The sequence below is a fragment of the Rhipicephalus sanguineus genome, unplaced genomic scaffold (genome assembly GCF_013339695.2).
Source record: "Rhipicephalus sanguineus isolate Rsan-2018 unplaced genomic scaffold, BIME_Rsan_1.4 Seq845, whole genome shotgun sequence".
NCBI classification, from domain to species: Eukaryota; Metazoa; Arthropoda; class Arachnida; order Ixodida; family Ixodidae; genus Rhipicephalus; species Rhipicephalus sanguineus.
The window spans coordinates 25,714-97,802 of NW_023616118.1; the positions used below are offsets into that span (position 1 = coordinate 25,714).

Consider the following 72,089-nt stretch of genomic DNA (forward strand, 5'->3'; position numbering starts at 1 on the left):
AGTTACTTAATGAACACAAGGTAGATAACAAACCATCTGAAAGATTTTGTCTCCGTTAAGCAATGAACCTGCACCTTTTAATCCCGTTGTGGGTGCAACGGAATAAATATGCACAGCATGACTTTTATCAAAGGAGTTCAAAATGATAGAGCCAGTAAGAAAGTATGAAGCAGTTATTATGTGCCAATTAAGAAGTCTGGCTGCGCGCTTTCAGATGTCATGATGCAACGCATTAACCAAGTGTTCTCCTTGTGACAGCCGATATCTTTCTGGCTTTAATGATAAAACTCTTTGTAGAGAGTCTGCCTACTTATTGCGGAACAGTGGTGCTATTCAGGTGCTCTTATACCAGGATGCATTTGAAGTTGTAAATCCACCTGGATCAGCAAGAAAGAACACGAAGTCGTAGGCATGTACTACAGTGTTGCCAATCTTCCTTCACATTTTACCACAAAGGTGCACAACATTCCGTTAGTGATGGTATGCTACGAGTCAACACTTATGAAACTAGGCCACAATGCTGTGATGAAGACAGTTGTTGCAGAACTTAAGGACCTGGAAGAAAATGAAATTCTGGTTGGAAGGGACGTTTTCAAATCTTCTTTTGTGTATGTCTTGGGCAACAATTTGAGAACCCATGGAATTGGTGGTTTTACAGAAAAATTTTCTACATCGAGGTACTTTTGTACTGCGAGGTCCCAAAGGAGAACTTTCGGAAAAGCCCCCATTGATTGGGGCGACAACACTCCGCAGACGAACATAGTAACTGCGTGCGCATGGCCACACAGGGCAACTACGATTTGGAAAAAGGTGAAGTTCGACTCAGTTTTTAATGGCTGTTAATGGCGCGTTTGCTCGCAGTTTTCCTACACAATATAATGTCAATGTGACACATTCCTGTGACCTCCATTTTTCAGCTGACACTGACCGGTGAAGCTTTGCATGGCAATAACAGCTGTGTACTTGGGTGCCACTACAATACAAGTGGGCTGCTTGCATTCATAAAATACTGACTGTGTGGCTTTGTTCTTGCTTTCTTTCTTACCGTGAAAAATTAATAGCTCAGTTCACAAGGTGTCCTCCTTCTATTTGCTAGAATTGCACGTTGCACTGAGGGCAGCAGCTGCAATGAAAGCTCGTGATAATCCTTGCAATCTTTCAAACAGAAAAAGCAGTTGGGGTGGCACACCACATGTGTTTACAGACTTACAGGGTGACCAGCCATGCACTAACAGTGTTACTTCGAATGCCCTACTTGTTGAAGAAGCGCCCAACTCCAGCAGCAGCACTGACCTAGGCTTCGTCCCGAGAACGGCGCAGGTGGATAGAGCAGTGCAGGTAGCCTCACACATTTCATTGCCCACCATCAAAAGACGCAAGTTGAGGCGTAAGGAAAGCGAACTGAGGGCGCAGACTGAAAGGCTGAAAGGAACTGTTGACAATATAAAAGGAAACTTCAGAAACTTAAAGAAGACTGCTATGTCCCAGCGTTTCTGCAGGTTGTCGAGCAGGCACATAAATATGAGTTGGCTGTCTCAATATTGCTGGAGCAGGTCAAAAATTTTCAGAAGGTGAAACCGACGGGGTCCGAAGTTACAGGCAGTCATGCAGTGGTCCTTCGTAACCCCTCAGCGAAGGCATACGAACACCTAAGGAGCTCAGGGCTACTCCGCCTACCCTATTGAAGCACGCTGGAGCGCTTCCTCAGTTCGTCACGCAAAGATAGGTGCCATAGATTTGATTAAGGTGGCGGTCCCACTCCGGCGAACCCCCCTCCGCATTTTATGCATTGTTTGCGGACGCACTGTGCTCGCTGCGCTCGACAAATAATATTAATTGTAATAATTCAGAAAGCTTATGATCTCCGCTTTCCAATGACACCTGGTGTTAATGCCTGTTCGGAAGCGTTACCTAATAGCAATGAAATAGTGTGAGCAACAAAAGGCATTTTCGTTGTACAAGCCTCCATTGTACTGCCAGTACGGCGAAACTGTTCAACATAACAAGACCAAATTTACCGTGCCTTTAGAAGAAGTGCTATTTAAGGTTTCTATGAAGAGATATTAGCCATAAATAATTAGTAATTTATTTACGCTCCAATGAAATGGGCAAAATATTAAAAGTTTTTGTGAGAATATCTTTTTTACTTTTCAAAGCAGAACAATAATATTGAGTGGCTACGTAGACTACATTACACTTACTTTCCATGCGAAGTTGCTTTGTGTTCTGACGAAAACTTGATGAATCATTATTGTGTCAATGCGGCAGTTTATGGCTGTACTTGGTCACGCATTACCGATGAAGCGACAAAACTATACAAGCTGATACTGTGAACTTCTACATACTGAAGAAGCAAGGCCCTTTCTATGATTCTACGAAGAGAAAATTCCTTTATCTTTATTATGGAACCTGCAAGACAGCAGTGAATTTACGTAATTTTCCTGCTGACCAGTCCTGTAGAAACTCGCTTTTTTTTTTCTTTTAGACGCTAATTGCCAACGAGTATTGCACATTAGTAGATGCATATTGTGTCTTTTATCTACTTGTGCTCACTAACTTGACCACTCAGTGCTTCAAACAAATATTTTCAATTAATTATAAGTCTCACAGGCGTTTTTTGGTGGTAGCTCCATCTATGAAATGAACATCAAGTTGCTTTATGCGAGTTCAAGCGTTCGCCAAAAGTGGCGCAATTAAACATAATAAAACGGGTAGAACAGGCATGAATTATATGTCCAGGCCTCATAGTTTGCTTCACTAGCTAAGTCTAGTCGCCGCGCGTAACAAACACCAACCGTAAAAGGAGGAGGGCTTAGTGATAAACCCTTTCCACTCGCCCCACGTCAGCAGGTGGGGCGGTCTCATCAAGCGGCAAATGGTTTCGGTATGCAGGAAGATTGCGCGTTCGTCACCCGTTCTTAGAACCAGTGTTCCCCGGCACGTCTTTAGTAATGTGCATCTCTTTGTGGTTTAGCTGCTCGTGTTTTGCGCGTTCCTTTGAGTGTTTTCGTGCCTGTGAGGTTCAAAATTGTGAAAGGAAGGACGCTGACATGCCGTGTGAATGATATGTATGTAGCGCCGCTTTAAAGGGGACACGATGGTGAACGTATGAAAGCTTGTCATTGCCGGAATTTTCAAAGTATGCCTGTCGAGCACTGTGCCGACAACTTCCACTGACCAGTAGTGGTAAGTTGTACCCAATCAGGTAATTACATCCTAGTTGCAACGATGCGACAGAAGTGAGACTTTGTTGAAGATGCAGAACGTTCTAGTCAACGTGGCAGAATTTCAATGTACGGGACCCTGGAAAAGTTATATTGTGCTTTGTGAAAAGACGCACTCACTTCGGATAAGACGATCACTGTCTTTGCCACTAATGAGCGCTACGGTCAGGAAACAGTTCGACTGAGGAGGACTACTCTACCTAGTGGGGATAACGCTGTTGCGCACTGGTACTTTGTCGTAAAGCGGCTTGCTGCGTAGCCAGAACTACTACTAATGATTGGATAACACTAATTCGTAGCAAAGTACAGGCGGACAGTGCAATGTCTGGTCAACGAAGAATAACCTGACTTAGACGCACGTGAGAGTGGCCACATGAACAAAATAGGGCCGATACATATGCTACTGACAAACATTTTGTTGAAAAACTTTTGCGGCAACCTAAATGGAAAACTTGTCGATGGTGCCTGTACCAAAATAAGGAAAACAACAGCTTTCCACAACAAATAGTGTATTCATGCTTTTATAGAACAAGCATAAATAAAACTGGATTCTGTAAAAGCCTACATGACCGGTCATGTAAGCCCCCAAGGCGACCCTGTCCAGCTCTGACCCAGTGCAGCAACAAGCCCTGGTCGACCGTCGTGCCCGGGCGGCGGCAAGAGCCAATGGTCTTCCGGACTAGGAGGCCCACCTCCAATAGCGACTTATTTCTACCAATAAATGTTGTATTCTCTCCCTCCCAAGGGGGGGGGGCGCCCAGCCCCCTCGTGTGCACGCCTACGCTGGCCGATGTACCTATACTCAGTTTCATACAATATATTCAACGCTGTGGAAGCTATATAAGAAGTTCAGTCAGCAGTATGTGTGACTACGCGTCTCTTGCGCCTGACTTTCATCGTTGTAAACGCTCGTGCGAGACGACCACGAACGCGCCTGCACAGCGTCGCGAAATGTTACAAATGAGACAAAGAAACGAAATAACAGGGTGCTTGCCCTCCAACGCACAAACCATCTTGGTTTATTACTGTTCCCAAGAGAAAAAAATTACTGGTGCCCGTAACAAGTTTTCGAATGCCTGGCAAGGCTATCCTTCAAAACAAAAAAAAAATCCGCCAACTGTCATTGTCTTTGGTCGTGTCCTTCAAACGACGCCAACCCTCGGCCGATTGTGGGTGAAAGACGCCGTCCGCGTTTATGCTCCTTGCTTTTCATCGGTAGATTCCCGCTGCCTCGCGCAGCACGCAGGAGACGCGCGGGCGTCACTAACCGTACTTCAGTGTTGGCAGTAACGCCGTTACCGGTAACGTGTTACCTTTTCGGTAACCTAGATAACGTACTGTTTACAATTTCGTATCTGTAACGCCACTATAGGGAACTAGAAAACTATAGTCGCCACATCAAAAAGAGTTAGCGGCCATGCCAGTGCCACGACCTTGTTTTTATCCAGCGGCCGTGCCAGTGCATTCATACGCTTCGAAGCGTTTGGTTCATGTTATGTTCATCGTTATTCCATGGACGTAGTGAGAGAGACAAGATTGTTTGTGTATTTGCGAAAACACTTGAGCGAAACGACGCCTTTTCAGTCTGCCAGCTGTCACTGGGGCACTTATCGTCATGTCGTTGAAACGACGCCAACAGTTGGCCCCGATTGTAGGAAAGACGCCGTCCGCGTTTTGCTCCTTGCTTTTTGTCGGCCGATTTCCGTCACCTACGCGAGATATAACATATAAACACGCGCGAGGCGACGCTGACCATACTTGCGCGCGCAATTTCCTCGCTTTCTGCAAACGTGGATCAGTGGCGTCGTCTGTGTCGTTTTCGAACTATTGGCAGATGGTGGTAGTGAACCGCCACCTTAAGCAAAGGCTGTCAGCTGAGCTCGCCTCGCACACGAATGCTCAGACAAAGACGTTCTCGCTCATTGTAGACGAAATGAGGGTCAAGCAGCACCTACTGTATCTGAAGCAGAGAGATGCCTTCGTTGGCGAAGTGGACTACGGTGACTGCTTGCCGCAGAAGCTACCGGGCAAGCCAGAAGAACCAGTTCTTGCAAACTCGCTGCTTTGCTTCGTTTTAAGTGGCTTTCAACGAGATACAAGATTCCCGCTGCCTATTTTTTTACTACAAACTGCACCAGTGAAAACCTTCACCAGATCATGACGTACGTACTCAAGAAGTTGAGAGTACAGTAAAATCGTTAATTCGGATTTCTAGGGACCGGAAAGAATGTCCGAATTAACCGAATGTCCGAATTATCGAATGGTCGAAATAAACACAATAAATGCAAGTTTTTTCAACACCTTTACTTAACAAAGTAATCGCGGATGCTTGTCTGTTTTCGAGCAGAAATACGCGCGGACACAATTTTTCTGAGCCCTTCAAGGTGCTCAGCAGCTCGCATGATGTCTGCAGTACCGCAAAATTTCACCCGTCATCCACGCTTTTCGGTTGGCACGGTAATCCACGGAAGATTGTTGATGTTCTTAAGGCAGCGTGGCTTTTGAACCTTTCCGATAACGAGAAGCGGCAAGCGCTCTGTTCCCGTCACGTTGGGGATAAAAGTACGGTTACTCGTTCCTTGCTTCTTGCCGCCGATTGAAGGATCTTCATCACTCTTCATCACTTCTTGTCGGAGAGCCCGTTATTCAGAGCACGCAAAATTTCTACTTTGGTGGTGAAGTCCTTGGCCTCGTACTTGGGCCGCTTCGCCGGCGTTGCCATCGGGGGAGAGTGAGGTCGCACGAGAAGTCAGCACAAAAGCACCAGCAACGATCAAGCTAAAGGAGCCTACTGAAACGTTCCTCGATAAATCGGCGATCAACGATGCAGCCACCAACGGGAACAAAGCAACAAAACACACCGCGAAAAAAGGCGTTCAACCATCTCAATCCAAGCCAAGTCGATAATTGATGTCCATGGCGATGCTGCGTTTGAGCTTCACTTTTGTTCCGAATTTTTCTTTTTTCGTTTCGAGCCTCGCCAGCGGCCGAAAGTCGCCGAATTATCCGATTTGCGGTCAAATCTGTCAAATAACGAGCGCCCAGTCTCATAGAGTGATGCGTATATTTACAGGGACCAGGACGTGTCCGAATTAACCGATTTTCCGAATTAACGAGAGTCGAATTAACGAGCTTTTACTGTATATGGTTTAGAATCGTGTGGATCGTTATGGTGGATCAAGATGACGGGCCAAACAGCTCTTTTGGCCCGCGGCCTCGCCGTCATGTGACCCTCCACTTCCAGTTGGGGGAGTCCGTACTGGGCCGGGGATTGGGAGGGCCAACAATGCTGAAACATTTTCACGAACCACCCATCCCAATCCTTGCCTGCGGCCACGTGCTCGAGAGGTGGGGTGTCAACAACAGGTTTTTTTCTTCCTTTTTTTATTTTTGGCAGCTGAGTGCGCCGACGGCTCTTCGAACATGCAGTTTCTCTTTCGAGACGTGCACGCGGCGTCATTTGCAGTTAGAACTGGACTCGGCCTGGGCTTATCCCCCCGTTTCGGACCGCACGTGTGTATGGCGCAAGCGACGGGCCACTCGCGTTCTTACTGTCACGTGACTCAGCCGCCAGCGGGTCGGTCCGTCGTCTTGATACACCATTACTGACAACCATCGGATTAACGTGAAGGCGTTCCAATTGCTATGTGGAGGTAACCTCAGCAATGCATACCCATACACAAATCATGATCGCCAACTTTTTCTCGCTTTCGATCAGTGCCATTTAATAAAACGTACGGTCACAGTTTCTGTCACACTATCGAAAGGACGGCGCAGTGATGCTACCGAGACACTGATTTGGAGCAATTTTTGGAGCAGCAAAATTTCCGTTTTGGAGCACTTTGGAGCAGCAAAATTTTCATCTTGGAGCACTTTGGAGCAGATAATTTGCATCTGGGAGCACTCTGGACAGCAAATTTACATCCTGGAGTGCACTAAAGAGCATTTGCAATAACGTTCAAGCACCGGATATACTATGGGGCTCTTATGAAGGCTAGAAATATTCGATTCATTGCAAATCTCATGGAAAAATCATCACAGGAAACTCATACTTCACTCGCTAATGAAAAAATAGGGCTCATGCAGTTGAGTGTTCTGAATTAACCTCTTCGGCGATTATTTTCGACACTAGCAAAACAGAATACCAGATCAATAAAATTGCACTTTATGAATAATACCTAAATACATCTATGTGGTTATCCAGACTTGTAGACAAACGCCGTGATGTACAGCAGTGCATCAATGCCAAAGAGCCACACGTCCCTAATGCATTTCCCTAAGAAAACTCCAAGGCGAAAGCCAGGTTATTTTTCTTCTCAATCGACGGTTGATTCTCCCCCTCCTCTCTACAAGCTTTCTGCACCTCACCTGGTTTTGCGCTAGCTCTATGATCGCGCACCGTTACGGAAGCAGGTAAAGCGACGATGTCGTGATGGCGTCATCACGTGACATCACGATATTGTCGCCATGATGACGTCACAAGTTTTGACGATCTACGACGTGATGATGACGCCAACACATGATGATTACTTTTGCATCAATCGATTGACGCCGCCGACGTCAATTTTCGTTTTGATAAGCATCTGAGGCTTTCGCATTATTATTGCTATTGAACGTTAACAACCTGGCCTTACATACCAAACTGTCCCCTCCACCATGTCACCTCCTTGCCATGCGCGAACAGCTTCGCTTGTCATCCACTTCACAGAGTGAAATGCTCCTCACTTTTTTAAAATGTTTATTGTGATAACAATTATGGACGCTCTCCACGGATTTTTGCCGTCGCCATTGCCGTAATTTTCTGTATAAAGACCAAACTATTAACATCGCCACGCGCATTCTAGCCGTGTAAAGCTCGCGAGCGCTGGCGCTACGACGGCTGAAGCGAGATAAGCTGCCGCCGCTGTCTCCGTCGCACGGACAGCGCATGAGATAACTTCCCGCGTGCGGCCTCCGTCGATTGCTCATCAAACAGAGAGGAAACGCCCGGCCCGTCTTTCGTCTTTCGTAAGACGCATGAAAGGACGCCAGGGGAGGGGGGGGGCGAGGGGACGGCATCGTTCGAAGGGCGCAGTCGCTTGCGCGCGCGCCATCTCGAGGCATCAGGAGACGGCTCGTAAACTTGCTGTGCTCTCAACGCTTACTTTGTGTTTAAAGAACTCAGAGCAAGAAAACGCTTCGGTTCCTGGAGCGGCCATATTCCCTTAAACCAGTGTTTTGTTGAGTTACGCGAGATCTAATCCAAAAGAGTTAGCTACTAGCCTTACTTCGTTTAACAATACAATTTGTTGGTATCGCATTCATTGCTTCGCCCTTAAGCGAAACTGAGTTTTTTACCCGTCAGCTATCGACCACCGAAAGCGAGGGGCGTACGTGTAACATGGGGTAGCCGCTTCACTGTGGGCCGTCAGCGACGGGCCCGCTACTGACAGCTGCGTATTTGCGGCTGCTCCTACCAGAATATAGTTTTTATTAATGAGATGACATTTTTAAAAAGCAAGCAAAAATTCGAATTGGAACCCTAGCACGTGAGCTCGAAAGGGCAGGGCCTTTTAGGGGGTATTTACCGCAGAGTGATTAAACTCGGACGTGCTGGTATAATCAATTACGAAAAAGCTCTTCCGAATGAAGATCCATGGATAAAGTATATCTGAGGAAAAGTGTGAACGCGTTTCCACCGTTCGCGTGCTCTTCCATAAACGCGAAGCAAGGAAAATTCGATATTGTTCCATATATATACTGCTAGCGATCCCAGATTTCATTCCGCGATGTCCGGAAACAGAAGTGACAGACATTTCAGCAGCACACATGTAGTTATTACTGAACATTGCTTTCCTTACGTTCCGTGCGACGCTTGAAACGAGCTATCAGCAGCGTTTCTAGAACAGACAACGTCCGCCGATGAATCGCCGTCGCACTTTCTCGCTACCGAGTGGCCTAGACGTCACGAGCCTCTGCGGAGAGCGCGTTTTGCTGTCGAGCCGACTTGCAGAACAGACGCTGCGTCGGCACCGTGCATGGCATCATGGCTTATTCGGGACGCACGCGCGAGCGCTATTATTCAGCGGAATAATTCTTGGTCCATGGTTGTGACTTTGGCAGCCCCAAGCTCAAGCTGCACATGTTCTGACGCGCCGGCCGCGCGATTGCCGGTGATAGACGCCCCCAAACCCGAGACTTTGGCGCAGTTTGGCGCAATTTTCGTCGATATTATCAGAATGGCGCAGTAAATACAATTTGGCGCACTTTGGCGCAGTTGGCGCAGGAATGGAATCACTGGACGGCGTAATAACCGCCCAGTACCTGAAAGACCTCTACAAAATGCAACAGCGCAGTATTGTCAAGCCAGTGAGATTTTCTACTAGGAAGCATAGAAAAAATGAATGTCAGGAGGGCAGTGCAAGTCATTTCGCCACATGTGACCATGGCCCTCAAGCTCCTGAAAGAGCAGGCAGGTCACACTTGTCACGCCAGCTTCGCACACGTCGGTTCCACCGTCATATTCATGGACACCTCGTACCGTTGGCTCAGCCTCATGGACGTAAGAAACTGCACCCAGCATGTAGCCCCGAACAACCCGGACTGCAAGCAGTACGAATCTGAAGATGATGAACAACTAGGTTGGCTTGAGACATCATTTCTTGACTACCTGGCCGAAATCAAGCGACAGAGCCCGGTCAAGAATTTTTGACCAAAGAGACGTGCGAGGGCTTACCGATCATAACTGTGGTGTCAGGTTTCGATTCCGGTTTTACATATAGAAATGCCGCCCTTAGGGAGCGCTGTACTTCTGTATTTAAGGAGACGCTATGTTGCAAATAAAGAGTTCCACGTGGGCCTCGGCTGCTGCTTTCTTTCCCGGCCGGCACTCCGGGCGCCGGGCCCTTTGTTCTTCGTCGGCGTCGGCATCCCGTACGGCCGCGTCGATAAACTGGCGACGAGTGGCGCAATCACGCGCATCTGCAACAAGGTGGGCCTCTGGACTTCCTACTTGTGCTGTCGTTCTCAGCACCCTGGCTACTTCCCACCAATGCTGTGTTTTCCAACTAATGCTACCTCCTGACTCTGCACGAGGCCTAACAACTTCTGCTTCGCATTTGTCCTGACTCCGGTACCTTCCGGCTTTCCGCTGTTATCATGCAAGTGGCTATTCCCCTCCTCCATTTCTACAGTGCCCCGGTGAACCACGGTGTCATGGCGGCAGTGGCGTCCTGTTTTACAGGTTTACATTGACGCCGCTGCGTGGGACGCCACGCCGGAGCACAAGGAGGCGCTCCTCCTGAATGCCTTGAGCGATCGAGGGCCTGAACTGCTACCTCCGTGCCATCGAGGACGAGCGGCAGCCGGAAACCAACCAGGCAACTCCGGAGCCCGCACGAGACGCATACAAAGCCACCCTCGAACAACTGGACGCAATCTTCGACAGCCAGGTCGATCCAATGTGCCTCCGCGCCACTTTCAAAATGTTGCGGCAAGGCCCTGACGAGTCTGCCGTACAGTTCATTCAAGAAGTAAGAAGGCTTGCCAGGCTATGCGAATTTGGCACGTCTGCCGATGTCCTGGCGTTCCACCAGATAGTGGCTGGCACTGCGTTCCCCCACTTAAAGCGGCAATTGTTCAAGATGGGGAAGAATTTCACCGTCCAAAGGCCCTTGACCTGGCAAGGGAGGAAGAGCGCGTCGACCGCGCGTTATAACAGCTTTCCGGATTGCCAGTCGACGCAGTTTCATCGAGGCCAATCCATCATGGCTGCTCAGCGCGTCGACCTCGCGAGGAAGCCGGCCAACATGGCAACATGTCTTCCTCGTCCTGCTCATGGCAGCCCCTCCCTAGCCTTCCTCGCAAGATGGCACCGGCTGCTCTCCGTCGGCGAGTACCTCCTCTCCCGCCGGTGCTGCTGCTGCCTCCTCTCCGGCATCGCCGTTGGCTCGCGCAGGAGCATGCTTCTGCTGCGGTTCACCGCAGCACTGGGCTGACTCCACCGCTTGCCCTGCCGTGTTCAAGGTGCGAGAAACGCGGACACTTTACAAGTCTGCCGGTCATCAACGGATTCGCCTGCAAATGCTCTGGCTACATCTACTGTGACAAATACTGTAACTGTCCTACAGGTGGACGATACGATTCATTCAGTTGATTTTCTACGACTTCCTGTTGGCATCAACCGGCTGCATCCTGAGCCTTCTCATCGACACAGGAGCTGCTGTGTCACTGCTGAGTGTCGAACACTACAAATGGTGCTTCTCGCATATCAAGCTTCTTCCGTCCAACACCATCCTGAACAACTATTCGGAACAAGCTATTGCCCATTATGGATACTTCAATGCTTCCGTTTCATACAACGGCAACGACGCCTCTGTTCCTTTCTACGTTACGGACAAAGGCACTTCAGCGTTGGGATTACACGTCATCCGAGCTCTCAAGATAGTCATCGCGGGTGAGACTCTGTCTTGTTCCCTCGTCGCGCCGTCAGCACTTCCTGCCAAGGCAGTGTTGGAGCCTCATAGACCCTTCGCTCCGGACCCCAGTCAAGCAGAGGATACATTAGTTCAACATGGTCGTCGACAGGGCGTGCCAGCAGTGGCAACCGGTTTCCACCGATGCCCGTGCCAGCTTCCTCAGCAAGTGACTGATGTCCTGAGTCAACGTGAGGCTCATGGAGTCATCGCAAGACCGAGATCTTCGAACTGCAGTGCTCCTGTTTCTCCGGTGAACATGTAGTGCGATGAATTTTTTCGCACTGATCCCGAACGCGAATTGCTGCTGCCTAATGCCCATTGCTTTTTCATTCCTACTCAAGTGTTCTATAGTCAACGGTACATGCACGCCGACCTTGCAAATGCTCAATGTTGCCATACTTGTTCTGACGGCTGTTGCAAGGGCAATGCTTTCTTTTCTTCTAACGACAGTGTACTTGAGCCACAGGGCTCCTTAGCGGCACCAGTTCAAAGTCTGGCTGTGGTGCCCAGCCACCACACTTCTACTGAGTGCGTAGTAGAGCCACCGGGCTCCTTACAGACACCTTTTCAATGTTCGGCTGCGGTGTCCAGCCCCCACAATGTTCTTACGTGCCCCAAGCATATTTTAGAGTCACAGGACTCTCTATAAGCACCATATGAACACTCGACGGCCGTGCCCAGTTCCCATGCAGGTCCAGCTTTTAACAATAATGGACATGTTTCAGAGCTGTTGGGCTCCCATGAGTCGCGTCGTAATTCTCCGTCCCCAGCCAGTGCTGAGGGGCGCTTAAGCGAGTCTTCGGATTCACATTATTCTTCCCTGCTCTCAGATGTTCCTGAGCAGCGCTTCAGCGAGCCAGAAAGCTCAAGTTCTTTACATGCACCACTTTCAGCTTCACAAGAGAGTGCTTTGGCACAACATGTGCCGCATCAATCTAAACAGTCAAAGAATAAACCTTCTAGGTTTACAGACTTTGTGTCGTGATTTTTTATCTTCATTATTCACATTGTTTTGTATACAGTGTCAAGAGTGCAGTGTACTGTGTGCATTTCTTTTTCTTATTTTCTTAGTGTTATATTGGGCGACCAATGCACGCTGTGTGTTTGTATAAACTGTCTTTACCTTCCATGGCTCATTTTATGCATTTTTCAGAATTTTTTTTTCTCTTCCCTTCAATTTTCAAGTTACCACGGGTGTTTTCCGCGTGACATCAGTGCTACATCATTCTTAGCATTGTATAACATTCTGTACAAGGCTTCTCGGCAGGCATTTAAGTATGCCTGACATTACCATCATATAAACTTTACATTCAATCTCACATTCTCTTTATAAACCCGGGGGGGGGGGGGGGGGGGGGGGATATTATGGTGTGTTCATTCAGGATTGTATAAGGATGTAGGACCCTGTATGCCTTCTCTCAAACAAGGAAGGGATGGTGTGGTGTCAGGTTTCGCTTCCGGTTTTACATATAGAAATGCCACCCTCAGGGGGCGCTGTACTTCTGTATTTAAAGACGCTATGTTGTAAATAAGAGTTCCGCTTGGGTCTCTGCTGCTGCTTTCTTCTTCCTGGCCGGCGCTCCGGGCGCCGGGCCCTTTGTTCTTTGTCAGCGTCGGCATCCTGTACGGCCGCGTCGATACAACAATAACCATCTCAAATGTGGAGTGCGTTCAGTACCTCCTCAAGGTTACACGCTTCCGTTTCATTCTGATTAGGAAGATGTCCTCTGACCCGTTAAAGGCCTTCTTTGAGTCATTGAGGAAATCTGCAGGCTCGAATGAGCAGACAGACATGAGGGAAATTTGTCCGGGTATGAAAAAGCACAGAAGACTGGCATAGCCTGCATATCCAACAGCAGCAACGTGATGACTGCAGGCAGCAGCAGCTGCTCCAACACCAATCGGCAAAAGCAGCGCAGAGATGATGATGAAGCATTTCCAGCAGAAGCAAACCCGACCCTCGAGGAGAGTTTCGACAGGGGGAAGACATTGCTCGCAACGCCAGATGTTGCTGCACTAGGAATGATTGGTGGATATATAGCAAGAACAATCCACGAAACCATTTCATGTGATGAATGCTTCACTCTAGTGATTAAACCGAACACTTCTGAACCATTGGATGCTTTAATTAGGCACCAGGACAGAGGTGGACTCCTCTATCCATCTGCTGAGTTTGTAATGGTTCTCCATTCGCTAAAGAATTAAATGAAAGTTTGCCTCGCAAAAGCAAGAAATATGAACAAGTCACTGAAGGCTGCCATTGACAACGCCACGGAAACACTACAAAAGTGTGAACAACTCAAGTGCTGAACCCCAGGTCACCATGAAAAACTTTTTGGACGTTGTGCTCCATGAAGTTCTCCGTTCACATTTTCTGAACTTCACGACGAATGTGATTGAAATACACGACTTTGACAAAGACTTTCATGCTAAACCGTTGTCTTGAAAAGTGCTCAAGCTTTGAGCACAAAACCAAATAAAAAAGCTCGCAATGCATTCTGCATACAGCGCTTGTGTTAAACATTTTATGTGTGCACACTTCTTAATGTATGCACAATCTAATGCCATGAAGACGGTTTCTAGACTGTCAAATGCAAGCGTGCCAAGGCCGGGTTGTCTGCTGTATTATGGAATCGGGGCAGCTTCTGGCGGCAAGCGCCGGAACTATGAGGGATGGATGGCGCATATGTATTTCATGCAAATGCAAGGGCACGAACTTTATGGAAGAGGCTATGCCCAGACGTCGGCAGCGTCGGTGTCGATGCCAGAAGCAGTTCGATGGAAGCAGAACCAATCAGCGCGCAGCTGGCAGCAACTTCCGCCTATGTAATGGCGTCATCGCTGCTGCCAAAAATGGCTGCTGTCGGCCTAAGATCTATTAAGTCGTCACCGTGCACTGTGTGGCCCATTTCTCAATTAATGCTTGTATTTGACTTGGCTTGTTCTCTAGAAGCTTTGACAGCAAAGCGTTCGAGATATCTTGAACTGTTTCTGAGAGCCGTACTCAAGTCATCGATAGGCTTAGCACAAAGTTTCTTACAATAATACCTAGAGGGGAATCTGGCGCTAGTGTCTACGCGAGCTCCTTGAGCGGCGCTTCAACCACCATGGGAATGATGGGAAGTACAGGCTTCGGATTTGCTTCAGATGGATTAGGTTCTTGAGATTCGCGACGCTTGTTTGCCGAGAGTAAAATAAAGCGATATGAACTTATTTCCAAGTAAAACTTGCTTCATTCTTTTGTACGTAAAACTTATTACAAAAGTTGCGTGATGGTGAGTTGGAAGTGAAACCTGGACAAATTCAACCACCAGGGTATGCATTGCTCTGCAATGTGTTCTAGATTTGGCATTACCAAATAATGAATTTATTTTTACAACACTTGAAAACAAACACACTTGTTTTTCCCTCAAAGGTACGCATTATCTATTTATGGAAATAACAGTACTGTATTGAGTGAGAAACACTTAACGTATCATCTGCTGCGATGCCAGGTGTGTTTGTCCAAATGGTCTGTCTCCAACGCATCTCTCGTTTGTTGTGAAGTCGAGTCAGAAGAGCGTGGCGGAGCGTCTACTTAGCTTCGCCGTCGTTTTGCAGTCGATTTGAAAGAGTTTTGACAAGTAGCGCTTATCACAAAACGTGAACTCTATGCAATTTCCTGCACTGGCATGGGACGCTGCATCTGTGCGCAGCGGTGAGTGCACGACACTTTACTAAAACTGCCATATACAACCTGTAAAGCTGCAACGTCGCAGCAAACCAAGAGATCTAGCGGTTTCAGCTTTTTAACAACAAACACACTGCTTGAGTGCTCTGCAACGCACTCCACTACCCACGCCTCGCGAAGAACGAAACAAACTGTAGAAAAAGATCCGTAGGCAGTTCGCTAGCTAACGCAATCCAATCTGAAGCCTGTACTTCTCATCATTCCCATGGTGGTTGAACAATCGCAGCGCCAGTTTCCTCTCTAGGTTATGTATGAAACTCTATGGCTTAGCAGGAATGTGTGTATTGGCCGAATACGTGGCCTCAAAGATCTGCGACAACTTCAAGCTCGGAGGCCATATATTACAAGTTCTGGAAAATACTGTTCTGGTCTACAAGCTACAAGTACTACAAGCGTCCCGATATTCCCAATCGAGCTCCGACTCAGCTCACGCAAAATTACAGTCCCGACACGTGGTATTATCGGACGCGAATGCCTTACCATACTATTTGCGCGTTTTAAGCAATTCGGCTGAAGCAACTGCGGTGGTGAACGCGTACAAGGGTGTTTGGAGCACCGCAACCGCGTCGATTACTTGGCTGCCATATATCACATGTACTATCCGGCCGGCGAGTCCAAATACTCGGACCCTGACGTGTTGTATTTGTTAGAGTGTGATTCGCCAACAACTGTGCGTATGATCGTGGGTAACCATGGGGGGACCGTAAAAATATGTGATGTTACGTCCGATCATTTACTCCGCGATCTCAAGATGTTGTACGCAATTAACAACAACAGGGGCAGCAGCGATTTGATTACGGCATACGCGTCCATCGATTGGTCTCGCCATCAGACGCACGAGCAGCCCGACAGCGGAGGAGAGTTGAGCGCCAATTTCGAGCATTTTGCGAACATAGTAAACGGAGTCAGTGAATTACATTCGGACTCGACAATAGAACAACAATATCCCCTGTGGTGGAAAACGCTGACCGCCATACGCACCGCAATTCGAGTGCGCAAAACTAATCAGTTGGGTGAAGTGTTGGACGTGGAAAACACTGCGCTCGCCATTCTCAATGCGTGCAAAAAGGGAGACGTCGAATTGTTCGAAAAGTGCGTGTATCCGTGTTTGTTCGATAATCGCGATAACGTTCAACGCTCTTGGCGTGACGTAGATATCGTCATGCGATTCTTTAAATCTACCGCTCCGTGGCGCTGGGGCCCGTATATCGATTGAAGGAAGACACCGACGCACCATTGCAGCAACCCAACAGTAATTATGTTACTTTATTTGCTACAGTACTCTCGATCTTCATACAGGGCCGCCTGAACGTGCGAATATACTGTGGTTCGAGTGCGGATATGGACAAAGTGTTGGAACCAATCGACCCTCGACACTACAGGCGGGACACGCCTACTCGTGTAACTGTGACATTGGTGAACTTGACTGACGAGGAGCGGACCTACCAGTACAGTTGCGACGACACTGTACTACACCAAGAAGTATACGCATTGATGCACAACGTCGGTCAACCTATCCTATCCAGGTATACGTTGGTAAATGTCCTTCCATCGGCAACTGGCTCCATTTTTTAGCACAAATAAGTACTGTGTTATCGACCTGTACGACATGGTCATTCGTGACACTCGCGTCGTAGAGGCGGGTGCCAGGAACATCAAGTACAATACCAAAAGCGTTCGAGTGCAAGGCATTCATTTTGAGCATCACGATACGACAATGATGCACTTAGTGTGTGACAACACAGACAATCTGGTGCAAGCATGTACACAACTGACACTCTCCTTACTCAAGGAGCGTGTTACTACTAACGACGACGACGACGACGACGACGACGAAAGTGACATCCTTCCTCTATACTGCACTGAGTCGATTGCATTGTGTGAATAAAAAATACAAAAAACTCATATTTTGCATGTTTTCTTTTTTTGTTCACTCCCCCTTTTTCGACATGTCTGAACAAATAAATTACAAGGCTAGTGCCGCTCGAATCATGAAGTGGCATTTCAGTTTTGGCGACGATATTTTCGATTGGTGCGTCTACCCAGCGCTATACTGTGATACCAAGGAAGAGCGTGATCATACCATCGTACGTAATGTAATAAAGAAATATGCACCCGAGATTTACAAACCTTACATTGTATATTTTATTGACGGGTAGGTAGAGGCAAACAGTTGCTGTATCGGCAAATTGGATGTTGCCTGAAATACTTTGTACGCGTACACGTATAAAATCCTCACGAAACACTTCCACCAACGTCAGTAGTGCTAAATTTTTCCTCTTCTTTCCACCATACGACACGGGAGGTGGTGTAAAATCGCAACTCCCAGTCTCTAGTAGCCGAGCCGTCGCATCCGCAGATGCTTCGCTCACAACGAAATAAGAGAAGAGTCGTTGATGCGGCTGAGAATGTCTTTTGTCGTTGTCACATCGAGGTCCGTGTAATACGACGTGCTCGGTGCAGTCGATGTAACGAGCACTCTGAGTTCTGTCAAAATCGTACCATATGAGATTCACGTGAGGAAAAACTAGGGCTCGCTGTGCAAACTTGCCACTGTCGTCCACGGCAATTACCTGCACGACGGTACTGACGTGCTATTGTGCTTAGATGCGTGATAGCACGCGCGAGCAACCTGCATTAGAGTCATGTCGGTGGTGGTGGTGGTAGAAGCGAGGTTGGCCTCGTTGATGGATCGCAGCATTCGAATGGGATAAGCAGCAATGACGTTGCTAAACTGCACTCGATAGGAACAGAAACGCACCTTGCGTATCATCTCGTCGATGGGGAAAAGCGTGTGTGGTTTCATGTGCATACGCTCGTTGGACCGCAGTGCTATGGAGATGATGCCATCGTAGTAAATTTCAGCTAGTCCAGAGTTTTCGTTTCCTGCTCGGTTCGGATCTAGACGTACTATTAACGCCCAGTGCATCGGCCATGGATTGTAGATGCCGTCGTCATTATTATTGCGTTGTTGAAAAATGTCGTACGTTTTACTCATATCTCTCGCGATAATATTCCTTATCAAGGACCGTCATTAAACGGCCGTCGTACAGTACTTTAACCACTTCATCGGCAACGGTTTTTGCTGAGTGTTATCACAGCTGCCGCTGAATCGACGTCATCTTCACCTCCTCGAGATAAATCGTATTGTCTCTTAAGGCGGATCCAATCTACGTGCGATATCACGGCGGGTAAGGGCATTGTTTTTTGCTGTTTTTTTTTACCACCGTCCCGTCTCTCTCAGCGTGCGTGTGTATATATAGAGGCGCGCATCAACGTACACATTCACTCCTCTGCTCGTTTTTTTTTTTCCGTGCGTTGTTGCTTCACCATATACACACGGAGAGTGTGTTTTTTTTTGTTAAAAAAAATATGGATGCTGCTGTCAAGCGCGCCATTATTGAGAATGCGCAAGCGAACATCAAACGAGCGAAATACGCCGAAGAGAATGACACTGAAGGACCCAGCACCCGCTGCCAAGGTGACATCGTGGACGGCGTGTGCATTCTACCACCCCAAAAAGGTGATGATCCTCTAGTCAAGGTACAGTCGATAAAGAAGATGGTTGCCTCGAAGATGGTTGCCTCGGAAAATACAAGTTCTGGAAATACTGGAAAATAGACCTTTCAGCGGCACTGTGACTTGTTTTTCACTCTACAAAACTGCAAATGAGACATAAAAGCCATAATCAGGAATATTCTTGGTAGTCCATTGATGGAAACTGCACACTGCTTTGTGACGCGTCAGGTTCATTGCCTCTGGACACAATGTGCGACACTGGGCTGGCGCTGGCCGCAGCGCTCCTCATGTGGTTATCTGCCTTCTCTGATGGCACTTATGTGATGACGCCGAGAGACGCAACGCCAGAAAACACCCGCAAAAACCATACAAGTTCTTGCAGCGCGCGAACATAGGAAAAAAGGACAGAGTAGACAGAAAGTTCGCGCACTGCAAGAACTTCCCAGTAGATTACAAACCACTAGCCCAAGCTGAAAGACTTATCAGGAAAAACGTTGCATGTGGTTCGGCCTCCATGGTACCTTGAATTATGCCTGGTTGCTTGACCTGTTAACTGCCGAAAGGTTCGCACTAATGCCATGATCCTTGAGCGAGACAAGTATATTGTTAATCCGTAAAATTGTTGTTTGTGTTCACGTTATAAAAGCTCTTTCAACAGCAGAAATGTAGCAGCGAACGATGCGAGTGCATGGTCGTGGCAAGGGGTTAAAAGGGGCATGACATTACCTTTTCCCCCCTTCCTGAAGCCACACCAGCGTTTCTCACTTCACCAGCCACGATGCAACACGGGCCCTGAAGACAAAATCCTGCCGAAGCCCATGCGCGAGCGCATTACCACAGCTCAAGCTGGCGGTGCCTCTGACTACAGCGCCACCACTGCGGGATCGCGAATGGGGGCCAACTTTGAGCGGCCAGTTTTCACACCTCCCAATTCTAGCCAGCCTAGCTGCAACCCACTAGTGGTAGCAAAACTCAAGATTGCACTGCTTTATTGCAGTGACAATCCACCAATTTTTACACTTTTTCTGACAGATAAGCCACTCATGTTCTCTTTGGCTAAGGACCTTCAGAATAGTCAGAAAACTGCTAACAAAATTTCTCAAATCCTACATTCTCTGTTCATCAATGAGAATGACTGGCCTGCTAAAGATTGACATTGATGATTTGAACAACCATATGTGCCCTCGAGAAGATAGATGTTGGTCATCCTGTGAGTGGACAATCTCTCCAAGGTCGTCCGTCTCACTTTGCCAGCCCCCGACAGATAGCGCCTTTGTAGCACTCTCACACACAAGTCCTCTATGTTTTAGTTATGTGCCATTGCAATAAAGACTGCTTCTTCCGACCACTGTGCCCTGACTTCGACCTTGCCCCACCCAAGCCCTCACATTTGGCGTAGTAGACTTTGAATCTCACCTCACCGTTCGAACAAGCTACTCCCGTCATGCCAACCTAACCGCCTTCTTTGTCTGCCTTCCCATCATCGCCAAGTGAGCCCCATGTCGGTATGGTGTAGTGGCGCCATCTATAAATGTGCACGAGCACTGAGAGTGCGCTTAGCGTGGCGTATAGTCAACAGATGTCGGTGTAACGGCACATGTGCTTGCATTCAGCCAATGACGTGTGCACACGTGTCCGTTATGTGTGTTTCGAATAAACGGCTGCTGGCCGACTGAGTCGTTGCCGAGCTTCCGCGGGCTCCGGAGTCACTCACTTCTACTGCTCGTGTCGCAGGCCATGCCGGCACACGTCGCGTCTCACATCCAGTCGTCGGGCCCTCGCCGTCAGACACCGCCCGCCGACACAACAACATGGCGACAAGGAGGTTCTACGCCTCGGTTTCAGCCTCGGAACAAGAACCCATCAGTTTCCGTGATTCCTGCTTTTTCCTGTCCTGTCTGACGCGTCTGGCGTCGCGAGGCCTAGCGCTCTTTATGTGCGGACTCTGTCAAGCTTTCGCCTAGGCCTTCGCCCTTGCTCCGTTCTGTACCTCGCTGTACCACTTCTGTCGGCATGGCTCTCTTCAAGCACCTCCCTGTCTTCCTCGAGCTGCCGGGGCCACCCCCGATTCGTGGCCTAATTGGAAGAAATTGTTCAGGCCCACCTCGAGGCGGCCGGCGCCAGCGACTGGAAGGGCCCGCTTCGCGCATCGGCACTCGTCAGCCTGCCAAGACGGGAAGGACAGAGAAAATATTTGCTGCAGCAGAACAAGAAGAAGCCCGAACTACTCCGAGTAACGCGGCGTCTACTACTCTGAGGAGTAGCGCGGCGTCCACGCCAGCGTCTGAGACGGATTCTTCGGCTCCGGCCGTTTCGAAATTCGATACTCTCGTCGAACAGCTTGACCGACTTTCCGCCGCGTCCATCAACCCGGGTTGAACGTCATGAGTTTACCAGTCGTCAACTGCCCGGAGAGAACTTTCTGGATTACGTGATTGTTCTCAAAAAAAGCCGTACGATGCAAGTTCAGACTGTTGTACGCGGAACGTCCGCGCGATCAAATCATACACGGCACGTCCAACCCGCGGGTGCGAGAGAAACTGCTACCTCACCGCAAAGAGTTATCCTTATAAAAAGCAGAAGAAATCGGTCGGACGCTCAAAGTGTTGTCATTGGCCAACCAAGCGTTCGCTCCCAGTCAACCTGAACACGTTTAAGCCATAGGGCAAGGCACCCAATATGGCAGCACGAAGAAAGAAGATGGCCGGGGCAGACGGGGAAGCCGTCACGTCACATCAACACTTCTGGGGAGGCCACAACGTCACAGAAGTTCCGGCAAGCCAAGATGGCCACTTTCAGCCGCAGTCATCGTCGGGGTCCCGTGCTTCAGTTTCGAATGAGAAGTTTCAAGGCAACTTCCAGCCTCAATCATGTGACCGCTGCGGGAGCAGACGACACCACTCCAATTTTCAGAATTGTCCAGCCCGAAACCGACGTTGCAATACGTGCAACGCTTGGGGACATTTCACGACGATGTGCCACAATGACCCTGTACAGCACGTTTCTTCGAGGGGAGCCGTCAACACCGTACCGGAACAGCAGGCCTCTACACAATTGGACTTAGCTTCAAGCTCGTCAGTGTTATCTTCGGATCATCCTTCACCTTACATGCTCACAGTTAGCACCTCGTCCAGAAAAGACTTAGTCGTCCGCGCTGTGGTCGACGGTGTTACCCTGCAACTACTGGTGGATACCGGAGCATCTGTCTTTGATGACTGCAGAAGACTTCCAGCATCATTTCAGCAAACAGCACAGCCTGTCCAAAGCTGTAGTTGACTTGCGAAACTTCTACAAACAGCGCATCGGGATCATCGGGAGCGACTAGGCATCCAGATCGACGGCGCGTCGTTGACGTGCCGACTGGCATCATGTGCAGTGCGGTGCCCCTCCAACGTGCCTCCGGGCTTTGAGCATCTCTCAGCGATGAGTTGGGTCTCGTTAAAGGCTTCATCCATCGCATTCAACGGCGGCCAGCTGCGACTCCGGTTGCATCCAAGTTGCGACGACTGCCTCTAGCTCTCCGTGATCAGGCATCCAACGAACTGCGACGACTCGAGGACTGTGATGTCATCGAACGTGCGACACCTCGGAGTGGGTCTCAACGCTCGTCGTCGTCCGCAAGAAAAATGGAAGCACCCGGCTGTGTGTAGATCTCAGGGAACCTAATAAGGCAATTACATCGATGGGTATCCTTTGCCCCACGTTAAAGAGTGTTGCAAACGTTTGTTGTAAGTTGTTTGTTGTAAATGTAAGTTGTGGCAAAAGTTGGGTATGGATATTATCGGCCCATTAAATCTGTCTTTTCTGAAGTATCTCATTACATTAGTCGACTACTAATCAAAGTGGCCTGAGGTTCTTGGCATGAATTCTATCTCAACAAAGGAGGTCATTAAGTTGTTGGACTGATCTTTTAGCCGGGAAGGGCTACCAGAGGTTTTAGCTACCGACAATGGTCCACAGTTTGTCTCTTTACATTTTCAGGAGTATCTAAAGGAAAAGGGCATCCGCCATGTATTCTCGTCCAATTATACCCAGGCTAACATTCAAATAGAACGCTTTAACAGGGTTCTTAAAGGGACACTAAAGGCAAATATCAAGTTGACGTTGGTCGTTGAAATAGCGGTCCAGAAACGTCGTAGTGCTACTTTTATGCCAAGCAAGTGCTTATTTTGAAATAAAATCACGTTTTAGTGGTCCGCATCGCGTTAGCGCATTTCAAGTCACCCGCCTGAAATCAGACTTTCATACGTCACTGCTGCCGTGCCCAACGTTGCCCGCCTTTACTGCACGGCCGCCGACACTAGTCAGCAGAGCGAAAGTAGAGGGACCCACAGAAGCAACAACGGCCATCGAAGCTCTGACTTTTGTCAGAGCAACTTCCACGAGCGCAAAACACACGCGGCAGTACGCATCCCGGAACTACCACTGAGACGCGACCGCGTGAGCGAAGCAGGGCGCCGGGCGAAGCGCAGTTCGGCGAAAACGGAACCTTTGAACCAGGCACGCCGTTCCCCATGGCAATGCCACAGAGGTTCTTTTTTCCATGAATCAAACGGAAACGAACGAACAGCATTTTATTACGTCTTTTGATGCACGGAAGGTTCTTTTTTATTGCTGCTAGTTTGATTACTAGTGATTTATTGTAGGCAGACTCTCATACGTCATCGGGATCACTTCGAAAATGTCCCACTCACGGCGCTCATCATGTGATACATTTAGCTTAATCTCTCGGTAAGTAGGGCACTGCTGTCGATAATATTACCGTTTAGAAGTTGTCATACATAGAGCTTTCACTCTGACATAAATTGTTATTTGCCTTTAGTGTCTCTTTTAGGAACATTTGCAGGTAGCCAGACTGGAAGGTAAAGATGCCTCGAAGAGCACTGCACAATTTTTGAGTCTAATAGAGTCACACCACATGCTGTGACTGGTCTTTCTCCAGCTTTTCTGCTGCAGGGACGACAACTCGTTCTAAAGTAGACATTAGCACTATAGGATTCGTCCTAAAGTATTCGAGTCACACGGTGGGTTGTCTCATGTCAGTAATCAGGTTGCAGTGAAACAGCAAAAGAGTAAAGGGTATTTTGATAAAAGAAAGGTGCGCGGAAACCCGCATAAAAGTAAGGTTCCATAGGAAAGGATTTTTTTTTAGTATAGTAGGATTCTTACAGTGCAGGCTGAGGTGCGCAGTCCACTTTCATGCTTAGTGATGAATAGCGTGGAACACATCCAAGTTAACAGTAATTCCTAGGGATTCTTTCGAGAATGCTGCTCTTTCTACCACCTAAAGAACTTATTTACTCTTATTCCAATTTAAACATTTGTGGCAGTCAGTACCGTTCACCTCCCGCTGCATGGCTCCGCCCCCAGTTTTCAGACAGACTCTGATTTGTCAGAGCTCTCTTACAGTGAAAGGTCTGAATTGGTTGTTCCTCAAGAAATGTTGAGAGCTTACGAGGACCCGGCTAGGGCACCTTTTTCAAGTAATCAACTAAATCTCAACCCTGGGTAGGGGGAAAATGAAAGGGCAACCAGTTTTCAAAGCTGACCGAAAAATGGTCGCACTTCAGAAAGTTCTACTGCGAGTTCTCCGCGTCGCACCATAAGACAAAGCGGCCTGAACAGCTTAAGAATTTTGTCACTTAAGGTCGGACGTAATCTTCCTATAATGCCGTGCCTAGTGGACACAGCCGCGACATCGCAGGAAACTGACTTTTTTTTATAGTGTCTTTCGTTTCACATGAGTGTGATGTATTTTGTTTAGTGCCACTTATGGGTGCGCGCAAACTGATCTTATACCCACCGCTCGTGTGGTGCAAGCATTCTTCGGTGTGGACCCTGGGACTGAGATAGTGTGACTTTATCGATGGGGGGGGATGATGTGGTGTAGTAGCGCCATCTATAAATGTGCACGCGCACTGAGAGGGCACATTAGTGCGGTGTATAGTCAACAGATGTCGTATGTAACGGCACATGCTTGTATTCAGCCAATCACATGTGCAGGCGTGCCTGTTATGTGTGTTTCGAATAAACGGCCGCTGGCCAGCTGAGTCGTTATCGGGCTTCCATGGGCTCCCGAGTCACTTCTACTGCTCGTGTCGTGGGCCGTGCCGGCGCACGTCGCATCTCGCATCCAGTCGTCGGGCCCTCGCCGTCGGACACCACTCTCTGACACAACAGTCGGGATTAAATTGGGCTGAAGCCAACACTGCCACAATTGCGTGCCTCAGCACTGAGTTTATCCAGGCTGAGCTCAGACGCCGGGGGATGGATACAACCGGGTCTCGAGAGGCCCTCCCTCATTCAGCGCCTAGCAGAGTTGCTGGAAGGGGCCTATGCAGCTAGGCTCAGAGAAGCCACGACACCCGCATCGGTGCCTGTATCCTCGGCCTGGGAACAGTTTCCTACCGCACCTCCTACACCGCATATCCGGCAGGCAGCTTCGCCGCTGTACACGCCCGCATCGCCCGATTGCAGCCACCGTTTACGTACACCTCGCAGCCGCTCATCTATAACACCGCACCTCAAGAACATTTTTCTCCGCCAAGGGAAACCTAGCCGTTCATGGCAACCCCTCGTTTTCCAATGAACCACCAGTACTCTCAGCCACAATATGGATGCATTTCTCCAAGTCACCCCCCCCCAATACCATCTCCCCTAACACCCTCAGATACATATGACGACCATGCCTGATGTGTTGAGCAGCCTACCATTGTTCGAGAATTGCACAAGCAGAGTGCAAGTCTGTGGATTGAGGAAATTCAACGAACGCAGCAGCTCGCTTCATGGTTGCCAGAAACAACCAGTCTCATCGACGCAAGTAAAGAGGGCACTGCGAAAAACTGGCACCTGACTCTATGCGTGCAGTTCCTGACATGGGATATGTGGCACGAAGCTTTCTCCACGCATTCACCGATGAGCTGACATTATTAACACTGTCAGCAACAAGTTAAGTTCGAAGTAACAGTCCAGCTCACAGTCACTTCGCGACTATGCCTATGCGAAGCTTCGCTTTATTGAGAAATGTCCAGTGCCACTAACAGAACCCCAAAATATGGAGTAGCTCCTGCACAGAATTTTGTGCGCGAGCACTGCGACGAGCATAGTGGCGCAACGTGCATCGCACTCAGCTGGATAGGGCAATGCAACACAGTCAGGCGACAAGGGAGCCACTCTATCGTATCGAGCAGCCTCTTCGTGGTCACAGTAATGAGAGTACACATTCCAGGCAAGTCCTTCAACGAAACCTCAAGATCCGTATAGTTCAAGGCCCATTCATGGGCCTCAGCTCGTCCTGCCAGTCCTTCACGTAGCCATTGCTAGCAGATCTACTGTCTGCAGTAAAGGAAGCACGGTATTCAGCTTTGTCAGAGCATTATGGTGTCCCTGCCTTCTGTCCTGGACAATCGTTGAGTGAAGCTGTTTGCTTCAACTGGCATGAAAACAGTCATCTAGCACCGAAATGACCAGCAAACTGAAAGGCTGTCATACAGCAGCTAGCCACAGCTTCCACATCACACCATGCAGCAACCCCTGCATTGCATACCAGCCCCTTAGAAGTCGTCCAGGGTTCCCAGCTGGAGTGCTCATTCTTCACTTTAATTTGTACTTTTCCATGTGCGACTGACATTGTTCTTACAACTTTTCTCCATTTACCTTGCTTGTCTTTTGCTTTTATGTTAGCATTTTTCTCTGTTCATGCCCTGTGTTTTATGCCATGTACATTGCCCATGTTTGTTTAGCATGGCACATTCTTGCCCCCATATGCCCCGATCAAAGAGGGCTTGGATTACAAGTGGGGCTGGATGTGAGCAGACGCCGTCCGTCTCACTTTGCCAGCCGCCCGACAGATGGGGGTGCCTAACCGGCATCTCCTTCTCCGCTGCCCCATCCTAGGCGAAAGCGAGAGCCAGAGCGTTCACTACGTATGAGAGGGTGGCTTTTGTAGCACTCTCACTCGCAAGTCCTCTATGTTTTAGTTATGTGTCATCGCCAATAAAGACTGCTTCTTCAACTGTGCCCTGCCTTGACCTCGCCCCAGTCAATACAGCCAAGCAGCTTCTTATAAGCAACAAAATCATTGCATCAGCTGCATTTTCATTTCGCATGCGGTGCAAGCAGTTCCTTTTTAGTGCCACTAAGAAGATCCTGGAGAAGAGCCCCCTACGATAGCCCGTTGTGAGAGGCCTCTTCGCTAGACCCGGGCAAATATTCTCGAAGCCAGGTGAGTGCACTGAAATCTTAAAGAAAGATCTGGATGAACTCATTTTAGCAGAGAGAAGGAATGAGCATTCAGAGCCCACCGTGATTACACAGTTCATTGAGCTGCTACAGGAGCACAAGCATCAGTTGCAGTTTCTTTAAAGGAGCTCACATGCACCTCACAAGGTTCTCTATGACCTTCTGAAGGTTGGCTCAGCATATCCTGAGTTTTGGAGTTTTTAAAAACTGCTGCTAACCCTTAATCATGGCCAAGCAAGCGTAGAGATATGATTCAGCGTGAATCGCCAGGTTTTAGCAGAAAATATGAAAGAATTATCGCACATTTCACAGCGCATTATTTGTGATGCTGTAAATGTAGCAGGTGACATATTAATGTGCCCATCACAAAAGAATTCAGAGCATCGGTGGCTTCTACGAAGAACCAATACCGTGCATTTTTAGAAACTTGTAAAAGGCAGGAGCTGCAGGATGAGAAACAGAGAAAGAAAAATGTTGCATTGATAAGGAGGTCGAAATACTTACAAAAGAAGAAAAGGAAACTGGAAACCACTGTTATTGCAGGGGTGGAAGCGGGCTTGAGTGCTTTGGAGCAGCTCAGGGAGCAGGAATAATGCTGTTTTGGAGCAGCTATGGAGCACAAAATGTGTGTTTTGGAGCATGCAAGTTAGTTTGGAGCAGAATTGTAGGGTCAAACATTATTGTTGTTGTATTCTTTTTATTTTTGGTAAACACAAAAATTTCAGCGATTTTCGAAAACACTCAATACTGATGAACCAACCACGCTTAAACAAATGATATATATAGACACACGCGCGTATGTGTTATCATTAAAACATCACAGCTGTGATAGAGCAATGACTCAGGAAAACGAGATAAGCGATGTTTCCAATAGCGACACTTGACCAGACTGACAAATGAAAAACGTTCATGGTAATGAACGTCTTTCAGCAGCGGCGTTTTTGCACCGCGTTTGCCGGGTTGCTACATTCTCGTCAAAAGCCTACGCTGGCTTCAAAAAGTTCCTTCGAAATGCGCGGAGGTCAGCGCCGTCTGGAGGATTGGAATAAACCAAACGAACACGCGTGTGCACCCTAAACTCAACTTGTCGGACGAGCGGGCGGTGCGCCGTGTGGAGGCGTTTATCTTTTCTACTTCAAGTAGGAAGACGTGGCGGCGCGATTTTTGAGATGGCGTTCATGAAAATGACGCGTGCAACCCTCCGACCACGCGTCAGTCGCACATGAAATTGCGCCATTCAGGACGCATAAGCGCGATTTCGCGAAGGCGTTCGTCAAAAACGCGCGTAAATCGCGCCAAAAATTGTGCCAAGCACTTCCACCTTTTCCCTGAATTCAAGTTCCCTTCCAAGATTTGTCATTTATTGGTGTCGGTCACGCAAATATGGTACTTGAGTGCGATGATACTAGATGTCGCAAGCGCACAATTTGTATCCCGTGGTTGTGTTTTCGTACTACCTCACATTCGTCTTTTTTGTAATATAAACGTTCCAGGTGTCCTATCTTGTTCTGTTTGGTATATTTCTTCACTCGCCACCTCATGTACCAAACCACACACAGCAACGGCGGTGAGCGGCGTGTCACGTGCTGCGGATGGTACGATCACGGCCGCTCGATGAAAAATCCGGCAGATCCACGAACTGTGGGAATCGATGTAATGCGAAGCAGCCAGCAAAGAGCTGCTACATCGCTTTGTTTATTTTGAGCCAAATGAAAATCATTCATCCATGGCATCTAGTTCACCATATATCGCAGGTTTGCCATGCACGCTTGCATACACAATGTGATATACACCATGCAATGAAAAGTATTTCTGGTGTATACACTGCATGACCGGTCATTTATGTTCATCACGCACTCCTGTCATGCCATACCAATTTTGGTATATATCCAGTTATCTAACCGGCCGGAAAGCGCACCATAACAGTGTGATGTAATCATTGCCAAAACATTGAAAACGCCAAAACGCCAAAACATTGAAAAATATGCTGCAACAAAAATTATCCTCCTATCATCATTAGTTTTCGAGTTACAGCAAGTTTTCTACACCCCATGCTCGTATAGCGAAACCGAAAACCAGATTGTGTTGGTTTAGAAAGTAAGTGTTGTTTCGTCTATATTAATGATATTCCAAATACTTTATGAATTTATTTTTGACTGTTACATAATAGGTTGTCATTAAGTATAACTTTGTGTTTCTAATTGTTTTTAAATCTCTAAAAACGCCACAAGGGGACGCACGACGCTCGTGGAATTTTTGTTGTTTACCTTGGTCAGGCTAAGTGCAGAACACACAGGAGGAGGAAGCGCAAGTTTTCTGGAAATCGCTACATGACCACGAGGCTGCCTTCTGACACAGGCGCGGGTGTTTCGGCGACCCACGATGAAGCTTGGGGACATAACCCAGGCGTACGAGGCTCCGCTACAGCATTCCACGCTCCAAGGGAACAGGATGGTGGACAGTGACTCCTTCTTCAGGTTTTTGGCATGTTGTGAGTGCCTGAACACAACATGAAGCTCGAGGAACGGTCTCACCAAAGGATATGCTCAACTTGTGCGGTCGTGTGTATGACTGTGGGTTCGAGCGTCCATTTGATACGTCGAAAAAGGTGGGGCGTGCTAATGAGAATAATGTTCGTCTAGTTACGCGATGTGTCAATTAGGAAAAGGGCACACAGGTGCGAAAACGTTTCAAAGTCATGAACATGCTTGCTCCTCCGCGTCACTCCGCCTACGACAAGTATCGTTCGGCTTTGCATCGAAGTCGATGGGATGCTGCTGCGGAAGTTCGTCGTGTTATGGGGAGTGCAGTGTGTGGTGTTTCAGTGATGGCACATGGCAGAAGCATGGCCATTCATCTTTGAACGGATGTGTGTCTGTGATATCTGTTGACATGGGAAAAGTGATCGATGTTAAGGCCCTTTCTAGCACGTGTAAGTCTTGCAAAACCAAAAGCAAGCTGAGGCCAGAAAAGCTTCGTATCAGGAATGGAAGGCAAACCAACACCTGTCAAGCAAACCATGAAGGAAGTGCTGGAAGTATGGAGACGGTTGGTCTATACCCAGGGTTCGTAGTGGTGTTTGAAACCTTGAAAGCCCTGGAATTTTAAAATGGCATTTCCAAGGCCTTGAAACTCCTTGAAATTTGTCTGAGGTCCTTCAAAGTCCTTGAATTTCGTCAATCGAAGTACGTTCCGTCGTAATTTAGCGGATTTCCTTTGAGCGCCTGGCAACTATGTGCTCGAGCCAACAAAGTATCCAAGCCAATTCGTTTCTCTAGCCACCCTACCCGAGGTAGGGGGGCTTATACCCGAGGAATGTGGCGCGATCTTGTACGCATTCCAAATAAACACGGAGGCGTGGCGTTACATCCAGCCGCACGCAAATGGCCTATGTGAACCGCGACAGACGTCACGGCCCTGCATTGACCAATCGCGTGCGGTCACGTGCGGCTGATGGTAATGCCACGCCTCGGTGCTTATTTTAGAATGCGTACAAGATCGCACCAATGATGGCAGTTTGGCGTCCGGGCCATGAGGCGCCGCTACTGTCGAAACGATTGCAGCGAACCTGGTAGCGGCGGTACTTGAAGGCCTCAGTAAGCCTATAAAAATAAAATAACGTGGCCGCAGTGGTACAAAGTACCAAACAAAAATGTGTTTCTGCACTAAACTAAAACCAGCTACGAGCATTACAAGGCAAGGTTTTAGAGAAGTTTTGTAAAGACGACTGTGTGTGGCTCCGCTAGGTACCGCCGCCATCACGCCTGCACAGCGCACAACCAGACGACACACAAGCACGAAAAAGCGCATAGAAACGCAAACTTTACAACGCAGCGAAGCATTGATGTCGCACCTTTATTGCTGCGCGAAGTGGTGCGATTCCTCGGGGAAGAAGGTGCACATTCTTCAGGATCCCTGCCGACCACAGGTATTCATACGTTCACTATTATACATTTCCCAAGATGTTCACAAAGTCTTGATTTGGTTGTCGTTGACCGTTATGATTTGAAACTGCTGAATGAACAACGAATTTCCTTGCTGCCATTAGTTGCTGCGGCTATTTGTTTGAGGAATGGTTACGATAATAAGATTAAATTAGTGGATGGGCTGCAATTTGTGGCTCGACGAGGCGTCACCTCTCGAAAGCGGATCTGTCACCAGTTAGGTTGCTCACGTTAGTATGTGCGTGTCTAACTGCCTGTCGTTACCTCGAATATCTTATGAAAGCTAGCCAACTCAGATTACCGTGTCGTGCAACCGGTCTTATGAGTGTTTTGCTACGTGTTACTTTAACTTATGCATGCTAGTAAACATTATAACGAAGCGGGATACTTGTTGTACTCACTGCAGCTGTTTTTTTAAACGCTTTAAGCGTGGTATACATTTAATACATCCGTGTAGTTATGAGTGGTGTTCGTAGCCGACGAAAGTATCGCTCGCAAAGTTATTGCGGACGCCCCAGTAGCCAACTTGGGACACTGCCTGTTGTATTTCTATTTTGTTTCCATTTGTACTTGTTGAACGTCACGTGTGCACTCCAGACGCTTTTCCAGGAAAGTACCACAGCTCCTCGTCTGCCGGCATCGAAGGTCTGAAACCGTGAGACCGCGCCCACCTCCGCCAACATTGCCTTGGCGGGGCAACTTTGACCGCGGTGTTGACGGAAGAAGAGCAGTGCGTCGCTCTGCTCTTCTTCTGTATCTGTGGCACTCCTCACTCTCATTGCTATCAAGAGCTTCCTGTTGATGCTAAATTTACAGCTCAGTTCACAGAAACAATGGATAAGCTTTTTGACAGCCTGAACAGTCGACCCTGAAAAATCAGGACGACAAGTTGCGGTATGCAATGACTGATGGGTCGGAATACCATGCTTTCCTTCAGTCGTGCATCAGTTGGATTGCCCAATGGCACTTTGGTAGTCCTCGGACAAGCGCCGCACACTATAAAGGTTGGCAGTTACAATCAAAGCCTTGTTGTTGCTGTGGGCTGATTTAAAAGAGGGCTTTGATTTCACTCATCTTTTCACACGTCGATTGCAGCAAGATCTCCTCGAAAACTTTTTTTGAAGCCTACCCCCACTCGATCATCGGCTTCAGGGCGCACCTCTCAACCAAGATGCCATGCTTCTACTCAAACACCAAATCCTCGATGGCAAATCCCGACACACGAAGGCAATCTTGGGACTCGACCTCGAGCGCGCCTTCGAAACGTCGCGCACTCCACCATCCTCGAACGTCACTACTCAGCGTTGGCGAGCGCACCTATAACTACGTTCGAGACTTTCTATCCAACAGAAGGGCGTTCCCTCGGCAGGGGACATTCAGTCGGAAGAACTCGCTCTGGTGCCGTGGGCACCCCGCAAGGTTCCGTCATCTCCCCAATGTTGTTTAATCTAGTCATGATCGGTTTAGCACAGGAACTCCAGAAGATCGACGGTATTGAACACACCATTTATGCCGACGACATTACGATTTGGGCCGCGAAGGGCAGCGACGGCGAAATCGAAACCACTCTGCAAACGCGATCGTACCGTCGAAACTTATCTCCGAGGCACGGGACTCCGATGCTCGCCAGCAAATCGGAGCTCTTTTATCGCCCAACGCTCCGCGGACGCCCACCGCTACGCTTTACGCACAAACGCTACTACGAAGAAATCCAGCTTCACAGGGAACGGGGCACCATACCCGTGGTTTCCACCATCCGGGTCCTTGGCATGACCATCGAAGCCAACGGTGCGAACTCAACGGCTATCTCCAAGATCCTCCGACAGGACGGCCAACACGTCGCGGCTTTAAAGCGGGTGACAAACGAAGGCAGGGCATGAAGGAAGAAAGCCTCATCCGCCTCGTTCACTCGTTCGTTATCTGCACTCACGTACGTCGCCGCCTTCCATACCTGGTACAAAGCAGAAAAAACTAAGCTGGACATCATCATTCGCGGAGCCTACAAGCTTGCCCTCGGACTACCAAACAACACCAGCACAGAACTTCTTCTCCAATTAGGACTCCATAACACCCTCGACGAATTAATCGAAGCGCAGCGTCAGGCTCATCTGGAGCGCCTCATCCTCACAGAAATGGGTCGGCACATTCTGACTAAACTCGGCATCACCTACCACCGCCAGCACGGAGACAAACACCCAATCCCAGGATGTATCCGGGCTTGGCTACATGCCGACCCCAGCCCCAAAAACATGCACCTGATACAACAAGGAACAGGGAAGGCACGGGCCGCCCTCATCAAAGCTTACGGCGACACCACAGGCGTCACCTTTGTCAATGCAGCTGAATATCAAGACGGGCACGCTTCGCAGCGGCTACCACCCAAGGCGGCGCTCAGACACGCTGCCAGCATCGTAACGCAGAACGCTGAGACTGCCGAAGCGGTGGCCATCGCCCTGGCCGCCCTCGACCCAGACTGCGACACCATCGTGAGCGACTCCCGCACGGCATCAAAAACTATATAAAAGGCCGCATCAACAGCAAGCATTACGATCCTACACCACGCCCCTACTCAGCAGAAACCAAATCACGCTGTCTGGATTCCAGCACATGCCGGCGTGTTCATCCGCCTCACCACTTACAAGACGCACAACTCCATAGCACGAGGCTGGTCAACCGTGCGGAGACAGCGGGGTACCGCGGAACGCGATCCCATACACCAGCTACAACGAACATCACCAAGCATTTACTTGAAAGAAGAACTTCCCACCCCTCATCCACAACTAAACAGAGCGCAGGCAACAACCCTCCGCTGTTACAGACAAAACACGACGTCATCCACGATACAGTATACCAGACATTTATCCTAACCACACCTGTAAGGTATGCAAGACCCAGGTCGCTTCGCTCCCGCATATGCTGTGGGAGTGTAAACACCAGTACCCGTCCGTTAACACCGAGACCCTCTCGTCGAGATGGCATACCGCCCTGCGCAGCTCCCCTTCGACGACCAGCTTTGGGCGACCCAGCAGGCCCGCGAGGCGGCGGAGAGGCAAGACCTCGACGTCCCCACGTGGGAGGCCTAGGCCCAGCCAAACAAACTGCTGGTCTGAATAAAAGTTTATTCCTCCTCCTACTCCTCATTCGTCAAAAACATGGCTGCAATGAGACACAAATGTATACCAATTCGTGGCGGCTCTAAAACATATTTGGAGTGGCAAGCTCTTCAAGCTTTCTCAAGGAAACTGTGAGGTGACAACAAACGCTTTCCTCACCAACTTGGAGAGTGTATCTGCATGTTGTCACCTAGCAGCATACCACCACAAGCCAGAGCACGCAGCAGGCCTCTGATTCATCTGATCTGCAGGCATCTTCACAAGATGCCATCGACATGGTATATGAAAATGTTGTGTACTCTTGTGAGGAGCTTTCTTGAACTGAGGACTAGCGAGTGCATATGCGAGAGAACACTCTTTGAAGCGGATGGTGGCTCTCTCCATGGACGACACCAATTCTTTGCACTACTCAAGGAAAGTGGTGTACCCGAGCAACTCTTCGGTTTCATTGCAGCAACCTCTGAATCATGTCTGAATTACATAAAGGAATTAGATTCGGCTTTCAGACATGAAATAAACTATCGTGCACATTTTTCCAATGTGTGCAAAAATCTGGTGGAAAGGATGCCAATTCGGTAAGCTATTTTCTGTTCAGTTGGCTGCACTGAGAAATTTCTTAAAATATTCTGCCGCACAAGGCTACGTTGGCACATTACATTTGCAAACAGGAACATGCAAGAAACAAAGTCAAGGCACAGTGCTGCTGCCAGGAAAAAACGTAAAGCAGCAGGCTAAATTTATCCTGTGCCTTTCTAGAACATGATTCTAGAAACGAAGAGATTTCTCCACTATCACAAGCCAAAGACATTCCCTCTGAACTTTGCTCCACATCGCTGGGTTGAGAATGTAGCCGTGATTAAACGTGCCATTGCACTGTGGATGATGTGAAGAAATATGTGGAATGCACAAAAAGGAAAGACGTGAACGCACCAAGGTATGCATCATACACACAGATATGTGCCTTCTGCCAGGACCCGCTGCTGTTGGCCAAACTTAACTTTGCGCTTGGCATTGCAATGATTCTTAAACCATTTCTCACTGAATACCAGCTGAACAAACCGCTGATCTTCTTTTTGAAAAGGGATCTGGAGAGTCTCTTGAGGAAACTCCTCAAGAGGTTCATGAAATGCTCAGTGCTGTCAGCTCCTACAGGAATGATAAGCATACTCAAAATGGACCTCGCAGACCCAAATAACCACGTGTCTGCTGAGAAGGTTGACATCGGGCATGCTGCTGAACAAATAGTCAAAGCTGCAAAGGTGAGCGCCAAAGAAGTATTTGCCTTTCGAATGGAATGCAAACAGTTCCTTATAGCTACAACAAAAAAAATTCAGGAGAAGAGCCCACTAGCATATCAGCTGGCTAGGAGCCTGTCTTCGCTCAATCCCCGCCAAATGGCCTCAAAGCCTGATGAGTGTCTTCTAAGCTTCAGAAATGTCCTAGACGCACTCATTGCAGTTGGATGATTAGATGAGCATGAGCGCGATGCGGTACTTGGTGAATACGCAGAACTTCTGCAGGAGAAGAAGCCCAATCTGCGGCAGTTTGACAAACACTCTTCAAGTCTGAATGAATTTTATCTTGAGCTGCTAAAGATTGATTCATCATATATGCACCTGTGGAAGGTTGTACGACTTCTTCTAGTCTTGAGCCATGGACAGGCCTCTGTTGAAAGAGGTTTTAGCGTCAACCGACTGGTATCTGTTGAAAACCTCAAGGAGATCTCACATGTGTCGCAGCGAATTGTCTGTGATGCAGTAAGCAAGGCTGGTGGTGTCATGAGCATTGCAATAACAAACGAATTGCGTAGATCTGAATCAGCTGCACACAGCCGCTATCGGGCCTACTTGGAGGAGACGAAAAAACGTGTGAACGAGCAGGCAAAGGCATCCAAGAGAAGCCAAGTTGAAGAGATTCACAGTATGAAAGTAGAGAGGCGGAAGCTTAAAGAAACAAGTGCTGACTTCCCAGCTTGCGCTGACAACTATGCTGAGCGGGCAGAAGCTATAAGTGAGATCTCTTTTATTGTGAAGTCAAGCAGCCTCAGAAAAACGGAAAAAGAAAAGGCTTTGGAACTTGCAGAAATGAATGAGAAGCTAAAAGGAAAGCTTCATGAACTTAATATCTAGTCCACTACCTGAAGATGGCCTTTTCTTTGTGCGTGTGTGTCTGTGTGTGCAATATGTTTTAATTGTGAGGTGCAATATGTCTTGATATTGATTGTAAAAATGTATTTGCTTTTGCTTCTGTGAAATAAAGTATAAATTTATATGCTGCAAAAAGTGGCGTCTTTTTCTGCGATTTAAAGTGTTACTTAAGGTCCTTGAAAAGTCTTCGTAAGGTCCTTGAAAGTCCTTGAAAACCCTTGAATTTATTTCTCACAGTTGCTATGAACCCTGTATACCGAATATTTGAGAGGTCGCAACCAAAAAGAGGCTTGAAGTACCTGCAATACTACGATGATAGTGATTCTAAGAGCTATGCCACTGTGAAAGACATGTATGGAAAGGACAGTGTCCAGAAACTCGAATGCATTGGGCATGTCCAGAAGCGTGTTGGCTGCCGCCTCGGAAAACTGAAGAAGACAGTGCGTGGACTCGGTGGTAAGGGAAAGCTCACTGATGCCCTCATTGACCGCCTGCAAAACTACTATGGCATCGCTATAAGGACTAATGTGGGGAACCTTTCTGCAATGAAACAGGCTACCCTTGCCAGTCTTTTTCATTCCAGCTCTACCGACAAGTACCCGAGACATGGCTTGTGCCCACTTGGACCGAACAGCTGGTGTGGGTACAGAAGGGTCGAAGCACTCGGCCGAGGGAAGTATGTGCACAAAGGAGCACTTCCAAATGATGTACTCAACAGAGTTAAAACTGTGTACAATAATTTGTGCTCTGATGAACTTCTCATGAAGTGCCTGAATGGTAAGACACAAAATGCAAATGAGTGCTTCAATGGTCTAATATGGCAGCGGGCTCCCAAAGATGTCTATGTAAGCTTGCCTACAATAATGTTTGCCTTGCATGATGCTGTGGCACACTTTAATAATGGCAGTGTAAGCACCTGAGATATCCTGAGGCAAGCTGGCATAGAACCAGGGTACTACACGACGAAAGCTTGCATCGCCAGGGATCACCAGCACATGCAGAATGCTAAACGCAAGTCAGCGGATGGGACAAAACAGACCAGGAAGAAAAGACGAGCAGCCACCCGAACAAAAGGACACTACAACGCTTCTCAGGAAGGGCCCACCTATGAATCTGGTGCATTTAGGCCTGTATGTTAAGTTTCTGACACCTTTTGCAAGCTCTGAAATCTTTGTTTACGTTTTCTCAAAATAAGAATTTGCTCCAAATCATGTGACGCGAACTGTCATAACTTTTTTTCTCAGTGTGTACTTTGAACTGAAGTTTTGCATAATAATTTACAACATATATATCTGTGCAGTGAACTAGAATAAAGGAAATCGGCAGAATATTTTTGAATTCACAGCTGATTTTGCAAACAGGTTCAGTCAAAATTGGTTCTTTTTTGCCCGTCTTTTGGTTTTTTTAACGTTACTCCCTTGATACTTACTGCTTAACATTTATCCCAGTTCATTGCATAGCTCCAACTTTTAGTTACACAAATGCCAAAGATTTGCTGAATTAAGCCACCCATTAGTCACTTATCACTACTGGCGTGACTACCACATTTAATGCAATTTCTGACAAAAATTGGCTCCATTAAATAAATAATCAATATTTTGCATTATAAATGGCTGGGTAAGTTAAATAAGACATGCTTGTTTTGAAGAAAAATTTATTGCAACGCTGGCTGCTCTTAAGGACCCCTCACCAGGCCACATAGCAAATTTTATTTAGACGCTGGAAGTTGTTGTGTGCCGAATGAAGAGCAGTATGCCGCAAGAATTTTTCAAATCGGTTCATTACGAGCTGAGAAAAACAATAATTTGTAGCGGCGCGAAACCATGATGCGAGGAGGCGAGTTTCAAACCCTTGCCACTCACTCCGTGTAGCCTTAGCAAGCCAAATCCCTTCCCTGCCCTCTTCACATGGCACATACGCATGAACACGTCATGCGCATGCATGGTCACGTGCGCATGACGTGCCCGAGCCAGCCCGAGCACACGAGCGTCGTTGCACGGCTGCTACCTTTTTTTTTATGTAGCGGCCGTGGGCGTTTCGTCGGCGTTCTCTGTGGTGTACTGCCTGTTTCTGTGGGACGGGCATGAAAGTTTCTACATTTGTACGGGGACGAGAGTGGCGGTATCATGAGCCAGTGCCACATTAGCGTTTACTTGGACGCGGTAGAATAAATGAGCATAATGAGTGCTCGAACGCGCCAGAACATCACTTTCGTTTCCAGGGCTGGCGTCTGCTCGATGCGCTAACCGCGGGGACACGAACGCATGGGAAAGGGAGGCACATTTGCCCCGCATCTCGCTGCAATTCACGAAAAAAAAATGAAAAAGACGCACACATTCCCTTTGTGTGTCTCATTATTTCTCTGAAGTTTTATTAATCTATTCAAGCAACAAATTACACAAACTACACATGTCGTGTCAAACAATTATCGCAGTGTCACGTGCTACTGTTGGCGACGTCAGAGCACAGTTGTCTACGCAGAGGAGCTACGTCACAGCACTACCATCTACGTAGGGCCATTTTCTCATGTACGTCATCCCCTCATTCTCTAAAGCTCGCGCCCGCGAGAGGAAGGGCAAGCAGCGTTCACCTTGAAATTTGACCCATTTCCGCGGCGTGTAGCGTTGCAAATTTTGGCAGACGCGATCGTGAACGCTCAGTGTATGCATTGCGCTCGTTAGCTCAAAATTGTCAACCTGGAGAGGGGCCCTTTAAAAAACTTTTTTTTTTGAGTGGCCTACCACCTTAACAAGCATAGCATCTTAGTTTTGCCATGCAAGACAACATTGAAGAAATATACGAATACATACAGGTCATCATTCGGTGCACTGCATATTAAGGGTTCCCATGCTGCCGCAGGGTTAGGGTTAGCGCATGTTGGATGTTCTAATTGTGCCGTAGCTAGCAATCAGGCGTGTCCACGTAAACTTATGAAAGTTTCATGACGTTTTTCATGGCGTCCAGCAACGTATTTCCTTTAGAAGGAGCATTATCAGTTGACGATAGTACGGTGGAAAAAAATGGACAAGCGTGTCGAAATTTCAACGAGTGCTTGATGCGATCAAGTGATAACATTCAATCGTATTGAGAGTGCGCGTCACTAGCATTTTCAGAACGCTATGAATGAACTAAAGAAGAATTTTTTCGAGGAGCTTGTTCCTTTGTGAGTCAAAACCAAATGAACCCAACAGACGATTACCGTAGGCCAGAGAAAGTATAGGGACCATGAATTGTTGGCTTTAACTTAAAAGTCTAGAAATAATGACGTAAAATGAAGTGAATTCAAGTGGACGAAAAATCACCCAAATTCATTCAAAGGTTACGGGCTCGGACCCACCCAACGGAAAGGGTGATTTTTCATTCACTAATTCATTTTAATTTACGTGATTATTACTACGCTACAATTAAAGACAACAATTCTTGGCCCCTATGCTTTCCCTGGCCTAATTGTATGTTGGATTCACTGGACAGTACACATGGTGGTACGTCCGATACTGCGATGCTCACAGCACAATGTTCGTAAAACAAGACTGTGCCTGTCTGTAATCTCGAGTGTTAAACGCTTGTGCCCTTTCACGTTTCCTCACAGTTTTTCCAACACAATTTAAATGTCAAACTGACACATTTGTGTGATTTACATTTTTCCCCATGGAAAACAAACAAAAATACGCAACAACAGCTGCGTATTTTGGTGCCACTACAATGCAAGAGGGCTGCTTGCATTCATGAAATATTGAATGTTTGTCTTTGTTGTTGCTTTTCTTTTTTACTGTGAAAGATAAACAGTTCAATTCACAACGTGTCTTCCGTCTATTATCCAAAACTGCATGTTACACTGTGGGCAGCTGCAATGACGGCTCGTGAAGAATTCTCGCAATCTTGTGCGTTCCCAGTAAAAAAAAAAATTTGTCACTTTAGCCACCGAGAAATAAAACTAAGAAACCGGTTGTTGCAAAAAAAAAAAGAAAGGACAAAAAACGCAGCCCGACATAACACACTCAGATTTCAAACTGCGTGGGTTCTTAAACTGAAATGAAAGTGCATATTGCCTACAGCGCTGATTATCATTCATATGTAACTCCAGGGTTCGTACAGGTTTCAAAGGAGAAAATTCAAGGATATTCAAGGACTTTCAAGGCCCTATAGGAGGATTTTCAAGGCCCTCTTCGAGAGGTAATTTTTTTTTCCCATGTCGAAGATCTTGAAACAGTGCTCTCAAAAGGTCTGACATTTATTGCACAAAGAAAAATACATGTCACAATACAAATCTGCTTGTATTGCACACAATAAAAAATAAAGATATGTTTACCAAATATCACAACATAAATTGCTTCAAATGCACAAAAATCTTCAGGAAGCAGCTCCTTATAGCTGCCCACTTATACATATCACAATGCAATTCTGCTTGTATTGCACGCAATAGAAATAAATAAAGATAGCTTCATCAAATATCACAATGCAAATTGCTTCAAATGCACAAAGCACCTAGCGGCTGCCCACTTCAGGCGAGCTCCAGAAGCTTTTGCTGAATTTGGACGTTGAGCGAGTGTAGCTCACCAGTCTTCTCCTTTGCCGTCTTCCTCAAGCTATTTGACTTGACAATGTGTGCCACATCGTTTGCTGCCTCTGCTTTTTCCGCATAGGCATCTGCAGAAGCCATGAGGTCATCAATTGTCAATTCTAGCCTTTTTTTCTTTCTTTTCATTCCATCGAGCTCTTCCTCTATGCATTGTTTTTTCCTCTGCTTTGAAGCTTCAAGGTTTTGCTTCTTCTCGGCTTCTAAGTATGCTCCATACTTGTGTCTAGCAGCTGACACTGCCATCCTCAGTTCCCTGGTGATTGGAACCTGCAGAACACCACCTGCCTTCTCAACCGCATCACACACAACCCGCTGTGAAACATAGGAAAGGTCCTTGAGATTCTCCACGCACACCTGTCGGTTCACACTGAATCCACGTTCAACTGTGGCCTGGCCGTGACTGAGGACAAGCAAAAGTTTTACGATGGTCCATAACTCAGAGTAGCTTGAACTAAATTTCAAGAGGTCAGGGTAGAACTCATCCAGCCTATCAACACTCTTGTCATATTGTCTAAGCTTATGTTTCTGCTCGTGCAGAAGCTCCGTGTACTCGGCCAGCACAGTGTCTCGAAAGTGTTCAGCTATTCTACCCGCAGCGATGAGGGTATCCAACACTTTTCTAAAACCTGTAAGGCATTCGTCGGGCTTTGAACACATCTGTCGCGGGTCCAGTGAAGAAAGGCCCCTAACAAATACAAACTTCAAGGGGCTTCGCTCTAGGACTTTTTTTGTGGCACTGATCAAAAACTGTTTACATTCCATCCGGAACTGAAACACATCCCTTGAGCTTACCCGAGAATTCTTGATAATTTGCTCGGCTTTGTAGCCTATATCCACCTTTTCAAGTGGAATATGATTCTCAACATTATCAACATCGACCTTCAGCAGGCCAACGATTCCTTTGGCAGAGAGGATCGAACATTTCAAAAACTTCATCAGCAGCTTCCTGAGAACAGTTTCTAAATCCTTTGCAAGAAAAAAAGCCATTGGCTTGTCTGTTTGGTACTCTACCAGAAAAGGCTTGAGTGCCATTGCTACACACAACGCAAAATTCAACTTTGCTGGCAGCAAAGCATCACAGCTGAACTCAAACAAGTTGTTGAATGAGGCACACTTCGGCAGATTAACTTCTTTCTTTCTAGCAGCCTCAATGTACTTTTTGATGTCAGACCACACCACCAATGCTCTCTCAATGACAGGGACATTCTCCAACCACCTGTGGGCAACAAACTTGAGAGGAAAAGTGCACTGGCCTGTAACTGACGAAAAGTCTTCTCTCCGTGCTGGGGCATCTTCAAAAAGTGTGCTTAGACTAGACAGCAGGCAATCAAGTCCCCATTTAGTAGCTGAAACTCCTGCCCTATACGCGTTGTGCACTGTGTGAAGTCCACAAGTGCCTAAGTCCACACACTGAACTTGGTAATGTTCTTGCAAGTGCTCTTGGAGGCCCTTAAAGAACTTCAGATTGACATTGGGACCGTCCATGGATATCTGAAGAATCTTTGCCAGGGGCAATGGCTCAAGCGAGCTTAGCAACTTTTCCTGAATGTCATTCGCTGTAGAATGTCCCAGAAAAACGGAGGTATAATATCTTGTCGTCACCTTCTGGGCGGAGTCCCAACACCTCACGTGCACATCCATTTGCTTACTGTGCAGACAGTCATTTGCCGACTCATCGAAAAGTACGACGAAGAATTCACACTGTTCTATCTCTCGCTGCAAGGCCGAAAGAAAGAAAGGCCTGAGTCCATGACATGTCACATATGCGCATTTCTTTTCACCACAAGAAAACGCCTTCGCCACTTCACTGTCCGGAAACATGCGTCGAAATAACTCCCCTGCTGGGATGACGACCGGTACGAGAAGTGGGATGTGACGACTTTCAAAGTCCAAAGAATTTCTGCGTCAGTGACAAGCTCGTGCGTTTTAGAAGCATCATTTAAGCTTGGCGACTGCAACGGAGACGCTGTAGTGGACTGCTCTGTCGGAACAGGCGTCAGGTAGCTTTTCAACGCACTCCCTTGCCCCATCTTGATTGCGCCAATATGCTTGGCACTTTTCATGTGACTTTTTAAAGCGGATTCACCCATGGCAGTCACATCAAAAGTTTTGCCGCAAAGCTTGCACTTAGCCCGATGCGGATTCGTCGTGTCAGGTGCAATCCAGTGCTTGTAGTCGTCATGGTGGAGCCACGTAGTCTGAAATTTGCTTTTTCCAGGCATTGTTTAGCATATCAACACATCACTTGCACCCCTTGTACTAACACGTAGAAGGCACGCTCATTCCAAAAAGCGCTGGTAGCACAAGGACACGACTAGGTTAAAGGGGCCCTGCAACACCTTTCTTAGTTATATTGGAATAGTCTCATTATTGACGTATGACTCTTCACGAGTCATATGCCGCAAAAATTTTTCGAATCCGTCAAGTCTAAGTGGTGTTACCAAATTATAGAGATCACGTTCCGCAGCTTTCTCTCTCAACTCAAAGCCGCCAGCGCGCGGAAAGCTAAGCAGGGAGCGGAGGGAGGGAGCGAGGAGGTGCGAGGCTCCGCCCAGCGCCGGCGGAATTTTTTTTTCTTCTGGGCGCAACCACGTGGTCTGTGGCGCCACTTCCGGTCGGCTTGCGTGGTTCTCGTCGAGCGGAGCTATCGCCCTATCGCACCGTGTATCGCGCGTGCTTGAAAACTGCGAGTCGGTTACCCGTAGTGTTTTCATCGCTCTACCAACCATGGACGCAAACCTACGTGCGCGTTTGCAACGAATGACAGCCGAGATGGGTTTCGACCCATACTCCGATACCCCGCCTCGTAAGACGGCACTGGCAGACGACGACTCCGAACCGCCGCCGTCGCCGGACGCAGGAATCGACGGTATGCAATGGTAAGTGTGATAGCTGCTCGTTCTCTTGATGGATACGCGTACTGGCATCACAATCAAAGTCATAGTCACAATTTGAAGTTGAACGGCAGCTGAAATGACACTGCCGACCTAGTGCTTGACGGAAAGATTCCTGTCAATCGCGGCTCGGCAACATAGAATGATACGTGCAGTCGAGCCCGGCCGTGAATCATAGAATGTAGTGCGAACGATGACCAACGAGTGCTGCAGCAGCCATCGGGAGAAACCATAAATATTTAGAACTGTCGGAGTGTCGTGGTAAGCCACATCGTCGCGCTGCACTTACATAAGTGTGAAAATATAGGCCGTGCGCGTCTCCCTTTCGTGTTGATTAATATGTGTTACGTTTGGTACCGAGCTGTTGTTTGGTCGCCGGAAGAGATATGTTCCCGTACACTCATTTGTTTTTCCTGCAGGTGCCTTTGTGGGCTTTGTGTGCGCAGCGCAAGAGCTGTGGAAAATGTGTGCTGTCGAGTGATTGCGCAAGTCGTTGCTAAAGGCACCGACGATTGCATAACACGGCACGCACATTTCCACAGCCTGTGTCTAAATCCCGCCGTGCTAGAAGCCATGTATTGGGAACTTGAGGACCATGGCGTACCTACTCCATCCGACCTGCACAAGTAATTAGGTTGCTTTCCCATTTTCCCGAAAAAAAAAGGGGGTGTATGGGGGAGGAGGTAGTGTGCCAGTCTAATTGTGCATTGTGGCTACAGGCATAGGAGTGCGCACGGAGGGGGGTGGGGGGGGAGGGGAGGTAAGCCGCCCCCCTAAACTACCAAGTGGGTGTGCAAAATCTGCCCAATACTCAGTCGCACTTGTCCAGTCATTGTTTTAAGTGCAGGGTTATGGCCACGCAGGTTTTTGATGATACTGGCGGCCGAAGGCCCCTGATGTTGCATTCCAAGAGCTGTTTACTTCCAATCTTTACTCCCGGAAAGTCGGAAACCATAAGTAAGACATTGTGGGAACCACGTCATCGCATCATATTCATTTTTTTCATTCAGTGTAAAGCATGTCTTTTGGACTTGGCCAACCGAGGTAGGGGGGCTTTGACCCCCATGCCCCCTAATGGGCCGTGTTGCACGCCTATGGCTGTAGGAGCCAGGTCCAAGGGTTGGTGTGATTTTCTCGTAACTGGTGTCACGGACATCAGCGAAATAGCGTTGACATTTGCATCATAAAAATATGTCTTTGTGCAGGAAGTACCGCTTCACGGCTTATCGTTTATTTACACGCTGGTGCTGGGGCCGACTGGGACGACGAAACCGTGTGGTGCTGCCAGCATGTGTTGTAGGCCGTATCCGCAATGAATTTCCATCGGCCACCTATGTCGGCTTTCACTATCCAGCACTTCGATGAAAAGGTGAATCGATGGCATTGGTAAGCAGAGAGAACTGTTCACACATTCATTCACCGCATCAATATCACATGCCTTTTATTTCACCTGCAGGGTGAAAAGGCCCTACAAAAGTGGTAGCAAAAATACAGAGGTGGCTATGGCAATACAGAAAATACTAGATGCAATGAATATCAGTGGTTAGCAATATGCAACAGGAATTCATAAATTGACAAAAGTAGAACATGACTGGAACAGAATTCTGCAGTTCTATAGTGGGGACATAAAACTGTATTTAAATGCATCAGTGCTGTAATCAAAAGGAGATGTTCAACTCGTGGGTGGTGGAGGGTTAGAGTACAGAGAAACTTCAAAGATTCGGTGTCACAACAGGAGCACGGAATTTAGCTTGTGCCACTGCTCCCTGGCCTTCTATATGGCTAGTTATGCTCATGGTATTCCACCACCCTGCTCTTTCCTCTTGCCACCTTAGTGGACAGGGCGCTGCTTCTCGGGCCACATGTGCACATTATTCTGTCCCCTCTTGAAGAGAGCGGCCATGTGCTGTGTTTGTCTTTGAAGTGCCGCCGAAGGAGCGTCCTTTTCCCACATATGTCCCGATTGGGGGGTCCCTTCTTATCTCCAAACCCTTCTTCCTTTGTTACCCACTTTAAACGGGCGACACGTGCGACCATCAGAGTGCAGTTCGGCGTCGTCTTTGTCGGCTCATGGAGGGAGAGAAAACGCCGCCGACAAACGAAGAAATGCAAGGTAGCGGCAGTCTCACCCCACCAGCCCGAGCAACAGCACCGCTTTTTTACGGGGACTTACCGAGTGCTTGTGAATGTTTTAAATGAAATGTAACCACCATTCCTGCTAATTAAAGTTAGTTTTGTTTAAATGTTCACAAGTGTTCGACCGTTAACTGGCTGGATAGCGGGCGCTTTGACCCGTCAAATGCGAGCTGCGACACCAGCAAAGTAAAAAAGCGAGACAACTGCCATCAGCCGCCAACTCAACGTCCGCCGGCAATGGGATACGTCGCCACAGCAAGACCCCCGGTTTGGCCCAGACATTCACCCACTGCTAGGATTACATCGCCCAGGAGTTGAGCAGCTGAAAGCACAAGGGCAGCAACAAGGTGGGCTCGTTTCATCTTTCAACGCGCAGCTTAGCACCATTTGCTTCACATACGTCCGCTTCGAGACAAAACGTGAAACACGCAAGAATGGATCGGGACAAGCTGATGCACGAGTGTCGAAATGTCACATCGGAGGATGAAGCTTCCACATCAAACATTCGACCGCAAAGAACAGCAACACTTTCGATGAAGGCTAAAGAAATTTATGAAACATGCCGCGAAGAGCACTGCTGCAAACTAGACGCTGTTTGGAAGAATGTGGTGATCGCTCTTCAAAGGCTGTCATGAGCCAAGGAAAGACAGTTCACCAGTGCAGCAAAGCAGCTTCGTGCAAGTTATGAGCGCTACGAGCATGTCACCGCAAGATACACTTCCTTTCTCAACAAGGCAAACACGTCTGAAGCCAGGCAGGAATTGCAGCTCCAAAAGGCAATTGATGCAGACCGTGAGGCCATTGTCAACGAAAAGTTACGTGAGGCTATGCAACAAGAACACGACAACACACAGGAAACAGCGTCGCACTTCTCTCTATCGGCCCACTCAAGAGCTTACTCGCGATCACGGCGATCGGGCTCCTCCACGATTAGCCTAGTCACTGTGCAGGCACGCGCGCAAGCCGAGGCCATCAAAGCCAGAGCTGAGTTTGGTCGTAAAGAGGCCACGATGCGCCTAGAGAAGGTAAGAATTGAGTTCGAACTTGAAGTCTTACAGCATGAGAAAGAAGCAGCTGCAGCAGACGCACAGGCAAGTGCACTCGAGGCAGCCGTAGAACAGGATGGCAGGGAGTGTGTGCGCATGCACCTACCTATAGACCAAGCACAACGGGTTTCGAGCTACATCACTGAGCAAGCAACCATACGTGATGCCGAGCTTGCGTCTCTTCGGGCGACTGTTGTGCACGCAAGAGGCCAGAGCTTGGAGCATGCCGAAGCAACAAACATCCACACAGACTTGCGTGATTATCAGCAGCCGCCTGCGTACACGCCGCCACCCAACAGTTCAAGCTCGGAGCTTGTCGGCGTCCTTAAGTTCCTGTGCCGCAAGGACCTTGTCTCTACTGGACTGACGAAGTTTGATGATCGACCTGAGAACTTTCGTGCTTGGAAGTTATCTTTCAAGGGCATCATCAGAGATGTAGATCTTTCTGCGCAGGAAGAGCTCGACCTTCTTATCAAATGGCTTGGTTCTGAATCATCACGTCAGGTTCGAAGGTTGAAATCTGTGCATGTCGATGACTTTTCGAAGGGCTTAAACGTCGTGTGGAAACGGCTTGACGACACCTTCGGACGTCCCGAGGCAATTGAAGATGTGTTGCTGAAGAGGTTGGAGGACTTTCCAAAAATACCGTACCGGGATAACGTGAAGTTGCAAGAGCTCGGCGACCTCCTGCTGGAACTCGAGGCTGCAAAGACTGATCCGTACCTCGCAGGCCTTAGCTATTTGGATACTGCAAGAGGTGTAAACAAAATTGTTTGAAGTTACCATCCGGGCTTCAAGAGAATTGGATGTCAGTGGAAACAAAATACAAACAACAACACCACACTGCATTCCCACCTTTTGTGGTTTTCTCCAAATTTGTTCAAGATCAGGCAAGCATGAGGAATGATCCTAGTTTCATCTTGCAACCGCAAAATGTGTCGTCTTCGTTCACACAACAAAAAGAAGAAATTACGACCAAGACCCCGCGGCAAAATCATCCTTATCAGCAATGAAAACAAATGTGGATCCCGCCTTCGAACACTTTCCAGAAACCACTCCAAAGGAGCTGCCTGTGCCGAAGAGCTTTGAAAAATGGTGCCCGCATCACAAGAGACCCCACCCCCTTGAAAGGTGTCGCGCTTTTTGAGAAATAGCATTGGAAGAGTGGATAACCTTCCTCAGAGTGCAGGGTATCTGCCTGCGATGTTGTTTATCCACAAACCACACGCAGTGGCAATGCAAGGTGGTCGTGAAGTGCCATGTATGCAGCAGTGGTGACCATGCTACAGCACTTCACCCATCGTCTCCGTGCTCAGAGTCGCCGAAGCCTGTTGAACGTAATGACAACTCGGCACATCACTCAGAAGGAAGAGTCACATCTACGCGTACCGAGGTAGCAAATGCTAACGATAGCTACAGATCATGTGCTAAAATCTGCCTCATGGATGTGATTCATCAGTCTCAGCCTGAAATGACACCCAGAGCATACGCTATACCCGATGAGCAGAGCAACCGTTCGTTAATTAGGCCAGAACTTCTCGACAAGTTCAGTGTCGAGGGGACACCCACCAGGTACGCACTACGTACTTGTTCCGGCAGCGCTGAAGTTGTTGGAAGGATCGCTCACGGCTTCTTCGTACGGAGCGTATCGGGTGATGTCAAGCTTTCCCTCCCGCCTCTTCTCGAGTGCGATGAGATTCTTGACAAGAGGGAAGAAATTCCAACACCAGATGTGGCACGGAACTACCCTCATTTGTCAGCCATTGGAACTCACATTCCGCCTCTTGAGGAGGCAAGAATACTGCTTCTCCTTGGCCGAGATGTACTCAGAGTTCACAAAGTTCGCCAGACCATAAACGGGCCGCTTGACGCTCCTTACGCACAGAGGCTCGATCTCGGATGGGTCATTGTCGGAGACGTTTACGTGGGTTGTACACGCAAAACAGGCACTATAAATGTGTTTAAGACACACGTTCTCAACAACGGACGACCATTTCTCTTCAGCCCATGCACAAAACATTTCATCGTGAAGGAAGCGCCGGTTCTCTGCGCTACGGATAGACATCGGGCCCCGAATGATTTCTCATCAGTAACACTATCAGATGACACCCTAGCACCTAATCTGTTCGAGACAACGCGTGAATACAATGACCATGCCCTCTCCATAGAAGACAGGGCATTCCTCAAGATAATACATGGGGAAATAAATCTAGACAAGTCAAACAACTGGGTCGGCCCTTTGCCTTTCCGCTCGCCGAGAGGTCAGCTTCCATACAACAGAGACCAAGCTCTTTCTCGACTGTACTCGCTGCGACGCACGTTGCGAAAGAACCCGGAGACAAGAGAACGCTTCGTCAACTTCATGAAAGAGCTGTTCGTCAAGGGTCATGCAGAGGAAGCTCCACCACTTAATATGAAGAAACGCAAGAAGAAAGGATGCGCATCCACAACAACTGGAGGAATAGACACGGCCAATCTCTACAAAGAACACTGGCATCAAGTGCAGAACATGGCTGATCAATTTTGGAAACGCTGGCGCACAATGCACCTCGCTACTTTGCAACAACGCTGAAAATAACAAGGAATGGCACAATCAAGACATTCTGCCGACCGATATCAGAAGTGGTGCACTTGTTTTCACCTTTATTCAACAGTGGCGTTTAACAACCGCAGACACCAGGCAGGGAGTGTTCTGTCCCCTCTTGAAGAGAGCGGCCATGTGCTGTGTTTGTCTTTGAAGTGCCGCCGAAGGAGCGTCCTTTTCCCACATATGTCCCGATTGGGAGGTCCCTTCTTATCTCCAAACCCTTCTTCCTTTGTTACCCACTTTAAACGGGCGACACGTGCGACCATCAGAGTGCAATTCGGCGTTGTCTTTGTCGGCTCATGGAGAGAGAGAAAACGTCACCGACGAAAGAAGATATGCAAGGTAGCGGCAGTCTCACCCCACCAGCCCGAGCGACAGCACCGCTTTTTTTACGGGGACTAACTGAGTGCTTGTGAATGTTTTAAGTGAAATGTAACCACCATTCCTGCTAATTAAAGTTAGCTTTGTTTAAATGTTCATAAGTGTTCGACCGTTAACTGGCTGGATAGCGGACGCTTTGACCCGTCAAATGCGAGCTGCGAGACCAGCATACACGTGTTGCTTGATTGATATGGATTGTAAAATTTTTATGCAGACAATGACTCCATTGTCTTATTGCTACATTCTTGGGTGCTCTTCTCCTTCCCCTCTCTTCAGACCGCTGCCAAGGTAAATTGCTACACTTTCCCAGCCAGCCATGATGTTCCTTTCGCTGGTACAGTGGAATATGTTTTCATTTTGTATGATGCCAACATTACCCAAATATTTAGCTAGCTTAACTGTGTGATGTTTTAGTGAACTTGGATTGTACTTTTTTCATGCAGTACATTTTTTCCCAGTTTTTTTTTTTTTCAAGAATGCATGAAGGAGGTTGCGCTGCAGTATGATATCAAATTTCCAATTAGATGTCTTATTTTGTACTGACATATCCAACACAGAACTAGAATGAACACAAAACGGCTATTGTAAAGGCATGAGTGGTTTGATGGTATGAGTAAATGAGGATGTGACAAGACAGACACTCTCAAGAGGTTGTCATTGGAAAGTTCACGAAAGGATTTACTCATGCATGTTCGTTTAAAGGGGTCGTGAAACGTCCTCCAAAAATTTTCAACTACGTGTGTATTCAGAATCCTGGCCGTCCATTTAGTACTATACATCGACTCGTTTGATGTCTGGGTTCGCTGAATTACTAAAAAAGCACAATTTCGGTTTCCCCGCTCACGTTCCAGTCAACTGTGTAGCTGACGTCATTTTAAGACAGCCAATGAAAAAGTCTCTGTCGTTGACAAAACATGGCGACGCAGCGATGTTTTTGAGTTTTAGTTGACCGTGGTTCGTAGCATCATACTGTTTAGATTGTGGTGCCGGCAACACCGGCAACACCATAACATCATGGACACACAGCGGGCGATGGCTGACCTTCCCGAACTACAGCGTCGTCTGCTAGAGCGGAGTTGGCTGTTAGGCTTTGAGCCGTACGCCGACGCACCCATGCGGGTGCGAGACCGGCCATCGTCAGAGCAAGACAGCGGCAGCGGCGACGACGGTGAAGAAGCCTGCGCCGTGGAGGCACCTGTATCGAGACCACGTGGAAAAACCTGCGCTAGCGGAAGCCCCGACCATGACCTCACACCTCCTGAGCTTTTTCGACGGGAAGGCATGGATACACACGTGAAAGAGCCCGGATGTAGTTGAAAGCGGAACCGAGCAGATCACTCACTGTGATTGTACAGCTTAGAACTCGGAGCGCCAAAATAGCTCTGCTGCTTTTTCTTTTTTTAGTATCCTATAATTATATTACTTCAGAGCAAAATAAAGCGAACGCTCTCTTTGTAACTTCTCTTAACATGACGTATCACTGACGTCACATTTTAGTGCTTTTAGCGGCCGACGGTCGCGCATGGTCGCTAGCGATCTCCAAAGAACTGTGATTTCAAATGGGTGTCATTAATTACAGAATGGATATTGTGCCGAAATATTTCGGAATTGGTATGTCTAATCCGTATTAAATCAGGGAAAATTGCAACCGGGAAGTTTCATTTTCGTTTCATGACCCCTTTAAACAAATTGTGAGTAGTAGTTATCTGAGATAGCAGGTCTGAAGGTAAAGGTTATCACTAAAAACGGTTACACCAACCGTTCATAAAGCCTATTTATCAGTGAGCGGTACCGAGTGGACGTTGACGCACATGGTCAAGTTTGCGCTCGTCTGCCCAGTTTCGGTAATCTCCCTTGCCAGTCAGCCTTTGGACATGCTCATGACAGCTGAACTACAAAACAGAGATGCCATGGTGGTACAGTAATTACGGTGCTCGACTGGTAACTCAAAAGTTGTAGTTTCAACCCTGGCAGCTGCAGTCTCATTTCAATGTAGGTGAAATGCTAGCAGCCCGTGTACTTAAATTTCGGTGCACGTTAAAGAACCCCAGGTAGTAAATTTTCCAGAGCCCTCCAGCACGGCGTGCCTCATAATTATATTGTGGTTTTAGCACATAAAAGCCCTGACATTATTATTATTATTAGTAGTACTAAAAATTTGTCCTTCTTACATTTTTAAAAGCATCCCCCCCCTGCCCAATTATCATATTGGCTCAGAAACCTAAGCTGGCCAAGCAGCTCACTTGGATGCTGAGTCTGTGCTTGATCCTGTATGCATTACACTTCCCTTACAAAGAATGTCATTTTGTATTCATACCACCAAACCACTTACACTTTCACAATATGTTGTAGCTACTGGATGAGCAAACGACTATCTTGAAAAAAAAACAGCTAGTTCTGTGTTCGATATCGGTGCCGTTGGGTCATCAGGAGCTCTTCTTTTGAAGGCCTATCGACATAGGCATCAGTCATGTGATGGCCTTGTGAGCTGCTCTGTTGGCTAATACTTTGTCTCACTGAGACATTGCAGCGTTCCGTGACATCCTGGAGGAGGAGTCGGACATAGGCTGCAATAAGAAAAGGGCATTGTCATGGTTAGAAAACCTGCTAGTTTTGCTCTTGTTTAGGATATTACACAGGGCATCTGAATGTGAACAGAAATTTCTACTTAGTACCAACGTGCAACCAGTGACAATTTGAAATTATAGAGAAAATACCCTAAAGAAGGAACCTGACGCCCAGTTTAATTGATCTCTCATTTTTCATCGCAACACCAGGTGCCCACCTTTATTGGGCTTTGAATGCTATTCTGGTGAAAAGGTACGACTATAACTTAGCCTGTGTTTATGAGCCATTTGCCAGCTTCCTAGTGCTTAATTTATGCTATCAGACCATTGAAAAGACTGGGCAGGGATAACGGGAGAGCAGAAAACACTTGGTACACTTCTCATTTTTGGCGAGCAGTATGGGCTATATATTTATCTTCTTACTAATTTATTTATTTATTTACAGGATACCTGCGTTGCCTCAAAGGCGTTATTGCAGGGAGACATCTATCTGTAGGATCATATGTTACATGTTTTATAGTGAAAAGCAACACAAATATATGAAACAAGGTTAACATCAAGATAAAGAAAATGAAAGGACAATAGGTTAGCATGTTAAAAGGTAACAAAGTTGAGACAAAAAATCTAGCACAATTATACATTATTGTAAACACAATCGGGAATAAAAATTATGATTATCAGGTACAGAAACGTACTATTCCGGTAACAGGTTCCAATCTCGTACAGTTTGTGGAAAAAAAAGACCTGGAAAAATGATTTGTGTTGCAACTTTATGCGTGTACTTTCTTGGAGTGGTCGTGCCTAGTTGAGACGTAGGATGTTGGTGACAATAATAGATGTTGGTGACATTAGTCAACATTCCCAGGATTTGGGGACATTTTTGCGTGGCGCCATCTCTTGGCGGTAGCAATGGCATCCTGCCATAACTGAATGGGAAATGGGCAAAAAAAAGAAAAATCATATCTCTTTTAAAAAAGCAAGCAATCAAAACGACTCGAGGTTTTAGTAGAGACCTACTGGAACGTTTTGGTAAAATTGCAGTAGTATTGTACTGCAAAGCGTGTGGATTCCCAGGAGAATTGAACACTGCCCATTATAAACACATGGGGCCCTATTGTCAAATTTTAAACACTCCGGAAAGCCACGCGGTTTGTGATGTGACACTGTAATTATAACAAAATGTTCAAATAAGTCTCTGCAGTATAGAACTGGTAGTCGTTTTTTACAACAAATTTTTTTTCGCGAGATTATTTCCCATTCAGTTACGGCAGGCCGTCACAGTCACGGACGAGAAAAGGTGGTACGTGCATATGTCCCCAAATCCTGTTCATGCTAGAAAAGAACTTAATACCATGCGTACCAAAGGTGGGTGCTGTTTTGACTGGAAAAGCAGCGAAGTGACCCTTCCTTGCCTTCGACATTTTCACTTTCCACCTTTTTTGTCCTCCTCGTGTTCTTGCTTGCTCCCTTGAGGCATTTTCATTAAAATGGAGTACAGCCAGCTGTGTCCTTGAAAATGGGATGTGCATTGAAAACATTTTTTTAGCTGCACTTGGGTTGATTGATTCACTGTTGATGGTTGCAGTGGGTGATCAATATGTACATACATTTTGCATTATCATAATAAAGGGCAATTGTGGTCCTTTTAGTACTTCACAACCTTTGCAACATCATGCATTCTTCATGCATGCGCTGAAATAACAGTGATACGCATGCAAATTGAACATCACATCATTACCAATGACAGGCCTAAAAGGTCAGTGACACAGAGAGTTCTGGAGATGAAAACAAACCATTGGCATGTGATCATTTCACATTTACTTGTTGGATAGGCAAGAAGCTAAATTTGATAGTGTTCTTGAAACCCAGAGTGCCTGAGCAATGTGGTTGTTAAAACGAATTGACACTGTGTGTTGGATGCATCAGGACAGAGGAGAAAGGGGCAGTGCATATACTCTCATATTCGGTTTGTGCAGACGTACAATTAAAAAAAAAACATTGTGTCTATTTGATGACAATTTATTACTAATTTGAAGATATGCAATTAATTAGTAACATACTAAAGTAGATTGTGCTCACTAGTTACATGGACGAATGTTGCGGTTAGTGCAGCTGAAAGATGGCTTGCAAAATTTATTTAGCAAAATATACTCGTGCATTTCACAATTTGCTTACACTTATTAAACTCGTACATGCCAAAAGATATTGCATATAATTTTTGCAGCTGACCGTGCTTGCATTCCGTCTTCAGAATATGCCACCGATTTCGGAGCAAACCGGATGAGGATGTTGTTAAAGGACTCCAGCGATGACGTTTGGGCTCTGGGAGACAAGTGGCGAAGGTCAGCCAGAAGCCTAGGGTTCTCCAGGATGCCCCGCAATTTCCTGAAGGCCTGCGAGTCTTTTAACATGAAAGCAGTACAACCGTGGTAAGTGTGCAACGCACTGTGTAAGAGAGCTCACAAATATTTAAAAGGATAAACATTACTGCCCGTGCTCAAAGCACAATATAAATTTTTGTTAGTCTATGGAAAAATGTTCCATTGAGTTTGCTGCACCAACAGCTTGTGTTGGTACAAGTAGTTGCACCATACAACTGTTAGCTAAGGATCTTCGTGGCTCCTTTCACCGTAATAACAATATGCGACTAAAGCTGGAGTTTTAACGTCAATTTCGCTTTGCAGTTCAGCTCTGGAGATAGTTGCTGGTTACAAGTGGCAGGATAGAATGCAAAAAAATGAGTAAAACAGTGCAATATGAAGAAGTGGTTATATATAAAAGGACACACCTCTTGACATCCAGTCTCTGTCTTCAAGTGGTCCGTGGAGACATTCTGTATAGGGGCCTTCATGGCCATGGTGAATGTTGCAGATGTGGTTCAACAAGCTCCTCCACATGCTCAGTGTGAGCTCTTCATCACCCTGGCCCATTGCAGCTACCCAATACAGATGATTGGTAATACTCTGTATCCAGGGCTTTATGGACTCGCATCCTTTACTTTTCGCTGCCGCTTTGAGCTTCTTTTTCACTCCTAAAAGAGGTTTAATCATTGTAATACATTCAGGTAAATGAACACTAAAGGCAGTGTGAGCTATGGCATTACTGGACACTCTTACCAAAAAGTCCTCTAGCTCTCAGTATTCTCCTTATATTGTTTAAGATTTAGGAAATATATATCGCACTTGATGCTGTAAGGAGAAGGGATATGTGTTCTGAAGGAGCGTGCGGTGGGGGGCTAGTTGGTAAGACATGGTAAAAAACGTAAAATTATGCTTGGGAACAAGACACAGGAAAGAAATGGACAGGACGAGCGCTAGACTAATAACCGATTCATTAGAGTGACACCTCTTTTTTTACAACAGCACCGCGCATGCGCAACAGTCATTCATAGTCGTACTATTCTAAGATATTTTTTCAGCAGCCAAGAAAGTCAAGTTTATTTTTGTGCTGGCCTTGTTAACACACTTATCAGGCCCATATCTTATCGTATGCGAGGCGTCAATGATTTCACTGCCTTTTTGCCTTTTTCATGGTTGATAATCTTGCCATGCCTGAAAAGTGGCATGCTTTTTCCCTTATTTTTCGTTTCACACAATTGGCAATGTCTTAGCAAGTGCATTGCACTGTGGTAACTCAGAGTTACTGTGCTCTTGAAAGAAGACTTATTATTGCACCATTCAGTATGCCAAAGAAAATTAAACCGCGGCTGAGTGGAACCTCACAGACAATATCGGTTTTACAGGGTGCATACTTAGTTCTGTGAGCGATTCCACAGTCTGCTTTCTTTCAATTCGAAAATCTTTGTTGTTGTTTGTTAGTGAGCAAAGATGGGACAACTTACATCGCACAGAAAAGTGATCATTTAAAATTTCATTCCCACTTTCTTAGGCTGTGCGAGTACTTGTGCACACAAGGAAGAATCTTAAACTTCCACCTCTCGCTTTCCACGAGCTCTTGTTTTTTTTGCATTGATGCTAAGGGTCCTCAACGATTCCATGACAGCCATGAGAAGAGCGAGAGGAACATGGCAAGCGAAGCCTGTCTAGTTGACTGATAAAACTAAACTGCACCATATACCTACGGGAGTTGAGAAGGGAGGATCTCACACACAAGGATGCGACTCCTCACTTGACAAGCTTAGAGTGGCATGAAAAGGGCTGCAAAAGGGCCTGTTGCAACTTCCAAGAAAGAAGTTGCTGCATTCTCGAGCGGGGCCACTCCTTGAGACATGTTCTGCCTTACCTGTTTGACCAGCAGGTCAAGGATTAGTTTTCTGCCTCATTAAAGTCTTCGAGTTCTGTACCGAAGGCGTTTGTCTCTTCAGAGCCTTTTCTGATCGAAAAACAATTGCAGCTCTAAAAACTGTAAACAGGAGCTTTCAGGGTGTTCATAGGTAAAATTCAAATTGGACATTGGACCCTGTCGATTTGAAAGACTAGAAAACTTCACTGGTAACCACTTCTAGGTTATCTCATCTGGGTTAATATTTAAAATGATACAAAAGTAATCAACTTACCCAAACGCAAGTATAATTCGGTCATCTGTAAGGATATGTAAGAGCAACACGTCAACTTCGGCTAAACAGATCTCAGTGAGAACAGGTGCGATGCTCGAACGTATACATGTGCCACATTGTTCGACACAGACCTTTACCTGAAAGCCTACATGTGACCCATCTCTGCTAACTAACGAACAACCAAAACTAAAAACATAAGAAGAAGCGAGCGAGCTCGCCGACACGCTCCTCGCACCATCTCGCTGGTAATGAAGAAACGCTTATAAGCGCCTGCCGTCTCTGAGTCGCTAAAGGGTTTGTACATAACGCTCGCCGTTAGCTACGTGGAGGATCTGCGTTTCATGGCGTAGTGGCTAGCGCCACTCGCTGCGGAGCCAGAGGTCCCTGGTTCGATTCCGCTCTTCGGAAGCATTTTTCTGAATCATTTTTCTTGGGGGCTTTTATATATATATATATACATACTTATACATATACGGCGCATGACCGGCGACGGCGACGGCAAAATTCAGCCGAGACTGTCCATATAATTGCTATCGCAATAAAACAAAGCATATGCCGTGGAATCCTTCACAGAATTGAGTATGTGCCTTGTGAAATGGATGTTGTCTATGAGATTTCGCTCAGCCGCAGTTTAGCATATGTTGGGCAGCCAGGACGCTGAATTATTAAGTCTTCAAGAGCACTGTAACTCTTTCAGTCCCCACAGTGCAATGCACTTGCCTAGACATTGCCAGTTGTGTGAAATAAAAGAAAATGAAAAATGCAAGCCGCTTTTCAGGCACACCAAATTATATCGACTGTGCAAAAGGCAAAAAGCCGCATGAAATCATGTATGTCTTGCATATAATAAGAGATGGGCCTGATAAGTGTGTTTGTTTGGCATCTTTACAGCTATCTGTACAAAAAGAACTTGACTTTCTTGGTTGTTACAATGTTATCTTAGGATGTACGGCTATGAACGACTGTTTCGCATGCAATTTGCTGTTGTGAAAAAGAAGTGTCGCTCAAATAAATCGGTTGTTAGTTAGTCTGCACTCGTCCTTTCCACTTCTTTCCTGTGTCCTGTTCCTAGGCGTAGTTTTATGTTCTTGATCAGGATGTCAGTTTTTATGCAAAAATTTTATGGTTTTACCTCAATTCTATGCACATGCTGTCTAGGAAATGTCAGGTTTGCATTGAGTCATTTTGCTTAGGCTTTCTGGTGCTGAGCATGATATCATGATGAAATATGAAAGCACACAAAACAAGGACTGCACTCATTAGTAATGTGTGCCATCTTTACTTGAGACATCTGCTGCCTTATTCCATTATAAATGGAATAAGGCAGTAGTTGTTGGAATGAAGTATGTTAGCCCATCAGTATGCCTAATCAAGGTGCAATTGAGTTTCTGCAGCAGAGCCTACGCAACAAGAAGCCATTGCATGATATCCTCTGTGAAAAAAGTGAAACAGTCAGCGTTAAAGATACGTTTAACCAGCAAACAAAGCCCATGTAAATATGTTGTCACCTATGAAAGAGAAAATTGGCATACAGCCATTTGTAGCACAAAGCTGCCGGGTGATCCCTACAAATTTATGAGAAAGCAAAACTTCCGGGTTTATGAATAATTCCTCCTGTTCTGGGGTTCAAACAAAGGTCCCACACCTTTAAGAACGACAGTTGATGTACCGAATGAGAAACTGTAAGGCTTGTAGTTGGAAGCAAGTTCGTGAATTGACAACTGAATAGAAAAAATCAGTTCCATGAAACCCCACACAATGTGGGAGGGGTTTCAAAGAGAAATTGCTATCCAGCAACTACAAAGCATTGCTCCCTAGTAGTGTGTGTGAATTTCCTTGAACTTCTGTGGTAGCATTTGGTGGATGCCAGTGTTGTCACCTATTTCTTGGGGTTATTCAAGAAAGCATATTTCTGCTATTTCAACAACTCAATGTGGCTGCGAATGAGGGGTCATGTTTAGTTGCAGTGGCATTAGCAAGATAGTCATGTTGTCATTGCTGTGACGCAATACATATAGACAGTTGAATATCAAAAGCCTGCACAACTGTTTCTAAGAGGAGTGTAGCCAGAAATTTTTTCGAGCGTAGGGATGGGGAGCCTATGCTTTATGTATGGTCATGCATGTGTTTTGTGTGTATTTATGCACATGAAAAATTGAAAAACTTTTAGGGGGTGGGCGAGTTGAACCCCCCTCTGGTTGTGCCAATGGTTCCTAAGGAAGAAGCGCTTTACACACCTTTATCTATGTGCCAGACATCAAAGTAATGTGGCATGCCAGGCTTCTTTATGCGGCAGTAAGTCCGGGTGGCTGGGTGGCGGTCTGTTGAAAATACGTACAGAAGTGTAAAAGTTTAAAGTGAGCGATTCGTTAGGCAAGTTGGTGATCCATAATGTTATTAACAGCGCAAAAAAGGACGAGGGACCAGGAAGAATCACAGACAGTGAACATGAATTCAGATACATAAATACTCTGAAAAAACCGTAAGGCCAAATAATACATGTGCCACACGGACAGCTTTAACTCCTTTAACTGCAGTTTACAGGATTAACCACTGTTAACCCGGATGCGTTTTGTCGTGGTTACACAGGCTCAGTTAGCTCAGTTGAGCAAGACAATGAAACCACGAGCTGATCATATGCTCGGCAAGAAGTGTGGGTACACTTTTGGAGAGTTTTGTGGTACAACACAGCCATTCCACACCTCCGCGACTGTGTATTGAATCGTTCCACCTAACGACTACATATTCAGTGCTTGTGGCTCTATGATGTGGCTAGACATGAACAACGTGAAAAGTAATTCCCCTCAAGAAAAGTGTTGCGGTAGGGCTGCACTCTCTCGCTAAGCCCACGAGGGTGGAATAATCATTTCTGCTGGCCGTTCTACGATGAACCTTGCTTTCCACAAGTTGTGCTTGACTGTTCGCCAACTCGAGTTGCGTTCCATGAAAATCCTCAGACAATGCGAACGTGCCAATTAACTTCCGGTTCATGGCTTGTGCGCAGCATGTTTGCCATCTTGTTAGCTTCTCGGTTTGTGAGAGCGCACCATACTTGCCTAGCTCGGTTTGCGACAACCATGGTTAAGATACTAACTGCGATTACGCCTGCCGTGTAACTACCCTAACTGTGGTTAGCCGTAACCTTAGTCAGCTAAACCGCGGTTAAGGCTGTCCGTGTGACAGGGGGTATAAGTGAAACAACATGGCGGTTGTGGGAACCACCAGTGCATGTTTATGGCATGTGGTTATGAAAGAAGCTAAGCAAAGTTACTATCACTGTCCAGAGAAACTATTACTTCCTGCAGAAAATTTTAACCCACCTGTTGTTAGGGACCGCACAGTAACGCCATAAGTTCCAGCTTTTCGAGGCACCGTGCCAGGCCTTCCTTTTCCATTGCGGAGCTGCTTGGTACCGCTGATGACTGCATGAAATTAATTATAGTTACAGTGGGGTATATCTAGCTTCTTTTACTTGCTCACCTCTCCTACCCTTATTTGCTCATAATGCAGGATTTGGCCAACCTCCGTCGCCAGGACAGTATACGTGCAATACTTTGCACTGTACCCTGGCGAGTCGCACCGGCCATCTCCTGCAATCTCTACACCATCCTCAGGCAGGTCCTTCAGCAGCTGGTCTTGGCGCGTCTGGAAAAGCTGGACACAGGAGTAAATGCATTAGTGTGAGACCATGAATAATCATAGACCTCGTAGGAGATGGCATGGAAGCTACCTATACAAGTAACAGTCAATATATGTACTGCATCATCATGATTATATTTTACGTTATTTTACGTCTGACAGTTCTATCAGACTTCAGAAATTTTTAATTGCTGATGCTATAACCACACATTTTTTTTAGATTCAATTACTGAGATCTCTTGTTGTACTTATTTACAGCGCGTAATCTTTATTGTTTCCCGCTTTACAGTGGAGGGTGCTTAAATGGAATGTGGTCGATGCCCACATTCCATTTGGGCAGTATTGTTATGTTTTATAAAAAGTTGGTATGTAGAAAAAACACAAGAGCAAATACAGAGAGAAATTTAAGCTGCTCTGCTTGAGGCATTTGTGATATTACAGCTTTGTAAACATTTTAATATACCAGAAGGCTGATGCACAGTTTATTTTTTGTAGAACACCTCTTCTCCTGAGGTCAAGTTCATCATTAGTGTGACATCACATATGTTTTATGGTGTACCTTGCTTCCTTAGTCTGTATAAGAGATTATGTTATTGGTTGATAACCTGTGTGTCTGCAAATTTGTCGAAATTGTGCTGTAATTAAAGTTCTTTATTACCACAGTCTGTGTCACTGCAGGACATATTTTGCTTGTGTATTTACTCATTACCTCATCTTCTGTGACATTGTGACTAGGTGAGCTAGCTGGCACATCATTTGGAAGCAAACAGCACTAGAACATGACTCAGCTTGAAAACGCAAGACTGCTTAAACAACTTTCTATGACACCTTGATTATTGCTACTGGCTTATTAACGAAAGGGCCCTATGACATGATTTTACTGCAAGCCAATTTGCTTCAATGGATTGTTTTTATGGTCTTAAAATTACTATAAAATTTATAATTGCTGTGGGTAAAATATCATTCACTCTCAAAATTTCTATGAAAAGGAGAAGAGTGACATTGCACTTGCCGTCCCTGCGGTTCACTTGCTCAGTGATGCAACACATTGAATTTTAAAGAACATTTAATGTGTGCTGTTACATCGACGTGAGCTCACTGCTTGAAACACTTTGTTTCACACATATAAGTGTTTCTGAATGCTAATCTCTCAAGGTTAAGTTAAGCTGCACGCTCAAGTTATAGTTTGGGGTAGTTGGTTTTTATTGAAATCAAACGGAGCATCAGTCCACAGGATGGGGAAGTAAAAATGCCTCGTCGTTTTTGTTTTTCCATTTCATGGTGCCGGTATTGAAAGCATTTTATCAGATTATTAGTGATATTGTATAGTATTTGTCATTGTTGTGATTATTAACAGAGTGTGAGTAGTTTAAGTTTGATGGGCTATAAGAATGCACCTTTTTGATGGCTGGCAGGAAGTAGCCTCTCTGGTAGTTGAAGAAGGTCCTCTCATGGACTGTCTGCACGTTGATGGACTTCAGTGCTCGCAGAAACGTAGCCACAGTGCAGCCAGAGAACAATATGGCAGCAGCCAGTAGCACATTCCCAGCTGGCTTGTTGCCGACTAGTGGCTGGCTCTGCCATGTCTCAGTGTGGTGGGGGCAGCTACTGGTGACATGCAGCATCGACCCCACCACCTTGAATTCGTTGCGGCAACGCTTGTGGCACACTCGGCAAAAAGCAAGCAGCTCCCTCAGGTTGCTTTCAAACACGAGGAACTTGCGCTCCTCGTGTGGAGCCTCTTCTGCTTGCTCACTGCGTAGTGCAAGCACCATAACATATGAAAAGTGCAACATTGTAATCAGATATCAAAATTCTGCCTCACTGATATCGCATTTTCAAACTGTTGACATGAGGCTTCGCACAATGTTTGCTCTTCATGCCCAAAAAAGGGTAGTCTTGCAATACATTCTCTTCATGAGCCATAACAGATGAGGCAGTTTTCTATTCTGTGAAAATTATAACACAGAGCAATGCAGATGTTTTGCTTGTGATGACTGCATATAGTAGTAACCTGATAATGCTGTAGTCGAAGGACTCATGGTAGCTGCTGTCGCTTGGACGTTCTGGTGCATCCTCCTCATCAACAAGCATTTCTTCGTCGGATGGCACAGGTGTTGATTGATGAGGAGGCCGGAAGTCAGTCGGAAGTTGGGGTGGAGGTGGCTCTGTTTGTGTTGCTTTGGCAACGTGAAGCTTGATGTCTAGGTGAGCCTGTACGCCTGTAAATAAATATTATTCTGCCTGATGGTACTGGTCACAATTATAACAATGTTCTGCCTGCCTGGGATTATCACATAATTTTGGCATGTTAGCCATAATTTGAATTTTCTGCCAGAGGGCAGCATTATTAAGCAAAATAAATGGATGCTCACCAATATCCCTTGCTGCTTCCATGCCACGTGAGCACTGTGTAGCCACAGACACTCTTGCAGGATGGTGGCAGCTGCACTGGCACACTGTGGTCTGTAAATAGGGAGCATTTGAATTTACTGAAAGGATTTATGAAAATGTGTATTTCATCTGCTCAATGAACAATACTTCAGGGCTGATATTTTCCCTGCAAATAGTGAGCTAGCAATTGGAATCGATTATCATGTGTCTGGCATACTTACAAGTAGTGCTTGCAACACCTTTGTAATGCTTAGAAAAGGGGGAACTTTCATGCATACATCCTTTTTCTTTGTAATGACCACTGCTCTCTGCCACATTGTCATTATTCCTGATCTTTGGCTCAATGCAAGGCATGCCAGCTCCATGTGCTTGAGATTCCACATTGGAAAACTTGCTTAATCATGTTTTGTGCTCAGCACAAGTGATGTTATACATTCTCATATGTATAACGACCCTGAAATGCAGTGCAGTACATGCAAAAAAAAAAAGCTTTTAGGGAGAGAGGGGGCACAGCAAAAGCTTTTTTAAATAAATAACTACACTTTCTGTTAATACTTTTGCTCTTTCTTCCGTCCTTTGTCATCACTACAATGTGAAAATGGAAGAAAGGTGCCGACAACATTTGACTCCTTTTTTGCTACCGATGAGCGACGACTGCGATGAATAACACAGAAGTATAACTTACTGGAGGAACATCCACGGAGGTGCTGCTTGATGCAGCTGATGTTGCAGCCCCCGGTGATGACTGAACATCCATGGCATGTGGCTGTAGTAAAATCAAATCCGTGTCACATCTTTATGTGACAAATGCCAAGCGTAGTCACATTATTTCAGTAACATGCAACCTCTAGGTTGATGCACACTTGACTGTTGCCCGAGGATTGTGTGAAGAAGAGATGTTTGGTAAATCAACAAGGGGTGAATGAAAGCTGCCTTCGTTTTGTCGAAAGTAACTAGTAAAATGCCCCATAACCACATTTTTTAGGGCAGGTTGTACTGACCTCTTATGCACTCAACTCGGACGGTAGATGTCTGTACCAATCATTTTAACTTATATTTTGTGAAGCATAGTGGTGCAGTAGTTGAAAGTTCAATTATAGCAATTGCACCATGATAAACAGTGCATAGGCATACTCCATCCATAGCCAGTCCTTTTTGCAGCTGATATTTGTTAATTGACAAGGAAGTTCATAGCAACGTGTGCAATGCTTCAGAAGAGCAGCTGCCAGGTGCTACTGACACAGCTGCTTGGGTTAGCAGTGAGTGGCTTGGTGCATACTTGAAATGACATTTGCTGTGAGGTGTGACTGTTAGGAATATTATTGGCGACGCCGCCAGGTTTATCACATGTAATTGTGCAGAGGAACGCTAATTTTGAAGTGTATGTTTAACTTCTTCTTTTATGCTTGTGTGCTTTATACCCTTAGGTTTTTTCTCAATAGCTCTGTGATAATTTTTCTATACATATAGATCACGCAAGGAGCCATTCACTACATGAACAAAATATAGTTGTGGCCACTTCTTATGCAGACACGCGCCCCAATCTAACGAATAATATTGTTACGAGGCATTGTGGATGAGCACGCCGTTGGAGACGAAGAGACGAGGAAGAAGCGGAAATGCCGCGCGAGATGCTGGCAGCCATTCGGTGGCACAGTTGCTTGTAAATATTGTAAATATACTTGCTGCTGTCTCTCTCGTGTATTCGTCATCCCCGTGACAATTTGGTGGAGCTGCGGGGTAGAAGAACCGCTGTACAACGGAGCTCCGCAGTGGTCGTCGACTCGGAGTTTCCAGGATGGAAGACGAGACCGATGCTATGACTACTCCTGCATCGGCCACGACAATGCATGCACCGGCCCCGGCAACGCCTGCACCGGCCACAACGCCGCCAACGTACGTGTTGACGCATCCGAAAAACCCTGGGACGTTCTGCGGTACGGATGAAGTCGACGTCGAAGATTGGATTGCTGACTATGAGCGTACCAGTGCTCTCAATCGTTATGACCCTACTCTCATGCTGGCCAACGTGCTCTTCTACCTAAAAGGCACGGCAAAGGTATGGTACGAGAACCATGAGGAGGAGATCGGAAGTTGGGACACATTTAAGCGAAAACTATGCGACTTGTTTGGAAAGCCCATGGGTCGAAAGGCAGCCGCAAAGAAAGAGCTATCCACCCGTGCTCAGACGTCCACTGAACCCTACATATCGTACATTCAGGACGTGCTGGCTCTTTGTCGTAAAGTCGACAGCGACATGTCGGAGTCGGACAAGGTTGGCCACGTGCTGAAGGGTATCGCGGACGACGCGTTCAACCTATTACTGTGCCGTAATTGTGAGACCGTCGACGAAATTATTGAGGAATGCCGGCGTTTTGAACAGGCCAAAAGCCGACGTATTGCAAAGCCATTTTCTCGGCTGCCAAACACAGCTGCGACGTCTTCATGCGAAGATGGACTGACCTCTCGTCTGCAGTCGTCACCGGCATCCGACATTACACGAATCATCCGTCGGGAAATCGAAGCAATTGCACCTGCTCTTCCCAACAACGGTCACGTTGATTCGCACCTGCCCTCAGTTGCCCTCGTCCAGTCAATTGTGCGGGAGGAACTCGGCAATTTGGGCTTCGCTGTCTGCGCCGTTGCTCAGTCCCGGACATCTGACGTTCGCCCAAGGTCGCCGCCTCGCCCCAGGTCGCCGCCCCAGGAACAACGGTTTTCTCCACGGTCTCGTAATCCGGCTGAATGGCGAACTGCAGATGATCGGCCGATCTGCTTCAACTGCCGCCGGATAGGTCACGTCGCACGACATTGCAACAACCGTTGGTCTTCGCCTTTAAGAACCCGGTATGCCACTGCTAGCCCCGTCGACAGCTACCGCCGTTCCCAGCCTCCTGAGCCGTACCCCGATAACTACCGCCGTTCCCAGCCTTTCGAGCCATACAACGCCGATGCCACTGCTACGCCGCACAGCCGCTCGCCGTCGCCCCGAGGTCACCAGTCCCGTTTGCCGCCAGCGCGTCGCCCGTCGTCTCCGTCTCCTCTACGACGACGTCCGACCTCGCCGCTCAATCTTCGACAGGGAAACTAAGAGATGCAGCTCTTAGAGGTGATGCTGCATCTTCTAATTCCACCTCAAATCCTCTTCTTGTACTGCCGACACGACGAAATTTGATCGACGTTGACGTTGACGGCCTGACTGTTTCCGCACTTGTTGATACTGGGGCACATATTTCCGTGATGAGTGCTCGACTTCGTCGCCGCCTGAAGAAAGTGCTTACTCCGGCTGCTCCTGGTATGATTCGTGTCGCCGACGGAAGAAGTCCTGCCGTTATAGGAATGTGCACAGCACGCATCACGATCGCCGATCACCACACATCTGTTTTGTTTGCTGTTCTTGAGCAGTGCCCAAATGACGTCATTCTCGGATTGGATTTCTTGTCTACTCACGCCGCCCTCATTGACTGTGCAACCGGCGTTCTTCAACTTGAACTGCCTCGGCTTGCTGATGGCACAGCTTCACCGCCAAACCACTTGTGCTCTGTGGATTATGTTCGGCTGTCACCGCAAGCCGCCACGTATGTGGCCTTGACGACATCACCACCTCTTCCCGACGGCGACTACATAGTGTCCCCATTAGTTGACGTGCTGTTGGCCCGGAATGTTGCTGTGCCGCATACCCTCGTGAATGTTGTCGACAACTACGTACAGCTCCCTCTCCTCAACTTCAGTAACTCGACCCAAGTTCTTCCGCAAGGCATTTCGTTGGCCAACATATCAGCACTTGATGCGTGTAACATCGTGGCATTAGACGCAGGAGAGTGCTCGTCCGGTGTTGCAGCCAGCTCAGCAAGCGCACCCCCCGACGAAATCGCGAAAATGATTGCGCCTGATCTTCTACCGCGTCAAGCTGCGCAACTTCGCCATGTTTTAACGACCTATAAGGATATCTTCGATTTCGATGAGCGCCCTTTAGGTCAAACGTCATTCGTACGGCATCAAATACATACCGGCGATGCTAGTCCTGTCAGACGGCGGCCATATCGTGTATCCCATTCCGAACGCCAGGTCATACAACGAGAAGTCGATAAGATGCTCTCAAAAGGCGTCATTGAGGCCTCCTCAAGTCCATGGGCGTCACCTGTCGTCTTGGTCAAAAAGAAGGATGGCAGCTGGAGATTTTGCGTCGACTATCGTGCCTTGAACAAGATAACCCGCAAAGACGTATACCCGCTGCCACGAATCGACGACGCGCTTGACTGTCTTCATGGTGCGAGATACTTCTCATCCATAGACCTGCGCTCGGGTTACTGGCAGATTTCTGTCGACGACTTAGACCGAGAAAAAACTGCCTTCGTCACACCGGACGGCCTCTATCAGTTCAAGGTTATGCCTTTTGGGCTGTGCAACGCCCCGGCGACGTTCGAACGCATGATGGACTCTCTCCTCCGTGGCTATAAATGGTCCATCTGTCTCTGCTACCTCGACGATGTCATTGTCTTTTCCCGAACGTTTGAGAGTCATCTAACTCGTTTGTCGACCATTCTTGCTGTTTTTCGTCGAGCGGGACTCCAGCTGAACTCCAAAAAGTGCAATTTCGGCCGGCAACAAATCACTGTGCTTGGTCATCTTGTAAGTGCTACTGGTGTACAACCTGACCCTGACAAGATTAGCGCCGTCAAGCACTTCCCTCTGCCTTCTTCTACTAAAGATGTTCGGAGCTTTGTTGGCTTATGCTCATACTTCCGACGCTTTATACGCAATTTCGCCACCATTGCCCGACCGCTCACTGACCTTCTAAAGAAAGACGTCCCCTTCTCGTGGGGCCAGGACCAGGCGGCTGCATTCTCGACGCTGATCAACTTGCTCACTTCACCACCAATACTGGCCCACTTTGACCCGTCCGCGACTACGGAGGTTCGCACAGATGCCAGTGGGCATGGAATCGGCGCTGTCCTCGCCCAACACCAGGGGGGCCAAACACGTGTGATTGCATACGCCAGCCGCCTTCTCTCCACATCTGAGCGGAACTATTCGATCACGGAGCGCGAATGTCTTGCGTTGGTCTGGGCTGTCGCAAAATTTCGCCCCTACTTGTATGGCCGTGAGTTCTCGGTTATTACCGACCACCACGCTCTCTGTTGGCTGTCATCACTCAAGGACCCAACTGGTCGCCTTGGTCGCTGGGCTCTACGTCTCCAGGAGTATGCCTTCGACGTAATTTACAAATCGGGCAGGCTGCACCAAGACGCCGATTGTCTCTCGCGTCATCCGGTGGACCCTGCTAGCCTCGCTGACCATGACAATGATTCCTGTGTACTCGCCATATCTGATTTGTGCGACATCGGCGCAGAACAGCGTCGGGATGCAAGCCTCAAGATGGTCATCCACCAAGTCTCCTCGGGACGTTCCGACCCTTCTCTCCGCCAGTATGTCCTACGCAATGACATTCTGTATCGCCGCAGCATGAAGCCTGATGGTCCAGAACTTTTGTTAGTTATTCCCCGACACCTGCGTGCAACCATTCTTCAACATCTCCATGATGCTCCGACTGCGGGACACCTGGGCGTTTCACGCACCTATGACCGCGTGCGGCAGCGGTTCTTTTGGCCTGGCCTTTATCGTTCTGTGCGCCGATATGTCGCTGCTTGCGACCACTGTCAGCGGCGCAAACGTCCTGCTCTTCCTCAGGCTGGCCTGCTTAAACCTATTGACATTCCATCAAAACCATTCTTCCGCGTCGGTCTCGACTTGCTCGGACTTTTTTTCTACGTCCATGTCAGGTTACAAATGGATTGCTGTCGCAACTGACTATGCGACCAGGTATGCCATAACACGTGCCTCGCCAACTAGCTGCGCTACAGACGTCGCGGACTTTCTGCTCAATGACGTCATTCTTCGACACGGTGCTCCGCGCCAGCTTCTTACGGATCGGGGCCGCTGCTTCCTCGCAAGAGTCATCGACGAAATACTCCGTAGCTGCTCTACCGAACATCAACTTACTACAGCCTACCATCCGCAGACTAACGGTCTTACCGAGCGCCTCAACCGTACTCTCACGGATATGTCAATGTACGTCTCTGCTGACCACCGTGATTGGGACGCAACCCTACCCTATGTTACTTTTGCCTATAATTCGTCGAGGCATGACACCGCCGGCTATTCGCCGTTCTTTCTTCTGTACGGCCGCCATCCTACGTTGCCCTTCGAAACGCTCCTCCCTTCTGATACCATCGTACCAAGCGTGTATGCTCAGGATGTCGCTTCTCGCGCCCGCGAGGCTCGCCGAGTCGCCCACGCCAGGCTCTGTGATTCCCAGGTCTCGCAAAAAGCGCGCTACGATAACCGGCACCGCGACGTCGACTACCCGCCCGAATCTCTTGTCCTACTCTGGACGCCGTATCGACGCGAAGGCTTGTGCGAGAAGCTTCTCCCTCGATACACAGGGCCCTACAAAGTTCTCCGCAAGGTCACTGACGTTGACTACCTCATCACTCCCGTCCATCCGCTCTCGTCTTCTCCTACACCACCTACTGATGTCGTTCATGTGTCGCGCCTCAAACGCTACTACACTCCCAGTGCTGAATGACAGGAGGCGCCGTGACGGCGCTCCGTCCGCCGGGGGTGATGTTACGAGGCATTGTGGATGAGCACGCCGTTGGAGACGAAGAGACGAGGAAGAAGCGGAAATGCCGCGCGAGATGCTGGCAGCCATTCGGTGGCACAGTTGCTTGTAAATATTGTAAATATACTTGCTGCTGTCTCTCTCGTGTATTCGTCATCCCCGTGACAATATGCACTTCTGGAGGTACCTAATCATTTAGGAACTTTAAAGCTTGACCACATTTATCTAAATATGAGCCTTCATTTCTCAGCCTGCCTAGGTAACCAAGTTGAATTACATCCAAGTGTACTTGCACCTCCTGTGAGTTTTAGAAATCTGCACATCCTCAGCAGCTTAGGGAAAGAATCCTGCTACATATGTTCAAATGAGAGAGTTGAAGTGCAGCTGCTCTATTTACTTTGGGCCAGTTTTAAAAATCAGCACAAATACACAGTAAAGAAACAGAAGAACCGTACTAGTAATAAAGCTGAAGCAGTACAACTGTGCCATATTCCTTGGGTGAACTTCTAAGAAGGCATAACACAAAAAGATATAAATAAAAAGCAATACAGCTGCTACATTATAGTGTGATATGAGAAAAAACTGTTGCATTGAAGTCAGTATATTCATGCATCACAAACTTTGAACAATCTAATGGTAATTGATAGGTGGCTCAATCAAATAGGTTGAGAGGAAAAGGAATTTGAAAGGTATTGCATTTAGAATGGGCATATTACTGTACCTATAGCAATCCCGCTGCTTTTAAAAAGAAATATGACTTATTGGAGGAACATCCATGAAACTGCTACTTGATGCAGCTGATGTTGCAGCCCCCTGTGATGACGTAGCATCCGTGGCATGTGGCTGAAGTAGTAAAATCAAATCTACACTTAAAGATTTGATGAATGCCAAACAAAGTCGAGCACTATTTTGGTTAACATGCAACCTCTAGGTGACACACACGTGACTGTTGCCTGAAGATTGCGTGAAGACAAGATTGCAGGTAAATTAAGAAGGGTTGAATGAAAGTGCTTTTGTTTGTGTCGCAAGTAATAAGTGAAATGCACCATAACCACATTCTTTAGGACAGGTTATACTGGCCTCTTATGCACTCAACTCGGACGTTAAATAGGAGCTGTATGTCTGTGTGGATAATCTTAACTTATATTTTGTGAAGTGCACAGGTACAGCAGCTTAATATTACATTATAGCAGTTATGTGCTCTGCATGTCACGTCGAAAACTCCAGTGGATGTGCTTTATCTGTCATACTTCACACCCAAACATTTTAATTGGGTATGTACTATAACAGGCGAATCGCATCCATCGCAGTATTCTGTATGAAATGCATCACCGTTTGATCAGAGAAAGCAACAGCACCTGCTGTACGTATGGAGTGCTCCACTACATCATGTACACTTACCGTAATGGTTGGCAGAAATAAGCTCGGTACTGCATCCGGGTTCAGGCGTGCGCGTCCGGCTTGAAACGCCATGGCTTGCATCACGGCCGGGTTCCGAGTATAATCCTCGGCAGAAAAATGCCGTCCACATACGATTAAACGTGCGCGCTTTTCTGAAGCTGGCAAACCAATGCGCCGTAACCACGTTTGCCGACGCTCGGCATCTTCAGGAACCCGATGCATTTCACTACTGTCACCTTCGCAGCCAGCAACATCACATCGTTTGCGTTTCTTCCCTGACATGTTTAACGCAGTAAAGGCGTTTGCGAGTCGAACGAGGCAGCAGCGACGGGGCGACTGCCGTAACTTGGGCGCGGCCGCTGTGTTTCCAACGCACGTGCTTGGAGCGTAAACAGAGAGATCGGCTAAGGTCAGGGATGCGCTGGCTGTAACTCATGTCAGCGCTGCTCGAGTTCACCGGCCGCATTCTGCGCCAGCACAGTAAACACTACTCGATGTGAATGTGGACTTCGAGCCTTGAGCACGCTCGCTCGGCGCTGTTGCTATAAACTAAAGACTAGAAGAAAGGATCGTGGGGCATCGGGCCGGCGCGGACCCATCCCCCGGCTGTCTGCAGCTACCATGAAAATGCGAGTCTGCTTGGTCGCTGTGTCGCGGTTTCTCGGGAACGAGAGACTACGAGGAGGAGACGCCAAGTTACGGCTCGATGACATACTGAACAGACAGTAAACGGGACTCTCGCCATACAGCGAACACAGATATCCTAAACTAGCCGGCGCCAGCATTGTTATCGGAGAAATGCTGCGCCCCTGTCTCGGTCGGTCGTGAGAACGTGCCGACGATGCAGTTTCCAGCTGACGAGGCAACACTCGAACGACTGCCACTCTCAACGGCAACCGGCGATGGTCAAAAGCACAGAAATATTCACGATTTCGGCACTGCGCATGGTG

The 72,089-nt window shown here is 47.3% G+C and overlaps 1 long non-coding RNA gene and 1 pseudogene across 1 annotated transcript; both read left to right on the forward strand.

The window, feature by feature from the left end:
• The first annotated feature begins 9,545 nt into the window (after positions 1 to 9,545).
• On the forward strand, positions 9,546 to 14,126 carry LOC125756808 (uncharacterized; annotated as a pseudogene).
• Positions 14,127 to 30,174: 16,048 nt separating this feature from the next.
• On the forward strand, positions 30,175 to 37,437 carry LOC125756807 (uncharacterized). The gene is made up of 2 exons (XR_007414758.1): positions 30,175 to 30,242; positions 36,644 to 37,437. It is a non-coding gene; the product is annotated as an uncharacterized LOC125756807 (long non-coding RNA).
• Positions 37,438 to 72,089: the final 34,652 nt, after the last annotated feature.